The sequence below is a fragment of the Brienomyrus brachyistius genome, chromosome 24, assembly GCF_023856365.1.
Source record: "Brienomyrus brachyistius isolate T26 chromosome 24, BBRACH_0.4, whole genome shotgun sequence".
Classification (NCBI taxonomy): domain Eukaryota; kingdom Metazoa; phylum Chordata; class Actinopteri; order Osteoglossiformes; family Mormyridae; genus Brienomyrus; species Brienomyrus brachyistius.
The window spans coordinates 7,437,758-7,498,705 of NC_064556.1; the positions used below are offsets into that span (position 1 = coordinate 7,437,758).

At 46.4% G+C, this 60,948-nt stretch overlaps 1 protein-coding gene and 2 long non-coding RNA genes across 9 annotated transcripts in view; 1 reads left to right on the forward strand and 2 right to left on the reverse strand.

The window, feature by feature from the left end:
- The window catches only part of LOC125719964 (glutamate receptor 4-like), a 39,981-nt gene extending 28,981 nt beyond the window's left edge, over positions 1-11,000 (reverse strand). For all 6 annotated transcript variants that reach the window (XR_007385253.1, XM_048994874.1, XM_048994873.1 and 3 more), the window contains exons 1-2: positions 10,327-11,000; positions 9,361-9,519 (exon numbers count right to left, since the gene is read on the reverse strand). Coding sequence is in view for 5 of the 6 variants with exons in the window: in XM_048994874.1 (XP_048850831.1) it covers positions 9,361-9,519; positions 10,327-10,414 (247 nt within the window). In the remaining variant the exon portion in view is untranslated. The remainder of the gene's footprint in view (positions 1-9,360; positions 9,520-10,326) is intronic.
- Positions 11,001-46,480: 35,480 nt separating this feature from the next.
- On the reverse strand, positions 46,481-55,010 carry LOC125719967 (uncharacterized). 2 transcript variants are annotated; one of them, XR_007385256.1, is made up of 4 exons: positions 52,822-55,010; positions 52,624-52,713; positions 51,615-51,769; positions 46,481-47,220 (listed from the first exon to the last, which is right to left on the reverse strand). It is a non-coding gene; the product is annotated as an uncharacterized LOC125719967 (long non-coding RNA). The 2 variants fall into 2 exon arrangements; XR_007385255.1 differs by lacking the exon at positions 51,615-51,769.
- A 4,517-nt stretch (positions 55,011-59,527) lies between these two features.
- On the forward strand, positions 59,528-60,745 carry LOC125719966 (uncharacterized). Its single transcript, XR_007385254.1, has 2 exons — positions 59,528-60,090; positions 60,564-60,745. It is a non-coding gene; the product is annotated as an uncharacterized LOC125719966 (long non-coding RNA).
- Positions 60,746-60,948: the final 203 nt, after the last annotated feature.

Below are 60,948 nucleotides of genomic sequence, written 5' to 3' on the forward strand. Positions count from 1 at the left end.
AGAAAGAAAGAAAGAAAGAAAGAAAGAAAGAAAGAAAGGCTCCTATTCCTATGAGTCTGACCTGTGTCCCGGGCAGCTATATTGCCTCTGCTCTCCATTCTGACCCAAAGCAATTGCTCTGCATGTTAACTAACCTATCATTGAGTTTGCCACCATTGAGTCAGCCTCACTGAGCTAGCCAGCTAATTAGCTTATCACTGGGCTAGCCAGCTAATTAGCTTATCACTGGGCTAGCTAGTTGGCCATTTGCTGGTATGGTGACTCATACTGTGCTGTTTGTGATGAGTTACTGACAGCATAGGATCTGGTGACCTTGACCACAGTAAAGCACCACTACTCCACTCAGCTGGGGAGAGCCCCCCCCCAAAGGCCTGTCACTCAGCAGCTGGCCTTTAGACGAGAATGCCAAGTGTCCCCCACAGTCCACTTAACACATGCGCACATTGTGAATGAGGTGAGTCACACAGGCGGGAGAAAAATGACAAACCATGATAATTACTGTGGTTACCACGTGTGGCTGTGGTTAAGGTCGCCACAGCCACTCAGGCAAACAAAATGGCTCCAGACTGAGCTCCTCACCCATGACTGGGCTTGCTGATTTGATGTGTGACATCACAGGCTGCAGAAGAGTCTCTGGGAAAGCTGCAGGGGCTAGTGTTTGCCTGTCTGTTAGTCTGTCTCTCTGTGTAACAGTCTGTATCTGGCTGTCTGACTATATGTGTGTCTGTCTGCCTCTCTGTCTGTCTCCCTCTCTGTTAGTCTGTCTCTCTGTGTAACAGTCTGTATCTGGCTGTCTGACTGTATGTGTGTCTGTCTGCCTCTCTGTCTGTCTCCCTCTCCGTTAGTCTGTCTCTCTGTGTAACAGTCTATATCTGCCTGTCTGACTGTATGTGTGTCTGTCTGTCCCTCTGCCTGTCTGTGTGCCCAATTCTCTGTCTGTCTGTCTGTCTGTCTGTCTGTCTGTCAGTGTGCTGAGGTTCACCGTTCTCTGCTCATAGGACTGGGTTTACCACCCAACACAGACTTAATGTTTTGCATAAACAGGCTTTTATTAACTCTATTGATAGACCAAAGTGACTTGCACAGCAATTTTTACACGTATCCTTCTTTACAAAGGAGTGTTTGTTTTCTGCTAAGCACATACTCTAAAGAATCACAGGCCTTAGGGCATTTGTCAGTTTATCAATTTTACTACGTCATTAAGGGAAAAGGCATGACATTCAGGAACCCTTCAATTTGGCTACCTTCTCTGGCAGAAACTAAAAGAAAAAAAAATCACCAAACATTATTGTTTTATTCCTTTTTTTCTTTTTATTTCTGGAATTCCCAGGCCATACATTTTGAGTGTAGGTACTGTAGTGGTGGGTTATTCTTCTGAAGGAACATATGTTCTTTATGGAGACTCGTGTCTGGAGTGGTAACTAGTTTACAAACATAAACGGCTCATTTGGAAGCCAGTTCTAAGTGTTTCCACTGTGAAGGGTAGGGGTCTGATCATTAGAGGCGATTCTAGAGACTCTGGGGGCCCTTGGCAAAACACTCCATGGGGCCCTCCAACTCCCCCTCTCCTGGCATGCTAACATTTATTAGCTGTATTTTACTGTGAAGTGTAAATTGATAATATCAAGAAAGAGAATTTAATAAACACAAGAGCTTAATTGTCACTTTTTTCTGAAAAACAGAATAGACAAATAAAGCAGATTTGTTGCTGCGATGTACCCTATAAAGAAAAAAAAAACCAATCCATTTTCATAAACTTGCAAACATTGTTCCAGGATGAAAACGCTAATAGGGTAGAAGCACGTCGTTTGAAAAGTAGTTCATGGAAATACGAACAAAACGGACCCTGAGGTTTTAGGTAGGCAGCAGGTAGAGGGTGAGGATCCTGTTAAGGGTGGAATCACACTATACTGAAAGGCATTCAGGGGCCAAAATAGGGTACAAACAGCTGCTCCACCAAGCAGCCAATCAGCACACAAGGAGGGTCAAAAGGGCCATGCTGACGTACAACAATTTACATGAGTGTGTTTCTGTTTGCAGGTTTGCGTTTCTCTAAGTTTATACTGTGGTGTGTTTCTTTTTCTGTGTACCTGTGTGTGTAAGTGTGTGTGCCCGGAAGTGTGTGTGTGTGTGTGGAGGGGGGGGGGGGGGGGGGGGGGGGGGCTGTGGGCTTCCCCCAGTGAGCACTGGATTGTGTTTGCAATTACTGAACCATGACCTCCATGCATCCTGAGATCCAGGTATGGCACCCCCAACCCCCGCCAAACACTCCCCCCGGGGGTAATTATGCTCACACAGCAGCTGATGGTAGTCAGGCGCTGTGGACAGGGCTGGGAAAGGACAGGGGCATCGGGGGGCGGGGGCTGGTGGGGGGGGTGGGGGGGCGTCATTCCAAAGTGTTATTTAATAAGCGACAGATGACAATAATTTGGCAAAGTGCATTTAGGAGCATGAAGGCTGTTTCTGAGAGTGCCAGGCCCCCTCTGTGAACCACCTGGCCCTCACACTCTACGGCAGTGGCAGGCCTCTGGGGGGGGGGGGGGGGGGGGGATGCATGCTGCATATTGGAGCAGCTTTATTTTCTATTACACTGACACGCCCGCAAAATGGCCCAGCACCTTGTCCCTAGCAGGTGTGTGGCAGTCAACACAATCAGCTCGATAAATTCTCATCAGAAACAGACTGCATGGCTGCGACCCCATTACTGACAGTAACGAGTATTATTGAAGCACCGTTTCAGCTGGAATTTATCATCTCCTACTCCCAGTTACTGCTGTACTTGATATAGCTCACCCTCTGTAAGAATAACACAAACGCCTCCCCTCAGGACAAACTGCACCTCACAATCCGAGCCTCAGTAAAACCAGTACGTCACAAAACTAAGACATAGTAATACCTGTCATCGCACACCTGAAACTCAGTAATACCTGAACATCACAATCCGAGTCTCAGTAACACCTGTACATCACACACCTAAGACTTAGTAATGCCTGTCATCGCACACCTGAAACTCAGTAATACCTGAACATCACAATCCGAGTCTCAGTAACACCTGTACATCACACACCTAAGACTTAGTAATGCCTGTCATCGCATACCTGATACTCAGTAATACCTGAACATCACAATCCGAGTCTCAGTAACACCTGTACATCACACACCTAAGACTTAGTAATACCTGTCATCACACACCTGAGACTCAATTATACCTGAACATCACACAGCTGAGACTCAGTAATACCTGTACATCACACAGTCAAGTCTCAGTAATACCTGTACATCACACAGCTGGTCTTTAATAATACTTGTACATCAGATGCCTTAGCATCAGTAATAAATGTACATCACATAGCTGAGCCTGAGTAACATATATACCCCTCTCAACTAGGCCGAAGGAGTGCTATAAAATATATCATTAATGCTGTGCCCATAATTTTTGAAGCCATTAAAACGTATTAATAAACCCCTCAGAAACATAGCTACAAAAAAAAACGGAACCCACACAAACACACAATGAGTCCTTTTAGGCAACAAAACAGGACTCTGTTGCTGACTAGATGTCTCAGTTAATATGGACATAACCCCCAGGGACTGGCTGAACTATTTCATCAGCCGTTACCATGGGAACCCTTTGTATCCCTCTGGCAAGCGGGTTTGTCTATACCTGGTATCCCCACCCCCACTGCAACTCCCCCCCACCCTCACAGCTCAACACAGCCAGAGTATTCCAAGCACATGGCTGTGTCTGTTCCTTATTTTCCACATCATTCACTCATGCAGTCACATGATCTTTTCATGCAGTCACGTGACCCCCTCTGTTCACGCGGTCACCTGACGTACATCATTTCCCTATGTGTTCCTGGGATCTTTCAATCTTTTCACACTGTCTGCAGGCGGGGAGAGGGAACGTTTTAGCATCTGATTTGGCATAGAAGAGAAGCACAAATATGGGAGGGGTGAGAGAGAAACAGGGACACACTGAGACAGGCAGAGCAGCTGAAGGAATTTGTTTTCACAGTGGAGTGGAACGGTGGCCCTTGGACTGCTCACCGAGTGAACGAGTCTCTTCCTGCTGGATGAGGAAAATGCAGTGTACACTGAGCAGGAGCGTGGAGAGAGAGCCACAGATCGACACGCCACAGGCCACAAAAGCTGGTTAGGCAGTGCCTTCATGGCTGCAGCACAACTGTGTGATTTAAGGAGGTGAGGCTTCCTCTCACTTGCTGCTCACCCCTGCAGCATATCATCCCATTATGGGTCCTCTGTAGGAGCCAAAAGCCTTTCACGCAATCCATAGAGTTTACTCCTTAATACAGGGGAGTCTCTGTGTGAGCATGTAGACCCTAATACAGAGGAATCTCTGTGTGAGTATATAGACCTTAATACAGGTGAGTCTCTGTATGAGCATGTAGACCTTAATACAGAGGAATCTGTGTGAGCATGTAGACCTTAATACAGAGGAATCTCTGTGTGAGCACGTAGACCTCAATACAGGTGAGTCTCTGTGTGAGCATGTAGTCCTTAATACAGAGGAATCTCTGTGTCAGCAAGTAGACCTTAATACAAAGGAATCTCTGTGTGAGTATATAGACCTTAATACAGGTGAGTCTCTGTGTGAGCATGTAGACCTTAATACAAAGGAATCTCTGTGTGAGTATATAGACCTTAATACAGGTGAGTCTCTGTGTGAGCATGTAGACCATAATACAGAGGAATCTCTGTGTGAGCATGTAGACCTTAATACAGAGGAATCTCTGTGTGAGTATATAGACCTCAATACAGGTGAGTCTCTGTGTGAGCATGTAGTCCTTAATACAGAGGAATCTCTGTGTGAGCATGTAGACCCTGATACAGAGCAATCTCTGTGTGAGCAAGTAGACCTTAATACAAAGGAATCTCTGTGTGAGTATATAGACCTTAATACAGGTGAGTCTCTGTGTGAGCATGTAGACCTTAATACAGAGGAATCTCTGTGTGAGTATATAGACTTTAATACAGGCGAGTCTCTGTGTGAGCATGTAGACCTTAATACAGAGGAATCTCTGTGTGAGTATATAGACTTTAATACAGGTGAGTCTCTGTGTGAGCATGTAGACCTTAATACAGAGGAATCTCTGTGTGAGTATATAGACCTTAATACAGGCGAGTCTCTGTGTGAGCATGTAGACTCTAATACAGGTGAGTCTGTGTGAGCATGTAGACCTTAATACAGAGGAATCTCTGTGAGTATATAGACCTTAATACAGGTGAGTCTCTGTGTAAGCATGTAGACCTTAATACAGAGGAATCTCTGTGTGAGCATGTAGACCTTAATACAGAGGAATCTCTGTGTGAGTATATAGACCTTAATACAGAGGAATCTTTGTGTGAGCAAGTAGATCTTAATACAGAGGAATCTCTGTGTGAGTATATTAACTCTAATACAGGTGAGTCTCTGTGTGAGCATGTAGACCTTAATACAGGCGAGTCTCTGTGTGAGCATGTAGATCTTAATACAGAGGAATGTCTGTGTGAGCATGTAGACCTTAATACAGGGGAGTCTCTGTGTGACCATGTAGACCTTAATACAGAGGAATCTCTGTGTGAGCATGTAGGCCTTAATACAGAGGAATTTCTGTGTGAGCATGTAGACCTTAATACAGGTGAGTCTCTGTGTGAGCATGTAGACCCTAATACAGAGGAATCTCTGTGTGAGCATGTAGACCTTAATACAGGGGAGTCTCTGTGTGAGCATGTAGACCCTAATACAGAGGAATCTCTGTGTGAGCATGCAGACCCTAATACAGAGGAATCTCTGTGTGAGTATATAGACCTTAATACAGAGGAATCTTTGTGTGAGCAAGTAGACCTTAATACAGAGGAATCTCTGTGTGAGTATATTGACTCTAATACAGGTGAGTCTCTGTGTGAGCATGTAGACCTTAATACAGAGGAGTCTCTGTGTGAGCATGTAGGCCTTAATACAGAGGAATCTCTGTGTGAGCATGCAGACCCTAATACAGAGGAATCTCTGTGTGAGTATATAGACCTTAATACAGAGGAATCTTTGTGTGAGCAAGTAGACCTTAATACAGAGGAATCTCTGTGTGAGTATATTGACTCTAATACAGGTGAGTCTCTGTGTGAGCATGTAGACCTTAATACAGGTGAGTCTCTGTGTGAGCATGTAGGCCTTAATACAGAGGAATCTCTGTGTGAGCATGTAGACCTTAATACAGAGGAATCTGTTTGACCTCTGCTCCCAGTGGTAGCACTGCCGTCAGAGCCCATCATGCTGTGGTTCCCCTCAACCTGGGGCAGATCCTTTAATCCCATTGCCTTGCAGGCTTCCATGATTCTCATCATCTGATGAGCGGCAGAAAAACACGATTCCAGAAAGTGAACCACTCCATAGGACTCTTTAATACCATGACGAGAACTTCAGGAGGCTGTAGAGGAAAACCACCCTTCAGCAGAAGAGCAGCACCTGCCTGACACAGTGGCTGCCAGCGTCACGGCCCTGATAACCATGCAGAAGGTACACTACCGGGGCGGACCGCCACGTCCCTCTGCGGCCGAGCTATATGCGATAGCGGCTGCCTTATGACTGTAATGAAAATTGCCTGGCATACAGCTCCAGGGCCAAGACGTGTCTCCCCGAGTGCCTGCATACCGTGAATTAATATGGAGACTGCTGTTAATGCTATCATCGCCTGAGGGACGGCGGGGGGGTGAGTCACGGATGCCCCCTCCCTCTAGCCGGACAAGGATTTTGGTGCATTTTCACTTGTATTTAATTATTTTGTGGAAAGGAGCTGCAGCTTCTGTTCGCCTGCGTCCCTCAGCTAGCCCCTCGTTTTTCATTCTACGCAGTTCCTCCGTCCTTTAATCTCACTGCTGCCAGTGACAACACAGGCAACTGCAGCAAGAAGGGAGGGCGAGAGAGAGAGAGAGAGAAAGAGAGAGAGAGGGAGGGAGGGACTGCAGAGTGACGGCCGCAGGAAGACAGCTTCTACCCCAACGTGGCCTGTGCTCTGCGCTGCCAGCTGTGCATGCAGCAAATGCATGTGGCAGGAGACACTGCAGTCTGACCCGAGGTCAATTTATTCAGGGATCTTTTAAATAAAACCTGGCTGCTGAAGAGGAGTTTTACAGTACAAGGTACAAGTCCCCTCCATTTGATGGGTGCCTTCATCTGCAATTCTATCCAGCCTCCACCTTTATCTCCATACAGTTTCCCTCCATGTCTCGCAGTGCATCAAAGATCAGTCCCAGCATGCTCACCAAACCCTGTCCAGTACATTCTAATATGGGGGGGGTGGATTGGGAGGTCCTTTAGCTGCCCTTTATCTATGTTTACCGTGCTGAGGACATTGCATGATCTTCACCTGTGCAGTCATGCACTGGGAGGTGCCGTTGTGACAGTTCTGCCATGGACCCAGCTTTGGCTGGCCTGTCCCATCACTGCTCGCATGCCGCATCTCACTGCATCTGAGCTTAAATACTTTAATATACTTTAATAATGCCTTTAACTGTCTCATGCATGGATGCACATGTAAGTGCTAAGACGGGTGACAACTTGACTTCTGAGTATAAGGTTACTGTGTCCAGGTACAGAACCACTATTACCCTATTCTAAAGAGAGAAACAATTTGTGTAGATTTCTGTTGCCATATGGCTGTAATAGCAGTAGGTTCCTGCAGCTTAGAAATGGCTGCTATGTACATAACTGATATCAGGTAAATGGCATATAAAGGCTCCATGATAACAGGCCAAACAAGGCTGGCAAAATACATGATTCACAGCCACCACCAGACAAAAATAATGTCATAACAATGACATATTCATGTAAAAGAAAAAGACCTTTGCAGAACCTGTGCCAGGGGTCAAACGTGTGGATGACAGCATAGCCGACAACCTGCTCTCAAACATAAAAATTCTATTATAATTTAGCAACCCATCTTATTAAACCTTGAAATTAACAGACTAAATCAGAATGGTCTGGTTAATCAGTTAATCGTTTGTTTTATTTTGACCAAAAGAAACCAAAATTAGGTTAATTAAAGAACATAAGGTGGACCCTTAGGAGTTTATTCCAAGCTCACCCCAAAGGAATAACCTTGCAGATGTACTCAAGGTCAACGCATAAGAGAACAGATGAAAGCAGATAAATCTCACTTTCGCTGCAGAATGGCGACAAACACAGACTCTAACGGAGAGTCGCCCTCCTCAGCCACATACGGGCTGGGCAGCCAGCCTGCGAGCATTATGTTTGGTGACATGACCCTAAGGCCTGAGTGCTGGGGGGGGGAGGACTTCATTAAACATTAAAGGGCAAGAAGATACAGAATGCCTGAGGCACTGCTGCTGTTTCTGCTGTAAAATGAATTTATATGTAGAGAGATCTGAAGTCATCAGCAGCCTGCATAACCCACTGCGACCATAAACCTGAGCCTGGCTAACTGCTCCTGTATGACTGAGCCTGACTAACTGCTCCTGTATGACTGAGCCTGACTAACTGCTCCTGTATGACTGAGCCTAGCTAACTGCTCCTGTAAAACTGAGTCTATATGATTGAGCCTGACTAAATGATCTTGTACGACTGAGCCTGATTTACTGCTCCTGTATGACTGAGCCTGCCTAACTGCTCCTGTATGACTGAGCCTATATGATTGAGCCTGACTAAATGATCTTGTACGACTGAGCCTGGCTAAATGTTCCTATACACCTGAGTCTATATGACTGAGCCTGACAAACTGAGCCTGACTAACCTGATCCTGTAAGGCTGAGCCTGGTTAACTGGACCTGTAAGACTGCGCCTGACTACCTGATCCTGTATGACTAAGCGTGACTAACTGAGTCTTATTAACTGATCTGGTGTAACTGAGCCTGTTTGATTGAGCCTGACTAACTGACCCTGTAAGACTGAGACTGACTGAGTCGGTATGACTGAGCCTTCCTAACTGATCCTGTACAACTCAGCCCAGTTCCCACTGAGCTTGTTTGACTAAAGATGATCTGGCCTGATATAGTTTATATGAGTCAACCTGTTTGAATGAGCCTGACTAATCCTGAGAGGAGCATGACTTGAAAAGACAAGTGCACACACCCATATTATAGTTATACAGAGAAGAGAAAGTGGCTGGTTTCAGTAACTAAAAACACTATAAATCGGTCAGTGTTATTGGCGTCATTCACGCAGGAAAGATGACAGTTTGCATAAACTGCGCAACATTCTAAGAAAGACGTCAATAAAGTATACACTGCACAGTATAGAGACTGACAGATCACATTGACTACCCTTGTGACCGGTCACCTTTGACCCATAGTCCTTAATGTGAACACACCCCCCAGAAATGGATTAATGTGCAGGCTACTCACAGGCATTGGTCACAGCGAAGCTGTTGGCAGTCTCGATGTTGTCCACATGAGGAACCAGATTAAAAGGTGCTTCCGACGCATTTGGGCTGGTGTTGTGCAGGAATATGGCTAGGCGAAATGCGGTGTATTCCTGGTCCGTGTTTCTGATGAAAAGCCCGCCTGCCGTGACAGATGTGAAGACATGTCTTAGTCAAAAACACCAGCGACAGCCGTGAAATCTGCTGTTAAATCTGCTGCACGGTGCAATTATTCCAAGGGCAGCTGAAGCCAAGCGAGTGTATTCAACTGGATCAGTGCCGTGCCAGATTCTCCCGAGATAAATGCTGCGGTTTTTTTTTTATAATTGGTTATTTGTTAAACAGAATTTGCAGTGATAGTAAAAAAAAAACTGAAACCATGAAACCATTCATGCTGCAAACCACATCAGCTGTATCTCCATCATCAGAAAGTAAGCTACAAGGATCCCATATGAGCAGCCGCCCGTACTTCACAAAGAATGATGCGGCACTGGAGTAAATGAAATCACCCCGTGGAAGGCGAAGAAGAGACGCTCCTCTACAAGACAATACGCTTATGTCCAGATTCACACGACATTTACAATATACACTGGAGACACAGGCGGTAACTGGTGCAGGGAGAACATCCCATAGCAGGCTGGTAACTGGAATGCGGCAGTGGCGCTTTAAAAGCCAGTAGTGAGCTGGGAACACGGGGAACGCGCCAGGAGCAGCAGGCAGACGCGTCGCTCGGACCGCTATGTGCGGCTTGGTGCGCAGGACGCATCCGACCTGCATGCGGCTTTTACTTTACAATCCATCTCGGTCAATTATTTTTCCTTTATATGTGTAGCGATTAAAAAGACATGCACCAGTTACTCTTCTGTTATTCTCACTAATTTATGGAACATATTTACTAGGAACCATGCAAGATTAAAAAACAGCATAATGCCCGTGCGGACGCACTTACCGATCTGAACGCTGCTCGGAAAGGCGCCCATAGTTACCCCCCAAAAAACGGAAAATACCAAGGGAAGCTGTTTCCAAGTAATTTTCATCTTTCGTTTTGTTAAAAAATGTTGAGAGACATTGAGGACGATGTCACACGCGGAAAGAAGCAGACACCGACCACTAGTAATCCATTCCGACTGTTTTTCCCGCAGTGTCCGCGGCCACCGGTGCGACTCTGTCGGGCAGTCTCGCCAGCTGTGAGTCTAGCGGCGGAGTGGATGAGGAGACGTGCGCTCCCCCGCTCCCTATCGGCGACCCCTCCCCCGGCAGCTTCCTCTCCCGGCCACTTCCCCTTTCTTCCCAGTCCGGCTCCTCTTTTCTGAAGAATTATCAGTGGGGCAATGAGCAGCTTTTAACAGGAGCCTGGTGCCCGCTTCTGTGCAGTCATATTAGTCAAGGTAATCACTTCTCCTTAAAGACCATCACCATTCTATAGCGCGGGTTTTGGGGATTTCTAAGAAGTGGACCAGCACTGTTCAAGAGCGTCCCAGCGCTTCCCTTATAACACACTACAAACACTCATATTTGGTTGTGCCGTTGCAAACAGTGTAACCACTGCAAATCTGTCCTATAAGTAATATGCTAAACAGCACTATAGCAGTGCAGCTTATCACTGTATTGTATAGGCGTATCGCTCTGTTGTTAGCCCTTCGTTTACAGTTTCTCATTTTAATGATGATCAGATGGGGGGGGGGCGGGGCAATTGCCTTATAAAATGACACAAGGTTCTCTCAGAAATAAACTCACAACTCATTTATTCCAATGTCGGCTTGTTGACGTAGGGAGCGGCAGAATATGGGATCCATAAGTGACACTTACAATATCTGCATTTTGCTTTCGTCAGCAAAGAGGAGTGTCCCCCTCCCCGCAGCCACAATCTTTGTCAATTCACAAGTTTCCTTCCATATGCAAACCCGAAATTAAAGGCATAATTGCCTCCGGAAGGTGGGGCACCGGATTACGCGGTTATATTTACTTAAATTATAATGTATATGTATTCAGAATATCTGCATTCGACGGCTGATTCGAAAGCTCCATAACGTGCGCATGCAATGTCAGTGCAATGGCAGTGAAGCCCCTCTCTCGTGCTGCTCAGTAACAGGCGCAGGGCACGCGCTCTGCACGCGCGCTGTCCTTGGTCCTGGAGCTCAGTCCCCTTCGGGTGAAAAGTAGACGGCGCTGCGCCAACCCAGGCCATCCGCTGCGCGTTCTCCCCTGCATATATATATATATATATATATATATATATATATATATATATATATGCATGTCTGCTTTATCAAGGTCAGTGTTCAAGCATTTGTGTTACAGCCAAACGAGTACCACAAGGATACGAGAGACGTTGTCTGAAGGGCTGTTTTTGGAAGAAAAAAAAATTAAAACGTGCATAGCCTGGTTCCATCGGCAGTGTATTTACATCAGCCCAACAATTAATGTTTAACCACTCCTAAGATTTTTGTAATCGGTGGGATTCATGACTCAGATGCCTGTCTTATGGCTAGATATCAGAGCAGAATATCATAGTCAAGGAGGAAGAGTAACTCCTTCAGTATAGTATAATAATCGGGCAGCTGTACTCAGTGACTGCTGATTCCATAGACATGTGTTTGACATCCCTGTTCTGTAAGTAACGTGCAGTGCAGGCTGCCCATATATGGCATGTGACATCAGCTGCCGGAAGCCAAGGAGATGCTGTTCATGAAGACGTTTCCTCCAATGGAGCCTGCAATCCCAAAGGCCGGGCTGACACGTGCATGGCTTTGGGACCGTAAGCCCTGCCAGACCGCCTAGAGAAACACTGAATTTTAATCCATCAGTTGCATTCTTATAATAGCTGTTCATCTCCATGTCTACCAGATATCTTGACCATTTAGGTGCTGTATAGGACGGACAGGGTCTGAGGACCAGCTTACAGTATGGTCAGTGTGCAGTGCTGTAGGAAGGATTGGGCACGTGCATGACGAAAGCTGACAGTGACTCATGGAGACTGAGGTTGATGATATCAAACAGCCCTTATCTCCTGTGGTTTCCTCTACCTCTGGACCCAGCTGGATGACAGTCCAATTTAGCTTAACTAAGGCAGAACATTTTAGCCCAAGAAAGTCTGATTGAATACAATCAGTTGGTCATTCTGAAGAAGGGGGGTGTCATTAAGATGCAGAAAAATACAGCCAGGCATGCGCAGTGTGTGTGTGTGTCTGTATGTGTCTCAGCTGGAATGCTCTGTGTACTCATTTTGACCTGTGGCACAATCATAGCTACATGTGACTTGTGCTATTTGCCTCACTTGTACTTTGGACAAAGAATCTAATAAATACATAGATATAAATGTAGTAAAAGTGGTTCACATGCTCTCTGAGTGTCCTCTTATGCATTACCCATCCCCCCCCCCCCCCCCCCCCTAACCGCACCCCATCATGGAGCATGGTAGCAAACATGCAGCTCCTGGCTGTAGTTTTAAAATCAATTACAGATATATTCTTATAAGCAGCATAGACTGCCTGTAATTTCACAGGCTGTAATTTTCCGTTGCATTTAACCCCGACGTTTGTGTTACGGTTTTGAGAAAGGAGGCATGTTACAGTCCAGGGAAAGATATATTTCAACTCTGTCCTGAAACTCATTTGTGTTCCTTTCCATGTCCACCAGACTTATTCTCGCAAAATTCAGCATGAGCCTCTGGAGATGTACCTCGTATCTGTTATTTATATCTCATTATGCCTGTATCTTGTGTAGCCGTACTACAGAAGGCAGAAGTGGGAGGCTGTTGTCAGGAGAGGCAGATGTTCGTATCCCGGGGGCTGCTCTGGCTAGGGATTCCTACCAGGGGTCCGTCCGCAGACAGGATGCTGGGAAATTCGGGGGCCGATCCTTTACCTCCTGCAGCACTGGGTCCCCACTGAGACGCCAACGACACACATTCACACACACCTGTAACCACACTTGTGTGTGTGTTTTTTTGTCCCCTCAGTGCCATTAATCTGATAATCAAATGTTGAGTTTCTTGCCACGCACACCAGTATGGGGATAGGCTTCGGTCCACATTAGGCGGGGGGTGGGGGGGGGGGCGGTTGGGGGAGCTGATTGGTGGTGACATTCCCTACCGCTGTTATTGCTGATGTCAGTTGGACAAAACCGCCAAGCTCTGAGCCTTGGTTTCGGTTTAACCACGAGGAAACAGGAGCAGAACCTGCCTGTTACGGTGCTCATTCTGAGACACCTGTTTGTGGATGGGAGAGATGAACAAATGATACCCAATGACCTGCCTGCCTGTACATTTACTCTGTCCCGACATCCTGGACACAACACTGCCGTCATCACGCACGCGATGGACTTACGGATTGGCCGAGCTCCTCACCCAGTCCCATGGTTTGCCCAGCGGAGAATCAAAGGACCAAAACGCCTGCACAGCTCAGGGCTTCCTCTGCAGGAAGGGAGGATCATTATAAAAGTTAGTTCACCTCTTTCTCCAGGCCGCCTTGGTGCACACATCCCCCCCCACCCCAGTCACATAATCTGCAGTGGGTGGGATCAGATTTGGGCATGGCCTGTAATATGATGTGGGTCACGCAGCTTTGTGGGGGGGGGGGGGGGGGTGGTACCGGGCTGGGAGCCGGCTTCTGAAGGTGCGGCACTGCGACGGAGCTGCTGGCACCGGATGAGACTGTGACACTAGACGGTAATTAATTGTGAGAACATAATACAGAAAATATTCAGTGGGTGGATATTGTGCTAAATCGGCATATGAAGGTTTTTCTTTTTTGATGCCTTTTAGCATCTGATGGTTTCTTAATGAAGAGACCTGTAAGACCCCCCCCCCCCCATGTCAGTCTCACCCTACACATCCACTCACTCTCCAGAAACAGCACACTCTCCAAATACAGCTTCCCCTCTCTGATAAAATATCTCCACCCATGAGACAGATATGGTTCACACTGTGGCACAATACTTATGTCTGAGTGCTGTTTTTTTTGGGGGGAGGGGTGCAACTGAGAGATTGGCCCTGGGTGTGAGCCAGGAAGCCCATTATGGAGTAGCGGGATCGGAAGTGTGGTTAAAGTGAGGGTAATATGCTAATGCTAACGCTACAGCCTTTTAAGCTGTCAGAATAGGAAGCAGCTATTCGGAGTGGCCACACCTAGCATGTGAGCATATGTGACATGTGACTTCCTCTCTTGACATCACTTCCTGTCTGGCTCAGCGTCTGCTCACAGTCCATCCACATATTGTCCATCCATAACATGCCCGGTGACGGGATGCTAGAGTGAATTCATGGCCACGGGCCATCCAGACTGGGTCGCTGGGTCCATTAATGCCGGCAGGGGAGCAATGACCACTGCCCCCAGGGGTATCGACCCACCATCGCTGAGGGTAAAAGTTTATTGATATGAGGTCAGATGAGCAGGTCTTTGGTGGCTGAATGGGAGAAGGAGTTCAGTGGCAGGGTAGGAAAGGCACATATCAAGCACAGCCATGATATAGTATGAGTGTGTGTGTCTGTGTGTGTGTGTGTGTGCGTGTGCATGTGTGTGTGTGCATGCGCACGTTTGTGTGTGTGCGTGTGTTGTTATTCTTACATTCTGTGGACAAGACTGAAACACAATGTGATAAAAACCTGTGCAATGCTTTACATTGACTGTATTTTCATCATGCCTTTATAATGCATTTATAGAACATTCAGTGCACATTCATAATGCATTCATAGATCATTCACAAGCAGCATGGAAGAATACCTTGGCATCCTAACATACCTTAACAACTTTAATATACACTATATGCTCGAAAGTAGTGGGACACAATGGCATTACACCTACAGGAATTTTTGTGACATCCCATTCTAAATCCATAGGCATCAATATAGAGTTGGGCCCCCCCTCCGCAGCTATAATAGCTGCCGCTCTTCTGGGAAGGCTTTCCACAAGATTTTGCATTACGTCTGTGGGAATTCATGCCTATTCATCCAGAAGAGCATTTTCGAGGTCATTTGCATTGACGTTGGGCACGAAGGCCTGGCTCACAGTCTCTGTTCTAGTTCATCTTAAAGGTGTCCAGTGGGGTTGAGGTCACAGCTCTGTGTGGGCCAGTCAAGTTCTTCCATGCAAAACTCATCCAACCAAGTCTTTATGAACTTTGCTTTGTGCACTGGGGCACAGTCATGCTGGAACAGAAAAGGACCTTCCTCAAACCGTTCCCACAAAGTTCAAAGCACAGAATTGTCCAAAACGTCTTGGTATGCTGAAGCATTAAGAGTTCCCTTCACTGGAACAAAGGGGCCTAGTCCAACCCCTTTAAAAGCAACCCTATACCATTATTTACAGTTTGGAATTCTGCAGCTATTGAGTCAACAGAGCATTGGTGACTTTTCCACACTGTGCACCTCAGCACTCGGTGACCCCGCTCTGTTACTTTACATGGTCTGCCACTTTATGGCTGAGTTTCTGTTGTTCCTGAACACTTCCACTTTGCAGCTGACACTTGGCCGTGGAATATCTAGCAGGGAAGAAATTTCATGAGCTGGCTTATTTCAAAGGTGGCATCCGAACACAGTACAGTACCATGCTTGAGTTCTCCAGAATGACAAATGTTTGTGAACTTGACTGCATGGCTAGGTGCTTGATTTTATACACCTGTGGCAATGGGTCTGAATTAATCTCCCGAATTCAAAGAGGTGTGTCCCAATACTTTTGTCCATTTAGCATATATTAATAACAAACATTACACATTTATATTTGTTATTATAACTGTGTGTCTGTGTGTGTCTCCATCCATCCGTCTGTTCCCTGTGTGTCTATGTCTGTAGGTGTGTATATATTAAAATGTGGGGACCAGATGTCCCCATAATGTGATCAAAACCTGTTATTTTGACCTTGTGGGGACATTTTTCTGTTTTTTATGGTTAAGGTAGGATTAGCTAGGGGATAAGGATGTCGTATTTGGGATTACGGTTTTGCTTATAGAAATGACCTGGACGATCCCCATAAAGATAAGAATACAAACATGCGTGTGTGTTTTTGTGTGTGCCTGGGTGTGTATCGGTCCGTAGCTGTGTGTGTACGCATGTGTATGCCCGTTCTGCCAGCCGCCCTCAGTTGTGCCAAGCTTTTGTCCCTGGGGAGACAGTGAGCCTTGCCTGAGTGTGGGGCAGGGAGTGGTGGGGGGGGGGGGTTCGGTGGCTCTGAGCCCAGACAGATGCAGGCTAGGCGGCCAGATCCGGGTGAAGCTGATCCATAATTATCCGTTTTAGGAGCTAATTTAGTCGGGTCCTTCACCAGGTCGTTTACGAGCCCATTAATGACGTGTAAAATAGTGCAGCTCCACGTACACGATGCTGCATCGCATCATGAACTGCGCGAGAGATGCCAATACGACAGCAGCACGTGGCCTCGTCAGCTGCCCCTCAGGTCCAGCGAGGCCGTGCTCCACGTCCACTGCCACGACCGCGATGCATCTTCCTTAGGTGCCATTAAGGACTGCGATGAGCGTGTGATCACATTCGTATTGACCCCAGAGGCTAAGGGGGGACAGTGAAGCAGATACACTGGCTGGGCACCGCTTACTGTCTCCGGTCCAAAACTGTTTAATTATTTTAATCACACTCAGTAATTAGCTGTGGATCTCAGCCTCGTAGATAGCTGTAACAGCCAAAGCAAACCTCTGGAGCTCTGCTGTGCAAGCGGTGGGGTATATTTCACAGTGCCAGTGCAGTCTGGTCCACCACTGTGGAAGACTGAGACGTTAGCGGTTCGCGTTCACCGCGGGGGTCGGACCTGCCGCATTTTCGGCTTGCTGGGTCTGTCTGCTCAACTCTGTGCAGCCTCGTCTGTGATCAGCGGTCATACAGGCAACGGTGGCCATCTTTGCACTGGTGTCTACTTGGCGGTTTTTTCGGATGGCCGCACTCCGTAAGCCGGTCACTCTGGAATAATAACTGCGAGCCAGTCTTGGGAATACCAGCAAACCACCTGCCCAATGCTTGGCTGATCCATACAGGGGGGTCGTGGGTCACAACCAGCAGCAGAGGACAGTGTGGGGGACGGCACCTGGAGCGAGCTGTAGTGTTTTACTGCAGTGCTACTCGGAGTGAATACCAATGGAGCAGTGATGTAAACAGCCCACCTGGCCAGGGCACAGTGCCCCCCTGTGGCTCGAGGAGGCAGGGAATGTGGATGCTGACGGCCGCCATGGCCACTCACATGACCATGCTCTGTCTCGCATGAGCCCTTCCTGCCATGTTTCTCACAGAGAGGCGGATCCCGAGACCACCAGCCAATCGCAGGCTGCCAAATTAAACACACCAAATTCTTAACCTAGAATAGTGGCAATGGCTGGTGAATGGGGGTCATCTTATAAAATGTGGGAATTCACTCTGGATTTGCAGGTATGTGCAGACGCAGCATGCGTACGCAGCATGCCGCTTTACCTCAGGCCTCTGTGTGAGCTGGATTCAGCCCCAGGCAGATAGGAAGCAGACCGCAATGCAGACTCCCTACCCTGACATTCAGCGCAGACCCATCCTACGGGATAGTGCCCAGATCTGGAGCAGGTGTGAAAAGTCCTGCCCAGCCTGAGACAGGTGCAGTGGCCATGCAGACGATTCGGTCATCAGCCAATCAGAGAACACTTCAGGTCTCACTCATGAGTGGGAGGTGTGGCTTCATGGTGATGTCACCATGGTAGCAAGTAGCGGACTGTGATGAATATGAGATGTGAAACAGCAACAGGCTGACCCCGTGCAGGATGTACGCACACCCACACGCACACATAATCACCTGCTTGTTCATGCGGTTAGACCCTCCTGTAGCCAATTACACTCTGTTATACTGTGTCCTACACTACCGTATTCTGCTTCATGTTGTTACACAAGTGACCTTAATAACTGCGAGTGGGTTCCTGATTGTCACTACTCACAGGGTGATGCCAAGTCATTCATTCTACACCTGATGACTTGTATTACAGTTTTTCTGAATTGCAAAAACACTAAACCTCATTATTGAAACAAAACTGCCAATTGCCAAAACTAATTTGTTGAATCAGTGGATATGGTCTTTTGTATGTTGAGCTGCAAAACTGGAAACCAAAGTATTAAAATAAATATAGTAAAATACATTACTGTCTACCAAAAATGTCTGTACCCGGTTACACTACAATTTTTCTGAATTGATAAAATACTAAGCCTCATTTGTGAAACCAAACTACCCATTTCCGAAGCTCATTTACTGAATCTGTCACTTTTCTGGCAAAACTTTAAACAGTGTCCACCTAGTTAGACACAGTCTGCAGATCACCCTTTTTGTAAAACTCTAAACACATTCTCATTCATCAAAACATGTTTTGCACCGTGGTGAACTTTGATTAAAAAATAGAAAACACAGGCCACAAAAATCAGTCATTACACACAATAGCAAATAATTGAAAACACTACCAGTCAAAACCGTTGCTGCCATGTAGAGAAACATTTACCGTGGTTGTGGTCCTTTTTTTTGCACGTTGAGCTATTTTGGAAACCGAAAAACTACAGTAAAAAAAATAGTTATGTACAAAAAATTTAATACAATATGAATACAATTAGGGGGCGGCATGGTGGTGCAGTGGTTAGCACTGTTGCCTCACACCTCTGGGACCCGGGTTCGAGTCTCCGCCTGGGTCACATGTGTGTGGAGTTTGCATGTTCTCCCCATGTTGTCGTGGGGTTTCCTCCGGGTACTCCGGTTTCCCCCCACAGTCCAAAAACATGCTGAGGCTAATTGGAGTTGCTAAATTGCCCATAGGTGTGCATGTGTGAGTGAATGGTGTGTGAGTGTGCCCTGCGATGGGCTGGCCCCCCATCCTGGGTTGTTCCCCGCCTCGTGCCCATTGCTTCCGGGATAGGCTCCGGACCCCCCGCAACCCAATAGGATAAGCGGTTTGGAAAATGGATGGATGGATGAATACAATTATACTACAGTTTTTCTGAGGCACTTAACTTCATTGACCATGCCATTAGTCCAAGATGTAATTTCCAAATAGATATAAGCAAATCAGCAAACTTTTTTGCACAACAGAAACCACGTTATTATTGCTTGCGCATCACTTTTCATTGATAAAGGATTTTTGCAAAACACTAGTCACAGTGATCATTTGGTAACAGCAAAATCACATCAGAGTGTCTGATTAAGCAATGAACTTCAAAATAGCGACAGCTGCTGAATTCCAAACCCAAAGCACTGACTAAATTGGGCTTAATTTTTAACACACAATGGAATAAGGCTGGAGAGGACGTGGACGTGGACGTAGGTGTGGAGGAGGAAATGGTGGGCAACGTCAGAGACGACCAAGAACAGTGGTCAGCCATGAAATCAGAGGCACTGTCATTGACCATGTCTTTGCAGTTTTTTTTCTGAATGCTTAAACACTAACAATGATTCTTATAGCACAATTTCTAAAACTATTAATAGTTATAGCAAAATCACTCACCGAGATTGCAAAATTAAAAGGACAAACACTGCTTTGCACTCAGTTTGCACTTTCGTAACACACAATTTGCTAATGTGTAAATACAATCCACTGCACAGTACGCTTTTTGCAGAACTGTAAACACAGCTAATTGCTTTACACACAATTTCCAAATGATCAACACACTCCTAGTAAAACTATACACATTTATGGTTATTGTTTACACTATTTTTCCAGCTGCATGGCCACACTGTCACATGTGAAAACGGTTTTAGATAATTAGTTCACTTTGCAATAAGCATGAGCGCTATAAATAAGCCACAGGTACAGTAAGCTTTCAGTATGGAGAACAATGGAGGGAGAAGGAAGACTGAGAAGAGTGAGAATTAGAGAAGGGCGAGGAAGAGGATGAAGACTAGGGGGTGAATTTAGAGGATGAGGAGGTGAAGAGGAAGGAGGAAGGGTAAAAAGAAATAGAATAACTGATGTGATCAGAGCTACAATAGTGGATCATGTGATCAACCATGGAATGACCCTGAGGGAAGCTGGCCAATGGGTTCAGCCTGGCCTGAGCTGCTACACTATAGCAGGCATCATAAGGACATTTTGAAATGAGAATCGGTTAGTACAGTTACTTCACAGTAAGTTTTGTAGTAGTACCATACTCTAATGAGGAACACAACAATACTGTACATGTAAAAACTGAAATTGTTACTCTACAGAATTGCTAGACATCCAGAATCTGAGGGTGGAGAAGAATGTTCACTGAAGAACAAGAGACCCATATAGTCAATATGGTGATCACAAATAATTCCACTAGGCTACGAGAAATACAGCAGCGCATAATAGAGGATGACACCACCTTCTGAAACATAAACAATGTGAGCATCTCTGTATTATCTCGTGTACTGGCACGCAACAGAATCAGGATGAAGCACATTTACAGAGTCCCTTCTGAAAGAAACGGCGAACGCATAAAACAACTGCGATACGAATATGAGCAGGTAAGCTATAGTATCATTGGCAGTGCAATTGGAAGTCCAGTGCATTGGAAGTGCAAACTGTAGTGCTGAGCACGGGCCTGCTGTGCTGCATTTGTTTGTCTTTTTCAGAGAGTGATGGAGCTAGAGGCAGATGCCATGGGTCATGAGCTGATTTTTGTGGATGAGGCAGGTTTTAACCTCACTAAAACAAGGAGATGTGGCAGGAACCTTATTGGACACCAATGTCCCAGGACAACGTGGTGGTAACATAACTATGTATGCAGCTATAAGTCAGAACGGTGCTGTTCACCATCATGCAACCATGGGCCCATGTAACACTGCACACATTATTACATTCCTGGACAGCCTACGTTATACGCTCACTAATGTTCAGAGACCAGAGCAGACCAGGTACGTCATCATATGGGACAATGTTAGTTTCCATAGGGCTGCCTTGGTCCGCAACTGGTTTACAGATCACCCACTCTTCAGTGTACTCAACCTACCGCCTTACTCTCCATTCTTGAATCCAATTGAAGAGTTCTTCTCTGCCTGGCGCTGGAAGGTCTATGATCGTCATCCCCATCAACGCATGGCTCTTTTACAGGCAATAGAGGAGGCATGCGAGGATATTGACCAGGCATCATGTCAGGCCTGGATGAGGCACTCCAGGAGATAGTTTCCCCGTTGCCTTGGATTAGAAAACATTGCATGTGATGTTGATGAAATTCTGTGGCCGGACCCAGAGAGACGACAAGACAAGATTTTTTTTCTCTTTCTCTTTCAGTGAAATTGTATGTTGCCTTATGTTTGTTTTGATGTGTGTGAATAAACATTCATACTTGAAATTTGAATCCTGTGTGTTTACAGAACTATTTACGACAAAAGCATGACCTCAAATTGACATATTTTGTGCACAGAGCAAGCAAAAGCCAGATTTGTTTTCCATTCATACCATCAGTGTGTAGTTGGCACATGTTTAACTTTTGTTTTCTATTTTGCATCAAAGTTCAACACGGTGCAAAATGTGTTTTGATGAATGAGAATGTGTTTAAATTTTTGCAAAAAGGGTGACTCAGGTCTGCAAATTGTGCCTAACTAGGTGAGTACTGTTTAAAGTTTCGCCAAACGAGTGACTGATTCAATAATTAAGTTTTGGCAATTGGCAGTTTTGTTCCAAGAATGAGGAATAGTGTTTCAGCAATTCAGAAAAAACTGTATCTGCAAGCAAAAGGTTTGTCTGGTAGTGTTTTCAATGTTTTGCTAGTGTGTGATGACTGCTCAGTAGTGTTTATGTACCGACGGATTTGATGTGTGATCTGAAAGCTGTGTTTGATTTGAGCAAAGATATAGTTTTGAGAAAATTGTTTGATTTTACAAGATCAATGACAGGTTTTGCAAGTGTAGCTTGGATTTTAAAGTTTGTGCTTAGTCGTTTGAGAAAAGGAGATTTTAGGAAATGTGTTTTAGCATTTCAGAAAAACTGTAACTGTATGTGATGTTGATCATCAGTGAAACAGCTTTGCGATGTTTAATGACTTTGAGGGTGCTCGGCATTTTGCTCCACTGAAGAGGATAGAGCCAGCATATTGGAAGCATAATAGACAAGGTTTGAGTGTGTTATGGTCTGACCTTGCAGGAACAGGGTCTGAGTGTGTTATGGTCTGACCTTGCAGGGACAGGGTCTGAGTGTGTTATGGTCTGACCTTGCAGTGACAAGGTCTGAGTGTGTTATGGTCTGACCTTGCAGTGACAGGGTCTGAGTGTGTTATGGTCTGACCTTGCAGGGACAGGGTCTGAGTTTGTTATGGTCTGACCTTGCAGGGACAGGGTCTGAGTGTGTTATGGTCTGACCTTGCAGGGACAGGAACTGAGTGTGTTATGGTCTGACCCTGCAGGGACAGGGTCTGATTGTGTTATGGTCTGACCTTGCAGGGACAGGGTATGAGTGTGTTATGGTCTAACTTGCAGGGACAGGGTCTGAGTGTGTTATGGTCTGACCTTGCAGGGACAGGGTCTGAGTGTGTTATAGTCTGACCTTGCAGGGACAGGGTCTGAGTGTGTTATGGTCTGACCTTGCAGGGACAGGGTCTGAGTGTGTTATGGTCTGACCTTGCAGGGACAGGGTCTGAGTGTGTTATGGTCTAACCTTGCAGGGACAGGGTCTGAGTGTGGTATCGTCTGACCTTGCAGGGACAGGGTCTGAGTTTGTTATGGTCTGACCTTGCAGGGACAGAATCTGAGTGTGTTATGGTCTGACCTTGCAGGGACAGGGTCTGAGTGTGTTATGGTCTGACCTTGCAGGGACAGGGTCTGAGTGTGTTATGGTCTAACCTTGCAGGGACAGGGTCTGAGTGTGGTATCGTCTGACCTTGCAGGGACAGGGTCTGAGTGTCTTATGGTCTGACCTTGTAGTGAAAGGGTCTGAATGTGTTATGATCTGACCTTGCAGGGACAGGGTCTGATTGTGTTATGGTCTGACCTTGCAGGGACAGGATCTGAGTGTGTTATGGTCTGACCTTGCAGTTACAGGGTCTGAGTGTGTTATGGTCTGACCGTGCAGTGACAAAGTCTGATTGTGTTATGGTCTGACCATGGGACTATGTAGGGACAGGACAGTAGCCATTTAACTGACTGGATATTGAAGATATTGCAAAACTAAATGTCTTTTTCAATTTCATAATCTTCATAGTAGCTTAACTGGTGAAGCTCTTTAGGAGTCTAATTAGCATGAAATCCACTTTAAATGAATCTCCACCCCTTGCCCAAATTTACCCCAAGGTCAGTTTTTCAAAGTCACCAAAGCCCAGACTATTTGTAAGATGACAGGAGAGAGCCAGAGGAGGCCCAGAAGCAGCAGAACCTTTGGAAGATAAGAGGGATAAACAGCCAGCAGACAGAAAACATGCCCAGGATCTTCCTACAATGTCATCTCGGCTAATAAAGCTGGCAAGAAACGATAAGAGCTATTAAACGATAACGGAATGAAGAGTTCCCTGCAGCCCACACACTCCAATTAGCCTGCCATTAGTTCATTACTTGGCGCTTGTCTGTGGCTGCTGCACACTTCCAGGTTTATGTCTTCAGATTCTCCGTGGATTGGGAGCAGAAGAAGCATCATTCCCAGCACAGCGTCACTCTTCTCTCTGCCTTATTCCCCTGTGAATGGGAGTTAAACATGCCCATGTGATTATGAGCGAGGGAAAGCTGGTACGCGGGAGGGGCTCTGCTAGCGGCAGCAGTCACATGACTGCTCAGCTGACCTAACGCACACTTCAAGCGCCGTGTAACTCTAAATCATGGTCTGCTTATGCCTGCCATATTGCTCGCCTCCAGGAACTTACCAGGAGGATCTCACATCACTGTGGTATCCAGAAAGGTGCTCAGCGGGGCATTAACTATAGTACCGGGTGATTCAGCTTTTCAGTTGTAGGCCATTATTCACATGTACCGCCTCCCACAGAGCTGCCAACCGCAGCCGAGCCAAATCCCAAATATTCACCCCATTTCTCCATATAAACGTCCGGAATCCTCCATCTAACTGCAGCTGCCCTCCTTCCTCCCTGAAGTCTGTGAGATGGATGGCTTCTGCCCCACTAAACCTGCCATTTCCATTTTATGGGCCTATTAATACGCTTTACGGTCGGCCAGGAGTAGGCGGTTAATACCACTCCTGTCACACGGGTGGAGGTCCATGTGGCCGGTCCCGCTAATGAGGCTGATGGTCCTGTAAATCTGGCCCATGCCGTGGGTGACCCAAACCCCCCAATGGCACAGGAAGTGACACAGTGAGTTCCTGCAGCAGAATCATTAGCTGGCCTTGCATTATGGGAAATAAGGGCCATATGGAATTTGATTGTGCTGTAATTTATGTTTTCTCAAAGTTACATTGTTTGCTCTAGACTGCTACAGTGTTTTTAGGTATATACAGTGCTCAGAAAGTCTTAATTCTGTAAAAATGTTGAAAATGTATTGGTTTCACAACAAAAGCCCATTGACAAGCAAAGTTTAACATATCTGCACAGATCTTCCACACAGACATTTTCTTTTTATTAAGTGTCATAATTTTTTTAACTGACTCATACAGTTCCGTTCTTTCCATTTTGCTATTAATTGCGATCATAGTCATTGGCTACCAAAGGGATACTGAACACAAATGTTTGGTTGTTATGTTATTGTAGAGGTGTTACTAATTACAAAGGACTCAATGAGACTGCTTGGCAATGAAACCTTTAACTCAGGACAGCTCTTTAAAACTTTAATTTGGGTTTCAATTTATGAGTACATGAAATAAAAGCTTGACTTAAAACTATTGGCTTTTTCTAATCTGATATATAATTTTTGTAAACAAATAAATAAAATAATGATTTTTGCTATAAAACCAAAAAATTTGCCTTATTTTTTTATTGAATTTAGCACGCCTCCTTAGACTTTCTGTGGGTACTGTATCTTGCTGACACAAAATAAAATACCCACATTAGTGTGCACATACTCGGTAATGATGTGACCCACATTAGTGTGCACATACTCGGTAATGATGTGACCCACAATAGTGTGCACATACTCGGTAATGATGTGACCCACATTAGGGTGCACATACTCGGTAATGATGTGACCAACATTAGTGTGCACATACTCGGTAATGATGTGACCCACATTAGTGTGCACATACTCGGTAATGATGTCACCCACATTAGTGTGCACATACAGTACTCGGTGATGATGTCACCCAAAGCTCCTCTTGTTCCGCAGTGTCCTGTTGGGGGACCTCTCAGTCCTCTACAGCCTTGACCTCACTCATTCAATAGAGCACCTCTCACTGCCCCAATCCCAGCTTTTATTTACTCTCTGTGTGATTACCATGAGTTACATCCGTTCTTCCTTAGCTCTCCTGCCTCCTGATCCTGTTCCTACGGCGACAGGAAGAGATCCACCACTGGCAGTTGCTTACACTGCTCCCAGCACTCCGGTGTTAATCAGAGTCATGTTACAATGAAGCCCAGCAACCGCGCCATTTACCAAATTAAAACGCGTGAAAGGATGACGAAGGTGCTGGCGGAATATTACAGGCTGTCTTAGCACGATTTTCACCAAGAAAAACTTAGCCTGCTGTTGAGTAGGCGGGAATCGCGAAAGACTGAACACTTTGTGGTCCACGTTGTCCCTGAAAGCAGCAGAGTCAAAGTGCAGAATATGACGATACATGTAGCTGAGGCTGTTAGCTGTGTGGCTTGTTAGTCGCACAGTGTGTTAGCCGTGTGGTGCGTTAGCTGTGCAGTGTTACTGTTGTATGGTGTGTCTGCTGTGTGGTATGATAGCCATGCAATGTGTTAGGCTGCGTTGTATGTTAATTCTGCGGTGCTTGCTGTGCAGTGTGTTAGCTGTGCAGTGTGTTAGTGGTGTGGCTTGTTTACTGTGCACTGTGCTTGCTGTGTGGTGTGTTAACCATGCAGTGTGTTAGCCGTAGGGTGTGTCAGCTGTGTGGTTTGCTTGCTGTGCAATGTTTTAGCTGTAGGGTATGCTTGCTGTGTGGTCTGTTAGCCATGCAGTGTGTTAGTTGCATGATGTGTTAGCTGTACAGTGTGATAGCCTGAGTTAGCTGTGCCCTGTGTTGTATGTTAACTCTGCGATGCTTGCTGTGCAGTGTGTTAGCTGTGCAGTGTGTTAGTGGTGTGGCTTGTTTACTGTGCACTGTGCTTGCTGTGTGGTGTGTTAACCATGCAGTGTGTTAGCCGTAGGGTGTGTCAGCTGTGTGGTTTGCTTGCTGTGCAATGTTTTAGCTGTAGGGTATGCTTGCTGTGTGGTCTGTTAGCCATGCAGTGTGTTAGTTGCATGATGTGTTAGCTGTACAGTGTGATAGCCTGAGTTAGCTGTGCCCTGTGTTGTATGTTAACTCTGCGGTGCTTACTGTGCAGTGTGTTAGCTGTGCATTGTGTTAGCGGTGCACCTTGTTTACTGTGCACTGTGCTTGCTGTGTGGTGTGTTAGCTGTGGGGTGTGTTAGCTGTGTGGTGTGCTTGCTGTGCAGTGTTTTAGCTCTGTGGTGTGCTTGCTGTATGGTGTGTTAGCCATTTGGTGTGTTAGACATGCTGTATCAAGATCCGTGATTTCCCTCTATCATATTGGTAAATAAGCACATGTCAGCACTGTTGTTAGCCTATATTTATCCTGTGCACTTTTCAACAGTCGGCGACAGAACATTATGCGATTCAGGTGTGAAAATGTGTTTACGCTGAATTTTATATTTAAGATCCAACATCAGGCCAGGCAAGCAGCACCCTTTAAACAAGGACTGATAGAGACATCACACTGTTTCTAATGAGGAGTTATTGATGCCTTCACATGCAAAACTTCTCATGGGCGAGTGCAAGAAGCGGTCAGCCATCCGCTGGTGTTGGCATGGAAACCAGCCTTCCATTGTCAGTACAGCATGAGTGACAAGCCAGGAAAAAGGAGCAATGGTAAGCTGGTAATTGTGTATGGGAAAATCCTCTGGCAGTGTACCAGATGGGACACAGATAGGTAAATCCCCTGATGGTGTACCGGACAGGATGTGGATAGAAAAACCCCCTACCCGTTTACTGGATGGGACATGGATAAATAAACCCCTGGTGGTGTAAAGGACAGGACGCGGATGGGTAAATCCCCTGGTGGTGTACCGGACTGCACGCAGATGGGTAAATTCCCTAGTGGTGTACCGGACAGGACGCCGATGAGTAAATCTCCTGGTGGTGTACCGGACAGGACGTGGAAGATTAAATTCCCCGGTCGTGTACCGGACAGGACGCGGATGGATAAATCCCCTGGTGGTGTACCGGACTGGACGCGGATGAGTAAATCCCCTGGTGGTGTACCGGACGGGACACGGATGAGTAAATCCCTCGGTGGTGTACTGGACTGAACGCAGATGAGTAAATCCCCTGGTGGTGTACCGGACTGGACGCGGATGAGTAAATCTCCTGGTGGTGTACCGGACTGAACGCGGATGGGTAAATCCCCCGGTCGTGTACCGGACAGGACGCGGATGAGTAAATCCCCCGGTCGTGTACCGGACAGGACGCGGATGAGTAAATCTCCTGGTGGTGTACCGGACAGGATGCGAATGGGTAAATCCCCCGGTGGTGTACCGGACAGGACGCGAATGGGTAAATCCCCCGGTGGTGTACCGGACAGGACGCGAATGGGTAAATCCCCCGGTCGTGTACCGGACAGGACGCGAATGGGTAAATCCCCCGGTCGTGTACCGGACAGGACGCAGATGAGTAAATCTCCTGGTCGTGTACCGGACAGGACGCGAATGGGTAAATCCCCCGGTGGTGTACCGGACAGGACGCGAATGGGTAAATCCCCCGGTCGTGTACCGGACAGGACGCAGATGAGTAAATCTCCTGGTCGTGTACCATACAGGACGCGGATGAGTAAATCCCCCGGTCGTGTACCGGACTGAACGCGGATGGGTAAATCGCCTGGTGGTGTACCGGACAGGATGCGGATGAGTAAATCTCCCGGTGGTGTACCAGACAGGACGCGAATGGGTAAATCCCCCGGTGGTGTACCGGACAGGACGTGAATGGGTAAATCCCCCGGTGGTGTACTGGACAGGACGCGAATGGGTAAATCCCCCGGTGGTGTACCGGACTGGATGCAGATGAGTAAATCCCCCGTTGGTGTACCGGAAAGAACGCGGATGAGTAAATCCCCCGGTGGTGTACTGGACTGAACGTGGATGAGTAAATCCCCCGCTGGTGTACCGGACAGAACGCGGATGGGTAAATCGCCTGGCGGTGTACCGGACAGGACATGGATGAGTAAATCCCCTGGTGGTGTACCGGACAGGAGACGGATGAGTAAATCGCCTGGCGGTGTACCGGACAGGACATGGATGAGTAAATCCCCTTTTGGTGTACCGGACAGGACATGGATGAGTAAATCCCCTTTTGGTGTACCGGACAGGACATGGATGAGTAAATCCCCTGGTGGTGTACCGGACAGGAGACGGATGAGTAAATCCCCTGGTGGTGTACCGGAGAGCAACTGTGATGAGTCCCCTGAATATGATTTGCTAAGATATGCATTTGTATTCAGTGTCTCTGCTGTTTTCTGAACTGAACTTGGTCTTGAGGACCAAGAAGCCCTTCCACCAAGAAGATCCAGGTCCTACAGCTCATATGAGAGCCTCAGTTTTGAATGCCAAAGACACATCACACATTAGCTGTAGCTGTAGCCTTCATGATTATACATCATCCTGTGCATCACTAGATTAAAATTCAAAATGCCATAGATGCCTAGGCTTTACCCATGAGTGCTTGTGTATATGTCTATGTGCTTGTGGATATCAGTTACCTTATCCTGAACACAGGAATGAACTTGATTAATCACAGAATGTCAGCTTGTGAGTTTGGGCTAGTATTTATCTAGCATTTACAACGATCTGATCTACAAACTAATGTCCTCCTGTCCCAGAACACCCCTCTGCAGAACAGAATGTGCCCAGCAGTCATATTAATAGCACACAGTGACCTTCACTGTTAACTGTGACTGTGCTTTTCTTTCTGTTGTACTCATGCTCAGCATAAACTACAAATCACAAAAGATCAGCAGCATACTCCTCCTGGAGAACACTGTTCATCACACAAGTACCGACCACTGTCTATTGCTATGGACTGAGACTATGCTCCTGAGTTTGATAGCTCATGGTCAAGCATTGTGAAAGACCTTATTAAGACCTCCTGTCTTTGCTATAATGCACATATGTAAGATCAAATTTCATGCCTGAGAATTCAAGGGTCCACAGTACAGTACACTGTACTGATCAACTAAAATTCAATCCAATTGATTTTTATACAGCAAACCTTCCTAACCGTTGCCCAGATGTGTCAAACAGATCACAGGTCATCAGAACACTGCAAAGAATTCCTTCAGAATATTCACTACGTTTACATGCACAGCTTAGTCGAACTACGGTTATGGCTCAACTACGGCATTTAATCGGACTACTGCCCTTGTCCCGGTATAAATGCACGGTAGGGGAATCGAATTATTGATGTCCCACTCTGCTACAATAGCTGGCGATATGGCTCCTTTCAGCTTGTACAATTGGGCTTTTTTTGGTTGACCAATTACATCACAGATGTGGAAGAAAAAAAAAAGTAATAATGGATGCGTAGATAAATGAAGTGACACAGACTTCTGGCAGAAGAACAGATACAATGAGATCAGGAGAGAATAACAAGAAATTATGTGTTTTGTATAATATTCTGTGACTGTACAGTATTGGAAAATTTTCAAATATTCTAATGTGATTTTGTTGTAAGAAAAATTGGGGTCTCTAAAACAAAAAAAGGAGTTCAGTATAAATTTTTCATGGACTTGTAATCTTTAAACCGATTTTTAACCATATATTGAAAACGAATGATAATTAAAATTGCAAAACTTGCTAGGTTTTTTTTTTCCTGTGACAGAGTAAAATGTTTCAGTGAGACTCCCTGTGCTATAATATCTGTACCAAATTGAGGGTAAAGAAAAGGCTGATCTTAATCTAGCTGACAGGCGATGTAAGACCTCCATGTGCATAACATACGATGTTTGAACTGATATTGTATTTCGTCAGTCCTCCGCTACGCTCCGAGCTTCTTCTGTGTACCGGCTTCTTCTGTTACTTCCGGGTCAAAGCCCACAGGGCGGAAACTGTAGTTAGTTGTCTTATCCCAACTATAAGAAATTCGATTTAGCACAATTTCATTCGGATTAATGTGTTTACATGCATTTTAAAAGTCCAGTTTTAGTTGGATTAACACGATAATTAGATTTTTCTTAGTGTGCATGTAAACGTACTGAAAAGTACTCCTGCAAAGAACTCCTTGCAGAACACTTTAAAGAGCTTCTTCAGAACATTGCAAAGTCCTCCTTTCCGAACACTTTAAAGAACTTCTTCACAACACTGCAAAGAACTCCTTCAGAACACAACACTGGCAGTTCTTCGGAACAGATATCTCCTTCTCTCCTTCTGTACTACCCCATAATCAACTCTTTAATGGTAACTCACTAATTATCACAGTACAGCTATTAAGGTAATAATCTTCTAATTGTGAGACGATTCTGTCTTTTTATGCGATTCCGGCCTGTGTTCAGGGTTGCAGCTGAAGATCAGAAAGCCATCGCCTGGTGTTTGTGGTGAGCCTTACTTTCAATTCCCATCATCAATACCCCAACCTTTACCTCCTTACGTAGTGTTAATACCCGCCACCAGGGTACCTTCCAGTGCAGAGGTCAAGAAAATAGTCACCTGCGTAGACAGGAACAATATCCCCTAAACCCAAAAATGGCATCTGAGCAGGGCTCCTCCAAGCCAAGACAAAACAAAGAACAATGTGAAGGTCGGTTATGCATAACAATATGTAACAATTTTATGTTGCTGATCTGACCTCGAATTTGATTATGTTAACTGGTTTACCCATTGAGGTTACATAACTTAATGAGATCTGTTTACCTGATTACTCTTGATGGGATTGAGCCACGCGAATCGGATGGACTCATTTATAGGATTGTATTAGGGGACAGGGTTGTCATATGCAGAGTACTTTGGTAGTGGACCAGATGGACTCTTTACTGAGGGCGTTAGAGCTTCTAGCTGAGAGTGAGGGCAAGAATCCACATGGACAAGTTCAGCGGAGGAGGCGGAACAGAGCCAATCGGCTGCCAGCTCCCCCCCCCCCCCCCCCCCCAAAAGTGCCGCAGTGCCCTCGGAGGCCCGTGTGACCGAATCACTCTGTTAAGCACACAGCTAAATACATGATTTTAAACCATCCTTGCAAATCCACCTCTCACAGAGGTTAGAAACTGTAACATTTAACAAAACAGGCGGAAGAACAGGAAGTCAGAGGAGCAGAATGCGGCATGATTATAATAAAAATGAGTCTGATGACAGTGATAGTCATACTGCGGAACAGCGCTTTCCATAAACCGAGGGGGCATTTACATTTAAATGGGATCCTCATGAATAGAGCGCAATCACAGAGCAGAGCGAAGACAGCTGCCGCCACTGGAGGGATCAAGCGCAGCTCGGAGTGCCGGTGAGCTTGGAAGGCCGAAGTCCAGCCCCTTGAAGGAACACAATACACAAGTATCCACAATCCTCTGCAGCAGCCTGTGGTTAAGGGGTGGAGATGTTTTGGTGCCAGAAGGGAGACGACCTAATTTGAGCTACAGCTTGAGCCTTTCGGACGCCATGCTTCATCTCCGAGCAAATCCACCATCCTGTTCCTGACAGTGGACAGCTGGGGGTCTTATTCCAGGGCATCTGCTTCCTCTCCTCCATCATCTGCCACTAGTGAAGCAAATACCAAGCATCTCCATGGGCAGTTTTCCTACCTCCTCTATAAACAAACATGGTCTGGGTGCATCATCCAGTGTTCCTGTACTATACCCCACCTCCAAGAAATCCAGTCTGTACTGGATCCCATCCCTAAGGAGTTTAGTCTGTGCAGGACCCCCAGCCCCCCAATATTCCAGTCTAGACGGGATCCCATCTCCAAGAAGTATAGTCTGTGCTGGACCACCCCCTCCCTAATATTCCAGTCTGCACTGGTCCCCAACCACCAGTATTCCAGTCTGTACCAGTACTCCTCCCTCAGAGCCCCAGGCAGCAGCCCTGGTGTGATGCTGAGAGATAAAGGCTCGTTAACGACCTTCCACTGCCACGTGTCGTCGATGTGCTAGTCATGGCTAACGGTGTGACCAGACTCCATCTGCTTGATCTTCTTTGCTGTGCGAAGGCCACGAGTGACACTATAAAAATACACTCCTGGGGGCACCATGCACTCCTGGGGGTGACAGGGTGCATTCCCATAGATTATTCATTGAGATACTGCAGATCAAGGATGCTCATATGCAGAGTGACGTATGCAGGAAAGAGGTCTCACTATAACCCCAAACCTTCAGGAACCAGTTACAGTAAAACCTCGGATTGCGAGCATAATTCGTTCCGGAAATGTGCTTGCAATCCAAAGCACTCGTATATCAAAGCGAATTTTCCCATTAGAAATAATGGAAACTCAGATGATTCGTTCCACAGCCCAAAAATATTCATATAAAATTATTAATACAAAATATAAAGTAAAAATACATAAAACAAATTAACCTGCACTTTACCTTTGAAAAGAATCGTGGATGGTGTGAGGGAGACGAGAGAGAGAAGAGGAGGGTTATTTTGTAGGACGACTTTCACTATAACTAACGGAATCACTGCTATCTGTTGGCTCACTGGAATCTTTTTCTTTTTGTGCGACTTTAGCAAGGAACCTATCCAATGACAGCCGCTTTTGTCTCCTTTTCGATTTAGCGGAAATGTGCACATTGCATTGTCGTCAAACAGATTCATCGCTCTCACTGCTACACCCTTATTCGGATGGTGGTTTTCTACTAAATTTTGACTATACTGTATGAGTGAGGGATGCCGACTGAGACCGAGCATGGGAGAGGATTACCCACAATCCTGCAGCGAGAGAGAGAAGAACCATTGATTCAGTTGTGATTACGTGACAACGCGTATACGTAATACTCGTATCGCAAGATCTCGCTCATTTTTCAAGTTAAGGTTTACAAAAAAAATTTGCTTGTCTTGCAAAACACTCGCAAGCCAAGTTACTCACAATCCGAGGTTTGACTATACTGTAAGTGAGGTCTACTTTTCTGACTGCCAGACTCTTCCTCATATACCAGGTTCTTAAAGATTCTAGGTCTCAGTTTTTGTTTATTGTGTGTGTGTGTTTGGACAGATCGTATATGTGGGATAAAACCTTAAACGTCATAACTTTTGGGGACATTTTTCAGCACCCCATAATAGATGACCTCAATTTTATAAAAATCTGCGAATGCAATCAAAAAAATGAAAACGTCAAAAGTCTTGTGTTTTGTTTAGTTACTTATGGTTAAGGGTAGGGCTGGGTAGGGGTTAAGGTCGTTGTGTTTGGGATTAAGGATTTTCCCATAGGAATGAATGGAAGATTCAACGTGTGTATGTGTGTGTGTGTGTGTGTGTGGGTAGGTTTTTCTTCCTGTCTTCCTGATCCTCCCATTTTAGGAGGAAATACAAGCCTGAGTCACTGTGTTACGAGGCAGTTAGAGTCAGTAGGTTAGGAAGCAGTGTGAGTCAGTGCATTAGGAGACGGCGTGAGTCAGTACTCACTGTCAGACTTCCTGCGGCTTCAAACCAAAAGCAACTTGGGCTGAGTCTTCGCGCTTTCAGGCGCAGACAGGGTACATGGTGTTGGAGCTGAGGGGGGGCACTGCCTATTTGTGCAGGACTTCCTGATGGGTTTCATTCTGCACATTCTGTATGAGCACAGGGGCACAGCATGCAGCCCCTAGCTACAGAGGGTTGCTTAGGTAAACAATAAATAAGCGATAAAACCCACAGACTGAGACACAAGCACTGCCACACACAGCCATACCGCCTCACACAATAACGCCACATATTGTGTATTTTTCATGATGGATTTCTGTCCCACTGGGTAAGGAATACACTCCACGTGAAGATAAATCTTACTGCTGTCCTATTAAACCAATAGCATAGATTTGTCCTCTGCCCTGATTTAACAACAGTGACACATACTATGCAGCTGTGTGTCAGTCAGAGCACAGTCCCTGTCTGCAGTGCTACAGTGCAGTACGACAGTGCAGTATGAGAATGCAGTATAACAGTGGAGTATAACTGCAGTATGACAGTGTAGTACCTGTATAACTGCAGTATGACAGTGCAGTACGATGGCACAATATAACAGTGCAGTATGACAGTGTAGTATAACAGTGCAGGATGACAGTGTAGTATAACAGTGCAGTATGACAGTGTAGTATAACAGCAGTATGACCGTGCAGTACAATGGTGCAGTGTGACAGAGCAGTATGACAGTGCGATATAACTGTAGTATAACAATGCAGTATAATATTGTGCTCCTGCCATCCTAATCATGAGTTTGAGAAGCTGCCAAAGTTTGACTATCCCTACTGCATGGTCCTTGGGGTCCTGAGAGTCCTCATAGAAATTATGTGTGTGTGTGTGTGTGTGTGTGTATATATATATGGACAAGTGTGTGTCTGTGTGTGTCTGCCATCTGAGCAAGAGTCATTGTTAGTCATCCACATACAGTCACTGTTACCAATCCACAGAGTTAGCATATGGAAAAGAGTCACTGTTACACTGTTAATACCACTAATCCACAAAGTTTACATATGATAAGAGTCATTGTTACTCATCCACAGAGTTAGCAAGTCTCCAGAAGAGTCACAGGTATTGTATCTCCCGAAAAGCTACTGCAGCACGTTGAGTTCCTGCTACCGTGTCACACAAAATCACTGCGTCTCGGAGCCACTTCTGCTGTGGCATCATCTGCAGTATTTCTGTCTCCTTCGGCTCTTTCCTCATCCTGTCCCTGAAGTGACTTTAATGAGAGATGATTATCTCTGCTCACAGCGCATCAGCCGTCCAGCTTATGCCACAGGATCCGTATCCCGAGCGCACACATGCTACAGGCTCCTGGTGCGATTGCACATTCTCTGCAATCGTACAGCCCAGGTAGCTTCCTGCTGTGGAGGGAATGAGGGGAGAAACAAACAAGCAATGAGCCGCACATGTTTACTGATGCCTGAAAGCAAGCAGTGGCTATGGATCAGTGAATGTTTCACTGAAACAAACTTAAGTCCCTTATCATACGGATATCAATCACAATGACTGTGTCAGGACTATTCGGGGATAGACATAGAGTGAAGGGGATTGGGAGGAGAGGAAGTGGATGGGGATAGTGAAAGAACATCTCAGCAGAAGTATGCCAATAATGTCCAGGCTGAGTTAGGTCTTCGCACAAGGTCACGTCGGTGAGTCCGAGCAGCATGATCAGTTATCCGACCAACCCGGAGCACCTCACAAGCAGCACCATCACTGACATGATGCAGGTCCACCCTGAAGGCTGTGCTCTGCTTTAGCACAGCCCCGCATCACCTTCATTTCCGTGTGAGGAAGATCCTTCTGAGGCACGTCCACCCGGGGCTTTTGGTCACTTAGCTTCACCTGCAGCTTTCATCTGGCAAAATCAGCACCTCATGAATGTTGATACCGATGCGTGTCACATAACCCGAGTTGCTGCGTCAGTCCTCCTTTCACATACCGTGCCTCCATAATTAGCCTGTTAGACCAGGGGTGGCCAATCTTATCCGCAAAGGGCCAGTGTGTATGCAGATTTTCACTGCAACTCCCTAATTAGGTCACTAATTAGAGGACTGATTGGCTGAAGAGTCCTCACACCTGGGTGTGAACAGCTGACCTAAAGGTTATCCCAAAAACCTGCATACACACCGGCCCTTTGTGGATAAGACTGGCCACCCCTGTGTTAGACTAATTATCCTTCCACACATTTGGCTGCTTGATCCCCTCCAAACAGCCAGACGCCCACAATGAGCTGAACTTCAAACAGATGTTGTCCAAGGCTGAATACCCGAAGTGGCATAATTGATTAATTGGTCTAGGGTTAGGACTGCATCGCAAATGCAGAGCTGCTGCTCGGAGGCTTTCCAGTCCGCTGTGACGGTGAAGAATGAGCCCTTGTGACACCTCTGTTCTTTTCGCTGCCAGAAACACGCAGCCAGACTGACTCTGCATGTGAATCTATGAACCTGGAGGAGTTCTGGCAGCAAAATGTGACAGAATTTCTGAAGACTGCGGAGCCTTAAATCATGGCCCAAGATGGTATGCGGGCCAAGCAGAGAACTCCTGACAGGGCGCTTTTAGAGCATACGTAATCCATCGACAAAAGATGCATTCAGTCATATTTTATGTCCATTTCTGTCCCCGGGTACTCGGCGTGGAGCACACCCCAGCCCCACTCTTTCATACTTTCGTACTACAGCCCCTGTCCCTGAAGAGCATACAGGATTTATTTCACCATCTTCGCCCTTCAGCACGCCAAGCGGCTGACAGTAGGTGGCCGAAAATGCTGAAATTTCTGTCACAATCTCAGGTGCTAGAGGCTCCGGTGCACGCTGTTTTTACCCCATCATCGCTTTAAAAATCCGTGCGCGTACATAGAAATGCAGCACAAAGTGTAGAGATATGCACAGCCTTTCATTGTACTTCATGTCACAACAATGTCAAATATATAGAATCCAACCCAGCCTGGCTGTGTTCCACCCCAGGGACTCTGGGGGCAGCAAAGTGCTGGGGCTGGTAATCTTCCTCAGCCTGCCATACTGGCATCTTCTGTCTGCTCAGCTGACTCCACCACTATGCTCTCCACAGACACCATCCGTCTCCACATAACCTAGCAGCCCGACGCCCGATCTTGGCAGAGAGCCTCTCGTCCAATGAGGTCACGTTCCTCTAGATACATGGGGAACTTTTGGCATCAGCTCAAGATGGAGCAAGAGCAGGTAGGGGGATGCAGTTTGAGCTTGTTTACAAGCATTAAACCAAATGGGATTTCCAGTGCATGGCGTTATGGGGGCTCCTCGCACACTAAGTAATGGTATCACCATTTACAGTATTGATTCTGATGAGAAAGCCTTGTATCAATACGCACTTGTGGCACCCTGTGAAAGTCGCGACGAGGTCTGTTAGACTGGGAAGCTGTGGTTTCTGAACTGGGAGTGTATAACGTGGGGATATCAGACAGGGAATATGCCCGAGAACTGACCATGTGCACCACGTTCCTGTACCTCCAGGACTATGAGGAGGCAGTTTAACTTATCCTTTGAGAAGCTCTCTTACTGCCATTCCCACTGCGCCAATCAATCAAACACTGCACAGCACAATTAAGGGGTCAGTCTGCTGCTCTGCCTTCAGCAGAAAAACGTGTCGATGCTTCCCAGCACAGTGCAGTAAGCATGCAATCCGTATCTCACCATGACAGTGTCTGACAAAAGGGCACAGTTCTTGTGCCTGGCTTTAGAAAAACACTCTGTGCCTAAAAAGACCAGTTGCAGACATTTTCTTTTGCATTTCTGTTTACACTTTCTCTGCAGTGCCTAGAGAATGCTGGGAGATCCGGACACTGAGCTGATTTATGGGTAAGCAGATCTATGCCCGAAAGTGCTGTCTGGTGGCGGTAGAGTTCCTCATTTTCATGGTTCAGCCCCACATGACGTGTAAATGTGCTTCTGCATGCCTCGTTCTGTGCTTGAGGGGCTAAATCTTGAATTCCGGGTCAGTATCCCTGCTGTCTAACGGTGACGAAACTGGCTAAAAGACTCAGCTGGAGGGAAGCCATTGCTTGCACATGGGCTGTAAAAAATGCTTCAGCTTTGGCTTTTCTGAGAGTGGGGGGCGCATGTCCTCCTGCATTAAACACACGATCAGGCCCCATTCCCTGATTGGATGTGCCGTTATCGTCATGGTGGACCAGACGCATTCAGATCAGGTGTCAGCAGCAAGCCACGCTGGATCTGCGATCCATCATCTGAGCGTGCGGCACTATCCAGTCACAGACAAGGCTGAGAGCGTTTAAATCATACCTTTGCTGAGTCATTATCTCCTTCTTCATGCCTTGTTTAGACCCAGGTCTTGGTTCCTTCAGGCCATGTGACCCAGATTAGGAAGGCATGAAAAGTAGCTTTGGGTTATGTCTGGGTCTCACATCCTGCAACTGGGTTGCAAAACAGCATCTCAACGATGTGCAAATGTGCTCTAAAAGATTTAGCAAGATTTTTCTATTGCAAAATAGAGTGAATAAAGACATTTTAAACGATCTCTAATCTCAGTCATTTTCCTCAGTTTCATTTATGCGCACAATGAGTCCAGTGCTCTTTGGGGTAGGAAATAGACACCAGTCATCTGTGGGACACGCAAGATATTCACACATGCAGTGACTAAGTTTTCGATGCCTTTGCAGAAATGCATGCAACCCAGGGCAGTAATGCGACGTCTGCACCCACTGACCTGCTGTCGGTTCAATTCACAAACCTATCTATATAACTTCATAACAAATCTGAGCCCCGCATTTCCACATGATGCCCGTAAGTGGGTTTGGCTTCCCTCTAACAGCGCTACAGTTCTGCCTGTGGGTATTACGGGGCTCTGGGTGCCAGCTTTATTCAGAACAAATAGGTCTAAGAAAGTTTCTGCCGAAGCTTGGGATGTGATAATGGCTACTGGCACGGAGAACACTTCAGTGTCTGGCACAGATAAATTATTCATACATTTCTACTGATTTTCAAAAATAAACATGGCTTCCTCTATGGGTCCCTCATTATGCTGAAGATGTAAGAGGCACTTGATGGGTCAGGATGGAGCTTCCGCGTGGCGATAGGCAGGCTGCTGCAGAGCACGTTTGGCTTCCTCCAGGGTCAGGACATCCCTCTGGTCCCTGTTCATGAACCCAGGGAATTCAGCGAGGCGGCAGAGTGGCAGCCGTGCATGCTGGGAAACATACCCATCCGCAAATCGAGTGTGACTTTCATAAACGGCCCTTAATGAACAAGCTGCGCATGCCACCTTTTTCCAGAGAGAATTTTAATAACTGGCTAAATAGCCAGTTTGTTAGCATGTAATCACCGGGGATGACTGGATCCCTCGCTGGGAGGAGGGGGTGCGAGGGGGTGCCTGGCTATAAATGCTTGTGTAAAAATGCCTGTGAGTGTGTGTGCGGGTTACTTCAGGGTGGGGGGGCATGTCGTGATGAGATGCACGCGGGGGCGGCAGATGGCGATAAGCGCGGCTACTTTTAACAGCTGAAACAAATGTTTCAAACAAGTGTCTGTCTGTGCCACACGCGTGTCGCCAAGCGGCATCCTTGGCAGGAGGGGATTATGGGATATTCCAGAACAGTGCGAAAAGCATGAAGCCACCTAACGGGATTTGGCGTTGTACTCGATTAAATCCACTGCACCAAAACAACAGCTCTGAGACGGGTTTCTGTTGTTACTTGACATGGTTCCAAATTTCTTGTTAAATCTGCAGAATCACTTTCTTCTCCATCCTGACACGTGTCTTTCATGGAAGATTCTCTGCCCCCGTCTGGCCACAGATGTCCACCAGGCTTAGTTTGGGACATGAACAGACACAAGGGACACAGGGGCAACTACTGCTAATTCAGCCAAGTCCATCCTGAAATGCAGATTCATAATCTGACAAAACAAGAGATTAAAAAACTGGGCCAGCTACTCACTGCAGCCCCAGTGACATGCCGAAGAACACAAGAATCACAGTGTTAGTCACAGTGTGAATTTTTATTGACAGCAGCTGCATTGGATTCAGACCGGTCACCTGCCAGACCAGTTACCAAACCACAGCATGTTCCTCAAAGTCCTCAGTGGAGCGGGCTGGTCACATGATCTGGTAGTGACATGAGGTTTAACACCTCGTGTGGGGGAGATTAGATTAAAAGCAGCAGCTTAGATGGGAAATCTCCTTAACACACCTAATGATCCCTGTCAGGTGGGAATATCCCACAGCACGCTTGATCTAAAACAGACAGAATCCTGTAGAATCACGTGCATGTAATAAGATTGCTATAACAGGCTGGCTCAGACTACCCAGCATGTCTCTTCAAATCCAGCTCTCCTCAGTCTTCCCAGTTTCCTTTTTGTATAGTTTATTATCATAAGACGCTGATGATGTTTGCCAGTGCATCCAGGGATGCAAAAACCTCACCTCCCCAATCATTAGCCTGCATTAGCCTATCTATCTATCTATCTATCTATCTATCTATCTATCTATCTATCTATCTATCTATCTATCTATCTATCTATCTATCTATCTATCTATCTATCTATCTATCTATCTATCTATCTATCCATCCATCCATCCATCCAACCATCCCTCCTCTAACTGTTTATCTGGTACTGCATTACAGTGAGTCTGGAGCCAATTACAGGCACAGATCACATGCAGGGAACACCCACCCCAAAAATGTCTATTTGTGCACCTAGCGAGTGAAAATGGTTCCTGTTTCCTGTCAGGCTTAAGGCTAAACCATGCTAGAAAGATGTCTGGTCTGTCAGGCAGATGGAAACAGCAGTGGTGATCAAGTGGACCGTGAGTCTCTGTGATGCTCCATAATCAGGCATGGGGTTGAGCTGCTCAGCTGTCCGTCATGCAGGGAGAGTGACCAACGTAATCTACTGTGAACACAGTTTTGTCTTAATGACTCCAGTGAGACCAATTAGGTACTTTCATTTCCAAGCAAATCCAGGATGAGCTCTGTGACAGGCAGAATGATAGGCCTTAATGAAACAGGACCAGATGTACCATGACCCCCCAATGGACTGGTTGTCATCAGCTTGGATCTGTCCTGAGAAGACATCATGCTGGTTCGGCATCAGCATCCCTTACATGACCATGCTGAATGACAACCTTGTGAGCTGATGTGAGATCAGACTCCATTAACATGAAAGTACTGAACAGCGACTTCATGAGCTGATCTGAGATGAGACCCCATTGACATAACCTTCTTGAACGGTGACCTCATGAGCTGATCTGAGATCAGACTCATTTAGTATGACCATGCTGAAAGCCAACCTCGTAAACTGATCTGAGATCAGACTCATTTAACATGACCATGCTAAATGATGAGATTGTGAGCTGATCTGAAATCAAACTCAATTTATAGGACCATCCTGAATGATGAACTGGTGAGCTGATCTGAAATCAGGCTCCTTTAACGACCGAGCTGAACAGCGACCTTGTGAACTGGTCTGAGATCAGGCTCCTTTAAAATTACTGTGCTGAATGGCGACATCTTGAACAGATCTGAGATCAGGCTCTTTAAATGCTGCCTCTGCGTTTCCGCTCGAGTGCTGAGCTGTTCCCTGGATCTGTATGGTCTTCTTGCTGCTCCCTGGCAGCTGGCTCGGCCCACAGCCCCTGCGCGGCAGACGGGGGGGAGGGCAGGACACAGCAGGACACTAATGGGAGCGCACAGGGCCGCCGTTATGAAGCGCCGCGTCTTTACTGCCAGCGATGCACCGCGCTCCTCTCCCTCCATGCCGGCCAATGAAACGTGCCAAACTGGGCCATTTGTCACCAGCAGCGCACAGCCACCGTTCCGTGTGGCACTGAGTTTGCTGTGATGCCCCAGTCCTGCGCACACAGTCACATCCTAAACCTTCTATATCATCCTGTCCATTTTCTCTGCACTGGGAACATTTGTCATTCACAGGTGCTCTTGTGAAAGCCAATGGACATTCATCAAACTCTAGTTACAACCTCAGCATGAATCTCAGTGTAAAGTCCACAGAGTGAATCTCTCACAGTGTAATATGTACAGTTTGAATCTCTGTCCGTGTAATCTCCACAGTGTGAATCTCTCAGTATAATCTCCATAGTGTGAATCTCGCAGTGTAATCTCCACTGTGTAAATCTCTCAGTGAAATCTCCACAGTGTAAATCTGTCAGTGTAATCTCCACAGTGTGAATCTCTCAGTGTAATCTCCACAGTGTGAATCGCTTTCACTCTCCACCCTCTGGGAGTAAAATTGTAAGTGCTTTTCTAACCTTACACTTTGCAACTGATTTTTGTCACTGAGAAAATCCCCTTTCATATTGGCCAACGCTGAACAGAAGGGGATTTATTTAGTCTCTTTTCATTTAGATTCTAATTGAATATTCACACGTTTATTTAAATGTCATTGCTTAGATAAGGAGAGTACAGTTTTTTCAAGGCAGTGTGAGGAACTTTCTTGGGTGAAGTCCCCTGTGATAGTACACAGAGATGTCTTTGCCTGAGGACAAATTACCCGCAGTACCACACCCCCCCCAACCCCCCCCCACCACCACCACCCCCAATGCCCATAATTCCTTTCCTTCTTCACATATCTTTTCTTGTAGGTAAAGGGAGGATTTATTCCTCATCACATGTTAGTCAAAAAGCTTTTCCTCCCACTGCCATTGGTCAGCTGTTATTACAATGTATCATCATCATTAATCTATTATTATTATTATTGTTGTTGTTGTTGTTGTTGTTGTTATGGAAGCTAAGCCAAGCCTCTGCTGCAGTAAACTTAACCTGCTGACAGGAAGGGGGCGAAATGTCACTCAGAATATGTATTTTGCTCCGCTCACAGCTCATCTTCTCTAGCCTCTTCAGTCAGCAGCTTCTGTGGTACAGGGTCATGGCGTTAATCACCAGGCCTCCATCACCCTGTGTCACCCAAACCCCTCCATCCGCCCAGGATGGCAACACTGCCTTCCCTCCATCCTTGGCAGCTACAGCTCCAACTCTCTCTCCTTCTCTCTCTCTTGCTATCATGCACACACACACACACCATGTGACGTCACACATCGCTGCTGAGCGCAGATTCTTTTATATGACAGAGGAAGTGAATGTAATCCCTGGCCGCCCATATTGGAGCATTTCAAGTATCTCGCCAAACTGTAATGACACAGCCGCGCTTACGGAGAGAGCGGGAGGAAAGGGAAAGGGGGAGTTATGAAGATAAAACAACTTGACCTTGGAGATTTCCACCATATTTTATTCTGGGTTTCTATGGTTACCACACGTGATGCGAACACTGGATAAGGAATTTGAAATAAGGTCGAATTTAGACCAGACAGCTCCTTGTAATCCCACACAGCAAAACCTGTCTGTCTGTCAGCATAAAATCTATGTGTGTGTGTATGTGTGTGTGTGTTTGCTCTGGGCTGGATTTCTGTGTGTATTCGCTCTGTATGTGTGTGTGTGTGTATGTGTGTTTGCTCTGGGCTACATTTCTGTGTGTATTTGCTCTGTATGTGTGTGTCTGTGTGTATACACACTGTGTCCGTGTTTGTTTGGACGTAAGGATCCAGTTGCCAAAATACACTGTTCGTTTACAGATTGAAATGGTAGCCGTGAAGATACCGGAAAAGCCAGTCTAAACAAGCACTACCAGAGGTAATGATGAAGGCAAACTTCACAGGTCCAAACGCAGTGCACCCCTCAGCCAATGGCACTGGCTTTACGATACACTGCAGTACGTCGAATCCTTATTCCCATCCCTCTATAACCATTTCAGTAAATGCCAGCTTCCACTGCCTCTACCTCTGTGACCCTGAGCACCGCTTTCATGTAATAGCCATGTCTACCACCTTACACATGATTATGCCTCCTGAAGTTAAAGGGTAGCTACTCACACTCCCACTTTGTGACTAACTCCCCCTAGTGGACAGCAGCAGCTCTGCACTATCAAAATGTGGTAAACAAATAATTACAGATGGACGCATTAGATCAAGACCGCAGTTCTACGTCCTAGAAGTACCAGCGGTACACGGACAAGAAAAGAAAAAAAGGCACTTCAGCTACGGAGAGACTCATGTGTGAACAGAGATAAACATCAAGGCAGACACGTCTGTGACTCACGAGGCGAGATGGAGATCTTCAGCCATGCTGGGCAAAGCCTCCAGGCAGAGGCCGCAAGCATAAACATCGGCATCATCGCGAATTAAGGAACGCTTATATAACTAGTCAGCAGTCAGTTAAGCAGCTGTCCACCTTACACAACAGATGACAGCTGAGCGTTCAGCCTGTGGCCTCCTATTGTATGTGATGCATTTAAATGTGTCCAGATCCATCGCAATACACCTGGGTATCTATCCAAAAAAACATATCGGCTCAGAAACTGTGACATCCACGTTTCTCCCACACTTTGTCCCTCAGACAAATATTTAATATTTATAACTGGATTATGTGAACCGAGGATATGGAGTTAGGGAAAGAGAGGTAGGTAGGGATGGTAAAAAAAACATGCCCTGGAGAAAGATGTCTAACCTGATTCACCTGAGACAGCATCTTGGCGGCAGGCAAACACATCAGAAAAATGCCTTTAGTGGTTGCTGGGATACGGAAGGCAGCTCCTCATTCATATGTGCTTTCTTTGTGGTATTTTCATGCTTTTTCCGCAGTACCTTTCCCGGAACGGTCAACGGCGTATTCAGCCCACATTAGAGCACCAGGTTGTCTGGTTTAATTAACTGTGATGACTCGCTTGCGAGAATGTAAAATTTTCCTGAATGATTCATGGGGCTTAGATTCTGACACATGGATGTTTCTCTCTTCCTGGTTTAGATTAGAGAGAGAGGAACAGCAGGAACGCGGTCTTCAGACAGACTGGGAACAAGCTAATGAATAGATTCTTGGTCTAGATGACAGGAACCAGTACACTGTACCTCTGTGGGTGTGAGTTCGGGAGTGACGTCTCAGTCCCATAATGCCAGAGGTGGAGATTTCAGGTCCAGAAAGTACAAATCCGGATCAGGATTTTGTTTCAACCAACCAGCTGAGCATAAAGAGTCATAAGTCACAGAGTGCTGAACTGGTTGGTTGACACAAAATCCTGGACTGGATTTGTACTTTCTGGACCTGAAATCTCCACCTCTGCATAATACCACAGCAGAAGGAGAGAAGGAAGAAGAGGTGTGTGCACATGAGGGTGTGTTACAGTGTCCTGGATCGTGAACATTGTAACTCTGTATCAGAGACACTGTCTGTGACAGAATAGCCTCTGCCGTGGTTGACCTTCCAGTTGTGCTGTAAATCAGGGGTTCCCGCCCTCATCTATTTTACTGCCAGCACCTCCCCTCCCCGCCATTGACATATTTAACAGTCCATTAATTTTTCGCACAACGTGTGTTGTTCTGTACTCATCAAGGATGGGAATCCTACTGTAAGTAATTCACCAGGGTATGTGAGATGTAGTCCTGTGTGTAGATGACATGCTAGGTGATAGACAACATGTTTCATGTGGAGGGGGGCTTGTTGCACTCGGCAACTCAGTAGCTTCCCACAGTGGGCAGTGTGAGAAGAGCTTCTGCACAAATTCTGGGTAAATTACTTCCTCAGCAGTATAGTACTGCCTCTGACCGTGACTCTTCTCTGCTTCTTCCTGGCTAAAACAATGATTTTCTTACATTGGCATGAGTGAAAATGCACAATAAGCAAGCCGACCAGTGAGAGTGGCCCAGATGAAGGCCCCCAGTGGCTCTCTGCCCCAGGCGCCGAGCAGTAAATCCAACTCTGCACACATCTGCAGTGGGGGCTCAGCATTTAAACCCACTGGATCTGTATGGCTGCATGGATCGAGTCCAAGTCTTGGATGCCGGCTTTCAAAGCCATTAATGGGAAAGCAGCTACCTGATCGAGACCGAAGTTCTGTCTACAGGCTAATTCCTCCACTAAGTGAAAATAAGTCTTAAAGAGGGAGCACTGCCATCCTGGGCCTGGGTGGGGAGGGGTCAGGGTGACGCAGGGTGATGGGAGGCCTGGGGATTAACGGCATGAAAATAATTGACATTTCTCAATGAGCTACCTATTCACCACCTCTCAACCTTCAAGAAACCCCTGACAAGTTATATTTTCAGGAACACCTGACCTAGCCCACCCAATCACTGACCTGCTCCCTCTTCATCAGAGATCCCTTACCTATGGTCTTAGACAACACGGGATGCCCTGGAATTATAATAAAACCTAGTCCTCATGCTGTTTTGATTTCAATAGCTCTTCTCCGCTTACAATGGTTCTTATACTGATTTATGATGTGTTGTATAGCTCTTGTCCCATTGCAGATTTGCATTTGGTACAGGTCACTTACTGGAAGTTCCACCTTATACTTAGCAGACCCATTGACGGTTGTATTCTTATTGTAAACCCTGCTTGCATTTTGCTTTGCACAAATGTACGTTAACATTTACACTACCAGTCAAAGGTTTTTGAATACAATAAGATTTTCAACATTTGCACGTTAACATTTATTAAGAAGACACAAAATATTCTTTACTAACAAATACATTTACAGTATGTTCACCATTTGAGTACCTTTATTACTAAGAAAATGTCACATCTTTGATTAATCAAAGTAACCTCCTCCAGCAGTTATACCAGCAGAGAAAATTCGAGGCATTGTTTGTACAAGGGGCATTAAATACTGCTCTGCTTCATGGCATGAAACAGTTAATTAGTGCATTTAAAGTTAAAACACAGCCTATAATTTGACTCTGCCATCACCACACAGCCAGTTAATAGGGTGTCAGACATGCACTGTTACATACTCCTTATATGTCATAAAGGTAATTTGTTTTATTTGAATTATATTTTCATTTATAGTTGTTCACTCATCTTCCCTTACTTAACAAGAATAAAAAATCTGCAGTTTATGAAATAAGTGGAAAAGTGGTAAAAACCTGTGGTGTGCCAGAACTATTGACTGATAGTGTATATGATTCTAAGTTTATGAAAAATATTAGCTACATAACGTCTGGGGCTTGTGGATATTTTTGTATTTGCAGTTAGATACAGTAATCTCCAAATCTGCAAATCTAACGTTCAATTTACCTGATGCACCTGGAGTCATACCACACAGAACTGGCAAAATGTCACGGGCTTCCCGGGAGCAGGATTATTCAGTGGATGAGTCGCGAATCACAGATCACGGGCTGCTCCAGCGGGGCTGCAGCTACGGCAATGCTGCAGTGCTGATGCAGGGCTGGGAGGGAGGAAGGAAAGGGAAAAAGAGAGAAGCAAGCAGGGTGAGACAGACAGAGAGAGCGTGACGCAGAGGGAGGTAATAATCGCCGCTACTGGAAGCTGTATGAAGAAAATGTTAAACATGGCAGTTTGCTGAAGGTCAATACAGGTGCCAGTCCAAAATCAAATCAAACATCAGGTGGTGTTTGTGTATTCAGACACAGACACACTTAGCTTGTCTTACTCCCTGCGTCTCTGACTGAGACTGACACACTTGCTGTCTTACACCCTCTGTCAGTGACTGGGACAGACACACTTAGCTTGCTATCTTAGTACCTTTGTCTCTGACTGAGACTGACACACTTGCTGTCTTACACCCTCTGTCAGTGACTGGGACAGACACACTTAGCTTGCTATCTTAGTACCTTTGTCTGTGACTGATACTGACACACTTGCTGTCTTACACCCTCTGTCAGTGACTGGGACAGACACACTTAGCTTGCTATCTTAGTACCTTTGTCTGTGACTGATACTGACACACTTGCTGTCTTACACCCTCTGTCAGTGACTGGGACAGACACACTTAGCTTGCTACAGTATCTTAGTACCTTTGTCTCTGACTGAGACTGACACATTTGCTGTCTTACTCCCTGTGTCTCTGACTGATACTAACACACTTGCTGTCTTACACCCTCTGTCAGTGACTGAGATTGACACACTTGCTGTCTTAGTCCCTGATTCTCTGACTGAGACTGACACAAGGACATGTTGCCATTTTTATTGTGTTAATGTCTTTCAGCAAGTAAAATGTATTTCCCCCTTTCTATCCTTATGCTTATCTAAGCCAGTCTATGTAGGAATGTGTTTGTACTCTTAAGTCAAGTTGCAATGCTCTGCAGTCTTAGTGGTGCTATTATCAGTTTGGACCTGCTCTTGAGGGGATGTTTAGCTCAAGTGGCCATTTATGTCATACTTACAGGATGATGTGATGTAAGAATAACAGTTTAAAACTCTATGAAGAATCATAAAAATGGCTGAATACATCATTTGGTACTAGAGGTGCACAGTGACACCAATATCTGCGTCTGTATCTGTTTAACCAGCACAATTATCTGTCTGCATTCAAATAAAAGACAGGAAGTGGGTGTGGTTTATACCAGATGTCCTGTTAAAATTGTATGTTCTGACTTAATATTAATTGGCAATACAATTGTTGTGCCTTAACTAAATTAAGCTTTATGAACAGTCTAAAGCCCACCCCCTTTTTACCAGGAGACACTGAATAATCACAAACTGGGAAAAAACGTTTTTTAAATTGAAACATTCTGTTTTGTGTAAAACATTCCATTTCAAGCATTTTTTAAAGACATACAGCCAAAAACAAGAAGCTATGTATTGGTTAAGAGGTTCAGATTTGTATAGAGGACACTGCCCCCCCTCCCCCCCCCATGCAAGGTCCCCAGAGTGACAGCTGGGAAAGGTCAGCTCTCACCCCGCTGCTTGTTGTGTACTTAGCTTGGTGGGTCGACCACAGAATATAGTGATCTCTTTTAAATAACTTGTAGTAAATGAAAGGATTAGTTAGTAAAATCAAAGTGATGTGTTTCAAACAGAATGGGCGTTTATATCAATTTGAAGAAACATAGATGTGACCTGTTTTGAATAATCTGAGAGTAAGGGTAGAAAAAAAAAATCTTTTAGCAACATATTATCAGTGTAGGGGGCGGCATGGTGGTGCAGTGGTTAGCACTGCTGCCTCACACTTCTGGGACCTGGGTTCGAGTCTCCGCTTGGGTTTCATGTGTGTGGAGTTTGCATGTTCTCCCCATATCGTTGTGGGGTTTCCTCCGGGTACTCCGGTTTCCCCCCACAATCCAAAGACATACTGAGGCTAACTGGGGTCACTAAATTGCCCGTAAGTGTGCATGTGTGCGTGAATGGTGTGTGAGTGTGCCCTGCGATGGGCTGACCCCCTGTTCTGGGTTGTTCCCTGCCTCGTGCCCATAGCTTCTGGGATAGGCTCCGGACTCCCCATGACTCAGAAGGATAGGCGGGTTGGAAAATGGATGGATAGATGGATGGATGGATTATCCATGCATTTCTGAAAAATGTATTCACATTTAGGTACATCCCTGAATGGAACAGGCCTTCCCACCATCGAGTCTGTGATGGAAACCAAGCATGATCTTTAACATCTTAGGGTTAGAGTCACACCAATGGCTGAAAACACACAGGCTCAGGTAATGCAGACACCTCGGAGTCCACCGTGGCTATGGATACATTCCCTCTACGCCAGTATGTAACAGGTCACATCCTCTGTATACCATCAAGAATTCAAGATATTTCAAAATATATTTTGCTGCCATGCCCTTGTGAGGAACAAACGCCGAGTGCATTAAATATACTGGCATCGTCAGAGCCCCGCAGAGCCAGCTGAAAGTCCGCCAGGTGCGTCTCACTGAATCCTCGGAGCACTGGTGTGGATCTGTGTGCAAAGCACATCAGTGATCTGTGTCCTGCTTCTCTTCAAATTATTTTGAAAAACATCATTCCAGAGTTTTTGTTTTTCCCCCATCTTTATACCCACGTCTTTTTTTCTGCCTTCTTTCCTCTTTTCTTTTCCTCTCCTCCTCTTTATGCTCCCCTCACCCTCCTTCCTGCACTCAGTAATCCCGTAACCATGTGGCGACTCTATCAGCAGCAAGGCAACCACATTCAACATATTTCACCTTTGCGGGAGATTATCAGATGTGCCTCTCCCTCCTGTTTTAGGGGATTATCAGCCGTGCCACTCCCTCCTGTTTTAGGGGATTATCAGCCGTGCCACTCCCTCCTGTTTTAGGGGATTATCAGCCGTGCCTCTCCCTCCTGTTTTAGGGGATTATCAGCCGTGCCTCTCCCTCCCATTTTAGGGGATTATCAGCCGTGCCTCTCCCTCCCGTTTTAGGGGATTATCAGCCGTGCCTCTCCCTCCCGTTTCAGGGGATTATCAGCCGTGCCACTCCCTCCTGTTTTAGGGGATTATCAGCCGTGCCTCTCCCTCCCGTTTTAGGGGATTATCAGCCGTGCCTCTCCCTCCTGTTTTAGGGGATTATCAGCCGTGCCACTCCCTCCTGTTTTAGGGGATAATCAGCCGTGCCTCTCCCTCCCGTTTCAGGGGATTATCAGCCGTGCCTCTCCCTCCTGTTTTAGGGGATTATCAGCCGGGCCTCTCCCTCCCGTTTTAGGGGATTATCAGCCGTGCCACTCCCTCCTGTTTTAGGGGATTATCAGCCGTGCCTCTCCCTCCTGTTTTAGGGGATTATCAGCCGGGCCTCTCCCTCCTGTTTTAGGGGATTATCAGCCGTGCCACTCCCTCCTGTTTTAGGGGATTATCAGCCGTGCCTCTCCCTCCTGTTTTAGGGGATTATCAGCCGTGCCTCTCCCTCCTGTTTTAGGGGATTATCAGCCGTGCCACTCCCTCCTGTTTTAGGGGATAATCAGCCGTGCCTCTCCCTCCTGTTTTAGGGGATTATCAGCCGTGCCTCTCCCTCCTGTTTTAGGGGATTATCAGCCGTGCCTCTTCCTCCTGTTTTAGGGGATAATCAGCCGTGCCTCTCCCTCCCGTTTTAGGGGATTATCAGCCGTGTTTCTCTCTCATTTTAGGGGATTATCAGCCGTGCCTCTCCCTCCTGTTATAGAGGATTATCAGCCGTGCCACTCCCTCCCGTTTTAGGGGATTATCAGCCGTGCCTCTCTTTGCCATTTCAGAGGATTATCAGATATGACCCTCTGTACTTATTTAAGAGATTACCGCTGCAAGAGAAAGTAAGTGAATCCTTTGGAATTACACATTTCAGATCACATTTCTGCATTACTAATAAATGTGGTCTGATCTTTAAGCCACAAGACAAACACAATCTAACTAAATTAACCACAGACAGTTGTACTTTTCCTGTCTTTTACTGAGCACATTGAGGAAATCCACAGTGCAGGCTAGGAAAAGTAAATGAATCTCTGTGTTACACACCTGAAAATATACACAACAACTGTCTGTCCCATGCCATGAGTAAGATCCTTTTCCTGTTTCCACTTTTGCCGTATGTGTTTGGGACACAGTGCCCATCAGTGCTACAGACACACAGCTAACTTCACTGTCTGACTGTGGTCTTTCTCCCATTTTTCTCGTATCCTTACTACTGCATTTCTCGCATACCTGAGGTTTCCACTGTGTTATAGTGGCTTGGCTGACAGGAGGTTTGAGGGTAAAGAGCAGAGCCACCCAGGAACAGAGACAGAAGGTATGCAGGGAGAAACGGCTTAGAAAATAAGCATATTTTTGAAAGCTGGACCTGTCAAGGATATTATGGCCATTAGGAGAACCTCAGCCTTTATAACATCCCAATCTTCTGGAGAAAAACAACATTTACTTACCAGCAAAACAATGCTGATGCGAGAGAAAAATCCACATTGCTCGGGAAAGTGGGAAATATTTGTTGAATATGAAATTGGTGTTTCTGAGCAACACTGAGGCGGACAATGACCACGACCGTGTGGTTGTCAGTTGGCTTGTAAGGAGACAGTAAACACTGAAAGAAAGAAGGTTACACGTGCCCTGCTTATCTGTCTGTACTCAGCATTAGCGTCTGTAGCACAGACTGGAAAACCCACAGAAACATACATGTATAATTTTATAGAATTTTAATTAAGGTTAATACGTAAAATGCTTCTTTATATCCACTTTTTACCATTAGGGGGTGTTTTCTAGATATTTCAGTAAATATGCGATCGCCGCGATCGTTTAGTAAGAGAGCGGGCGATCGTTCGGGCACGCAATGAGCAGGAAGCAGGCGAGCAGGCAAAAGCAGGGATTTATTTTGGACACGGGTTGCGGGAAACATCAGACAAAGACACAGGTAACCAAACCACAATGACGGACAAGGGCAACAGGCAAGACCAGGACTTAAATAGGACAGGACCAATCAAAATAAGCGGACACAGATGGAGACGATCAGGAAATCACACGTGGGTAATCAGGGGGCGTGGCACACACGAGGACCGTACGAGCCGGGCATAACATATGCTTGCCGGAGTAGAAATTTCTGGTCAGCTTGGCACAGTGGAACCTCACTTTCTGTGAGTCTGGCACAGTTCAGCCTCACTTTCTGTGAGTCTGGCACAGTGCAACCTCACTTCCCGAGAGCCTGGCAAAGTTAGAACCTCACTCCCTGTCAGCCTGCCACAGTGGAACCCCGTTTCCCATCAGCATCGCACAGCAGAACCCTACTTCCTGTCAGTCTGGCATACGTTCAGAGGTGCGTGCCAGCAGTGCTGCCTCCGCTCAGGTTCACACCCCCTCCGATTTCACACACCAGATTTCTGATGGACTGCTGCTCTCACTGAATTTGCAAGTTCTGAGTAAGAGCTGAAATTTGGATCTCACCATGGCTTCAGAGTCCAAATCCCGCCTGCTGTTGGGCTCTTGCTGACAGACAGTAAAGTCACATCTTTCTTGTAGACATGGGAACCAGTCCTGTAGTGAACAGAGATTCTCATATTCACATATTGTGTCTGATATATGAGTCAGATTCTCACAACAGGAGGCAAGTATGCTTAAAAGAAGAGCCACATGCAGACTCACCCTGTCCCAGCAGCTCTTTCCCATTGGATGTTCTGCCTCATGGAGGCGGAGCTCTTTCCCATTGGATGTCCTGCCTCATGGAGGCGGAGTCGTTTCCCACTGAGTGTCCTGCCTCATGGGGTCAGAGTTGTTTCCCACTGAGTGTCCTGCCTCATGGAGTCGGAGCTGTTTGCCACTGAGTGTCGTGTCTCATGGGGTCGGAGCTGTTTCCCACTGAGTGTCGTGTCTCATGGGGTCGGAGCTGTTTCCCACTGAGTGTCGTGTCTCATGGAATCGGAGCTCTTTCACACTGGGTGTCCTGCCTCATGGGGTCGGAGCTGTTTCCCACTGAGTGTCCTGCCTCATGGGGTCGGAGCTATTTCCCACTCAATGTCCTGCTTAATAGGGGTGGAGCTGTTTCCCACTGAGTGACCTGCCTCATGGAGGTGGGGCTCTTTCTCACTGGGTGTCCTGCCTTATGGGGGCGGAGCTCTTTCTCACTGGGTGGCCTACCTCATGGGGGCGGAGCTCTTTCTCACTGGGTGTCCTGCCTCATGGGGGCGGAGCTCTTTCTCACTGGGTGTCCTGCCTCATGGGGGCGGAGCTCTTTATCACTGGGTGTCCTGCCTCATGGGGGCGGAGCTCTTTCTCACTGGGTGTCCTGCCTCATGGGGGCGGAGCTCTTTATCACTGGGTGCCCTGCCTCATGGGGGCGGAGCTCTTTCTCACTGGGTGTCCTGCCTCATGGGGGCGGAGCTCTTTATCACTGGGTGTCCTGCCTCATGGGGGCGGAGCTCTTTCTCACTGGGTGTCCTGCCTCATGGGGGCGGAGCTCTTTCTCACTGGGTGTCCTGCCTCATGGGGGCGGAGCTCTTTATCACTGGGTGCCCTGCCTCATGGGGGCGGAGCTCTTTCTCACTGGGTGTTCTGCTTTCTTACTCGTTGTCCTGCCTGATGGAAGCAGAGTTCTCCCAACCTGGACTTCCCCGTAGTTTGTCAGACTATTTTCTATGCAAAGGTAGCTCTCACTCTTAAAAAAATGTTGCCTTCCATTCAACAGCCACAGCAGGAAACTTTAAGCAAGCTTTTAAAATAACAAACAAGGGCAAAAATGTCACACGTCTGTGCATCCATTTACTTCCCTATCAAGTATCTTAAGGTTTGCTATACTTCGGTAACGTCTAATGACAGTGACAGCGGGATAACTGCCTCAGTTACATCCTGCCAGCATGAACCTGACATTCCAGGAGAAATGACTGAAAACATAAAGAGAAATGATATTACAGCGATAAACATGAGCCTGCTTCGAACGGCTTAATCAGGACAGTGGAAAAGCCCTCATCTAATTTGTTAATGACGTACAGTAATTAAAATACGATTATGTTCTTCTAAAAACTAGGTAATTATCCTAGAATAATTAGTCAAAAAGGCTGTCAGAGGAGCTGAAGATGGGGCTGCAGTTGTGTCAGAAAACAGATTTACGTAGAAAGCAATAATTAAAAATACAAAGGGTATTAGAATGTGATCAGGCATATATCCTAAACACCGGCGTGAGCACAGGGAAGCCGCACATCCCACATATCCGTCAGAATGCGCATCCCCCCCGACACACAGAACCTGACATGTGGCTGGTGGCCCAACCTAGCAGCAGTCGAACAGGTTTGAATCTCACCTCCTTCCTTAGAGCGGAGCAAAACCAAACAGCCACCATGCTCCCTGTGTAAGGCTTCCCAACCCCTGTGTGCCATGTAGCCGCACACAGCGAGATAAAAGGCACGAATGCTGACATCAGCAAAAGGGGGCGGGGCCTCATTTTCTCCAAAGGCAGAGCTGACGATCGGTAATTTGAGGTGTCTGTGTCGCAGGTACGTCACTAGCGTGCACGGCGGCTGCACACACGATGCGATTTAAGGGTCAGGGCAAGCGAACAGAGGAAGCAAGAGGAGAAAGGAAAAAGCCGCCGCCCCGCAATCCCCCGACGGACGTACGTCAATGAAGCTGCATCTGCACGTCACAGTCCAGAGCAGCTCTGCACTGCCCTATCGCCAAGGCTGTTCCATTCTGCATGCTAGCGTAATATCAGATATATAGAGGTAGATATGTTACTGGTGTATGAAATACAGATAGACTCCAATTCATCCTGCTATGAGGCCCTCGAAGTGGCCACACCACGCAGCGTCACACGAGGGCGCCGTGTCCCCCCCACCCCCCCCCCCGGGCCGCCATGTCTCCCAGACGCCGGCACAAATAGAAATGGCCTCGAGCCACCTTGTGCCATCTGAATCACAAGCGAATTTTCTCACTCTGCCTCAGCGCCGCACTTGCTACAGCGGTGTGCTGATTACATTTGAAGATGGATGCTTACGTATCCGCATACATGGGAGGAAGAGGACAAGGGGGAGAGGAGAGAAGGAAGAGGGGGAGGAGCAAGAAGGGGAGGAAGAGAAGGCTGTGATACCAAGTACAAGAACCACATGAATAATTAGAGTAACAAAGCAATAATGCTCACAAGGCCTCACTCCCTGTGTCTGTCTTCGCCCCATAGAGGGTTTACTTCCTGGTTGTGTTGAGAGCGGCGCCTCACTTCCTGTTCCTGTCCCCAAGGTTGGCTGCCCTTTGCAGCAGCTCTTCCTGCTGGGCACATGGGTTAGCAGTGGCTCTGCTTGGATCAGCCTGGCCCGTCTGAAGGAGTGTCCCCTCTCCCCAAGACCCCGCGTCACTGCTTCTCAGCGACACAAACAGCCTGCTGATCCAGCATGCCACACAACCATCGGCCACCATCTCCATGGCAACAGCAACAGCAGCTGAACCCAGAGCTTGATGCCAAACAGGATTCATAAACTGGGCCGTGGTCGCGCACGTCGGTCTGTGCTCCTCCTTTCTTCCTGTCCGTTTTCATTTCTCAGACAGTTGAGGCCCACGTTTTGTGCTGTGATCTGTCATCTGACGTTTCTGCAAAAAACCTGGGCACTGATATACTGTTTGTACCCCCTGTCCTGCATTGGCCCTTCAGAAGTCAATTTGCGCTGCATGCATGTGATGAAAAAACAAGTGCAACCTGATGCGATAAGCAGGAGCATCTTAGGAGATTAAATGTGCGTGACTGCCTGTCAGACTGGAAAGAACAAGTGGCTAAGGGGAAGAGGAGGAGAAGGAAGCCGCTGTGTCTGACTGTCACCGTGTTTGACTGCTTTCACCTGCGGGACACTCTTTGTCTGATTGATTTGCTGCATTTTCCAGCATGCTGATATTACATGCTGACAATATGCATGTTAACATACTCACAGACACACACGAACAACAAGCAAAGGCACACTCACATTGACAAACATGAACTAAGCGTAAACACACACGAAAATACATGCACTCGCACTCATACTCATGCTGTCCGTCCATCGTCATGTGACCTTGTTGGGGCTGCTACATTAGCTGTGGGCCAGGGTTGCCAAGATTGGCCGGTGGCACTGTCTCCGGGAATCCATGCAGAGTCCCCGGTCACACAGTCCCCGGTTGTGACGTAAACACAGACGACAGTGTGCTGTTACCCCAGCTGACAGGAACGACGGCATGAGAATGTGATGGACTCCTCCCACGAGGGTGACGCTGCATGTAAATCCGGGGGCGGAGATGCAGGGATGCCAGCTGTCTCTTTCTGGAACTCTCCAGCCATATCTGCCTCTTTTTTCGGTCCCTGTTTCCTGAGAAGGAGCCCAGGAGAAAAGGAGGCTCCAAGTAGGAGCCTGGGAGAAAGGGAAGTTCCTCAAAGCTGAGGAGGAGCCCAGGAGGAAGGATTGTAGATGGTAGGGGGATGCTGATGCGATGATACACGCTGGTGGGGGTATGCTCATGCACTAGGATGATAGATGGTGGTTGGGGGAGGGGGGGCGGGTGATGGACGCTGGTTGGGAGATGAGGGATTGGCTGTTGACAGTGGATCAGTGGGAGAAGGGGAAGGTGGCAGTGACCACCTCCCAGGGCCTTTCTCTCACCATAATGAATTGCTTCCAGTTTACGTATCATATCAGGCCTCTCAAACAGATGTTTCCCAGCGAGAGGCGGGAGTGGGAAGCCTGTCCCTCACTTACCCTGTCCCTCAGGCTGTGGGGCACACAGAACCCTGCTTGGGGGTAGTCCTGAGCGTACTACCTTCTGCTGCCACACAGAGCCTACCGTACTGCCCTCCACTGTCACACAGAGCATTTCTCACTCAGTCAGAGCTTATTGGTGAAATACTGCCCCCTACTGTTTAACATTAACTTTCATGTCGGGCTTTGATATTACTCAAAAGGAGTCCATCCATCAATCTTCCAGCCACTTATCCAGTTTTATCTGTTGCAGGCAGCACAGGGCACAAGGCAGGGGAAACTCTGGACGGGATGCCAGTCCATCGCAAAACAGACAGACAGACACACACACACGCACAGATACACGTTATGAAGGAGTGCTCTTATGAATAAAACTAATTTAACTGTCAGCCAGAAAAAGGCTTCAGTCTGCAGATATTCATGGATGCTATAAATTGCACAAAATACAAAAACGCATAAGAAAATACAGTCGTGCAATCAGTTTCGCAGTATCTGTCATCTACACAAACACAGTAATTGAATCACTAATCTCTACAGCTGCAATTACAGAATTGCCTCCTACGTTCAAAACCATAACAACTGCAAATTCTTCTCTGGTCCCTCATCTCTAGAACCCACTCAAATAAACCTACATGTATTTGTGTCTATGACTGTGGTAAGTGAACCTTATCATTCCAAACCAGTCTCATTTCAAATTCATGCTGCCACTAATCTACATAAAGGCACCATGCCGAATACACTTTAGGTTCCTTGTAGTCCATGAAACCTCATCTGGCAAGGATGGATGAGGTGCCACAGAAGAACAGAAGAATTCCCTCATATGCCTCTTCACTGTAATTTTCTCTGGGTTTATACTGTCAACGAATAGAATTATTTTATTAGAGGCAGTGAGCTGGGGGAAAGTAAGAGAAGTTATAACATTTACATGAAAGGAGAAGTAAGTATTTGAACAAGCTGTTAAACCATTTCTCATTTTCCATTACTCAAGCACTTTAAAATGCATGTGGAGCAATTTGAAAAGTAATTTTTAACTAAATGTTTTCATTTAAATAGTAACTTAAAATTAACAAAGTGGAACATGACTGTTTTTCCTCAAACAACACAAAAATGCATAACATAGACAGACACACATGGACAGACACACAGACAGACACACAAAGACAAACACACAGATAGACACACAAAGACAGACAGACATAGACAGACACACAGACAGACACACAAAGAAAGACAAAGACAGACACAAAGACAGACACACAGACATACACACATAGACAGACACAAAGACAGACAGACATAGACAGACACACAGACAGACACACAAAGACAAACACATAGACAGACAGACATAGACAGACACACAGACAGACACACAAAGAAAGACACACATAGACAGACACACAGACAGACACACATAGATAGACACACAGACAAACATACAAAGACAGACACACAAAGACAAACAGACATAGACAGACACACAAAGACAGACAGACATAGACAGACACATAGACAGACACACAAAGACAGACATGCATAGACACACATAGCCCTGGTTCCTCCTGACCCCATCAAAGTGTCCTTGAGCAAGACACTGAACCCCAAATTGCTCCCGGTGAGCAGGTTGGCACATTGCATGGCAGCCTCTGACACCGGTGTGTGAATGAGTGTGTGAATGGGTGAATGTGAGGCATGAAATGTAAAGCGCTTTGAGTACTTGTAGGAGTAGAAAAGCGCTATACAAATGCAGTCCATTTACCATTTACCATAGACAGACACACATAGACAGACTCATGGGCACAAATATTATTCATTATTTATGTATCTGTTATTTCCATACATTTGATTTAATCTTCAGGCATATGATTGCTCTCTTACAAACACAAAACACGGATATTATTGATCAAAAAAACTATTCTCAAGGTTAAACTATCCAAGGACCTCAGCTAAGAGCAGAACAACAGTGTGAAAAAAGTTAATCTTCTAGTCCCTTCCAAAGCATCAAATGAGGTAGCAAGACTTCAGGAAAAATCTAAATGTGCAAATCGCAGAATATCTCTTCGGAAATCACGCCAATAGGATCAAGGCCAAACATGACCAGCACATCAGCTAAGTGCTTACCGAGTCGGAGAGTATAATGGCAGACTTCCTATTGATTACGTGGGATCTCAACGAGAATTACAAGAACAATGTGTCAGTAAGTAGGTATTGATTTTGTAGTTTGTGATTCTGTTTGTAATTCAGCATGTCCCCGTTGATAGACTGGCATCCTAACTAGGCTGTTCCCACACCTTCTGCCTAAAGGTGAATGGGAGAAACCGCTGCCCCCCCCCCCCGAAAACTGGACGATAAGATGTGAAAATGTAAGGTACATGACGCATGTTAAGATCGGATATTCAGTAGGGTATAAGGCCACATCCTTAACCCCAGTCTCCATACAGCAATCCCGATGAATGCAAAGGCACGAGAACACAAAAAGAGAACATCATCAAAGCAGGGCTATGTCAGCACTATGCTTCACCAAGCAAGAGATACACCAATACAAAGCGCCATCTAGTGGAGATCTACTTGAAGCTTGACGTCAGAAACGATGTAGTCACTTCAGAAATCGATGCATTTCTGCGAGAACGTTGCGGGGTTTTTTTACCCAGTATCTGTTTCCTATGAGCACAGCTCTTTCAGGCAACATCATAGTATCTTCCAGGCATTTTTTTCCACACGAAGACTAAAACGTTACAATCACTATACATTTCGACACAGAAGTATCGAGCTCTATAGCTTGCTGTTTATTCAGTGATTGACCATACAGATCAGAATAGTGAGGTTTACTGTATTTTTTCTCCAGTCGGGCTGATTGGAGTCTTTCGCTTTCGAACGTGGTGACGCAATTTCCGGGCGAACGGAGTGCATGAAGACGCTCCGGAAGAGGATAAATATTCTGGTTTTAAAATCGGTACAGTTTGGGACTACATGGACTAGTGCTGGTTGCTTACTTTCAACAACCGTTGGAGGAGAAGGAGGAGGAAGAAGAAGAAGAAAAAGAAAAAATAATAATATACGAAAAGTACGAACTAACGGTGTCTGGATTGTTTAGCAAAAATACCGCAGTGAACAGAGGTTTGGCTCACAGGTTCTTGATCATCTGTAGGCGTCGTTACTTTCCCTTCCTGCGCTGGCTCCTTTGTTCGGACACGTGGGCTGCCAGGTTAGTATGTGGAAATGAAGCTGCTTTACTGGAGTGCAAACAGAAAATGTCGCCTTTCCCTCTGAGATCCTTCCTGCAGCGGATGGGTCAGTGATGAGTATTAGCCAAATCTGAGCGTCCGTCGGTTTGTCCCCGGCGTTCGTGATTATTGCAGAGAAGCTTTGTTTGTTTGTCTGTTTGTTTCGTTCGGTGTGTGTGTGTGTGTGTGTGTGTGTGTGTGTGTGTGTGTGTGTGTGTGTGTGTGTGTGTGTGTGAGTGTGAGTGAGAGAGAGAGAGAGAGAGTGCGCGTGCGTGCGTGCTGTCGGCTTTCTACTCTGAGCTATGATGAAAATTCTTTCTGTCTGAAGTATATCTCAGAATACTAAGTGATGCTTTCTACACTTGAACTGAGCTCAGAACTGTGCGTCTAGCCAAGGAACGGATCCGTGTTCAGAGTTTAGTTTCACCCTTGGTAAACCGCTCTTCTCTTCCAGCTCTCCCAATCCTGCCCAATGGGAATGGCTGGCTGAGAGTCCATGGAGCCTTCATCCCCACCTTGTGCCTCACTAGGCCCATATGACTGATCCTTGAATTCATTCAGTATTTAGTTTGTTGATCAAATCTCTTTTGTGCTGTGACCTTCTGTGGTTTCGTCGAATAAAGTCATTTGCCTGGATGAATATTTATTCTTCATTAACAGTGTGGGGTTGGTGTGGCTGAGTAATATGTCAGCAACAGGGGTCTCAAATAAGGCTCGTAACTTTCAATTCCTCCACTGACCACAGTTTCTCAAAATATACATTGATTTAAATAAGTGTCTTTGGGAAATTCTATTGGTAAATTATGGTGCATACAGCAGCAGGAGCATATTGCACAGAT